This window comes from Achroia grisella, unplaced genomic scaffold, assembly GCF_030625045.1.
Source record: "Achroia grisella isolate CSIRO2021 unplaced genomic scaffold, CSIRO_AGI_Agris_v1 utg660, whole genome shotgun sequence".
Classification (NCBI taxonomy): Eukaryota; Metazoa; Arthropoda; class Insecta; order Lepidoptera; family Pyralidae; genus Achroia; species Achroia grisella.
Genome location: NW_026712984.1, coordinates 8,196,459 through 8,257,406, shown reverse-complemented (window position 1 = coordinate 8,257,406; position 60,948 = coordinate 8,196,459). Strand labels below are relative to the sequence as shown.

The 60,948-nt window shown below is 34.7% G+C and overlaps 4 protein-coding genes across 4 annotated transcripts; 2 read left to right on the top strand and 2 right to left on the bottom strand.

Annotated features, from left to right (window-relative positions):
- Window positions 1-11,821: 11,821 nt before the first annotated feature.
- Window positions 11,822-17,150, bottom strand: LOC131849608 (interleukin-1 receptor-associated kinase 4-like). Its single transcript, XM_059199716.1, has 4 exons — window positions 16,867-17,150; window positions 15,215-15,381; window positions 13,268-14,244; window positions 11,822-12,470 (listed from the first exon to the last, which is right to left on the bottom strand). The coding sequence occupies exons 1-4, from the start codon at window positions 17,025-17,027 to the stop codon at window positions 12,078-12,080; spliced, it is 1,698 nt and encodes a 565-aa protein (XP_059055699.1). The 5' UTR covers window positions 17,028-17,150; the 3' UTR covers window positions 11,822-12,077.
- Window positions 17,151-18,145: 995 nt separating this feature from the next.
- Window positions 18,146-19,173, top strand: LOC131849811 (ubiquitin-conjugating enzyme E2 T-like). The gene is made up of 2 exons (XM_059199932.1): window positions 18,146-18,519; window positions 18,784-19,173. The coding sequence occupies exons 1-2, from the start codon at window positions 18,264-18,266 to the stop codon at window positions 18,996-18,998; spliced, it is 471 nt and encodes a 156-aa protein (XP_059055915.1). The 5' UTR covers window positions 18,146-18,263; the 3' UTR covers window positions 18,999-19,173.
- Window positions 19,174-20,908: 1,735 nt separating this feature from the next.
- Window positions 20,909-24,012, bottom strand: LOC131849775 (kxDL motif-containing protein CG10681). The gene is made up of 3 exons (XM_059199893.1): window positions 23,727-24,012; window positions 22,225-22,398; window positions 20,909-21,397 (listed from the first exon to the last, which is right to left on the bottom strand). Exons 1-3 carry the CDS (start codon window positions 23,864-23,866, stop codon window positions 21,070-21,072), a joined length of 642 nt encoding a protein of 213 aa, XP_059055876.1. The 5' UTR covers window positions 23,867-24,012; the 3' UTR covers window positions 20,909-21,069.
- Window positions 24,013-31,691: 7,679 nt separating this feature from the next.
- LOC131849887 (uncharacterized) lies at window positions 31,692-32,207 on the top strand. Its single transcript, XM_059200028.1, has one exon. The coding sequence runs from the start codon at window positions 31,764-31,766 to the stop codon at window positions 32,205-32,207; it is 444 nt and encodes a 147-aa protein (XP_059056011.1). The 5' UTR covers window positions 31,692-31,763.
- The last annotated feature ends 28,741 nt before the right edge of the window (window positions 32,208-60,948 follow it).

Below are 60,948 nucleotides of genomic sequence, written 5' to 3'. Positions count from 1 at the left end.
TATATGCATATGAATATAAACACGGTACATACACCAAAATAATATTTTTATAATTTTTGTCTGCTGTCTGTTTGTTCCGGCTAATCTCTGAACTGGACCTATTTTGACGGGGCTGTTTTTGTAGCTGATGCAATATGAGTAACTTAGGCTACTTTTATTTTAGAAAAAATATTTTATATTAACAAAATAAAGTTAAATGCCAGGCGGACGAAGTCGCGGGTACAGCTAAATAGGAACGAGGATCATGTCTTATGGAAAGTGTATAATATGAATGTGGATGGATGTAAAGGGAGGGGACGCCCTAAGAAAAGATGGATGGATTGTGTGAAAGATGATATGAATAAAAGAAGAGTATGTTTAGATATGACGACCGATAGAGAGCAGTGGAAGAGAATGACATACTGCGACGACCACAAATAATGGGATAAAGGCAAGGCAATGATGATGTCTTATTATAAACTAGATACTCGCCCCGGCTTCGTACGGGTGTACATGTATTGTATCTATAAATCTTCCTCTTGAGTCACTCTATCTATTAAAAGAAACCGCGTCAAAATCCGTTGCGTGGTTTTTAAGATTTAAGCATATATAGGGACAGACAGCGACAGCGACTTTGTTTTATACTATGCAATGAAGATACCTATGCAGTTGGAAAATTATAAATAGATAATTTAATATGTGAATACCAAACACTATCAATGTATGTACATTCTTTATAGATTAGAACAGAGGTTCCCAAACTTTGTGTCGTAGACCGGTTTAGGGTAGACCCCCCATTCTTACCTGGTATTGATTTTTTTGTAAATTTCCAACTGTAGTTAAGTTTAGTGTTAAAAATAGAAAGTAAAAACATACCGCTGTCGTAGACCCCTTGCAGTTTGTCATAAGAATTTAATATTCTAATCCAGTGATTCCCAAAGTCGACCCCCAGACTTTGGAAATCACTGGATTAGAATATTAAATTTAATATCCAGTACCAGAATATTAGTATCCAATTACTTCGATAAAAGCTTATCAAAATCATTAGAATATATTGAATCATATCAAGTCAGTTGCTATAGTTATTTTATTTATTAATTCGCTAATATATAAAATAATTATTAATAATACCTACTCATTTATTTAAGGAAGATTATTTTTTTTAATTTTTAATTGTATTGTACTATGTAAGTGTAATGTTCATTCCCACAATAAATGTTCATAAAAGAATGACAAATTCCAAATTCAAATGTAATTGTTAATTTTTAATTGTAACATTATTTATGGCCAGACCATATAAGCGTAATGGTCCTTGCCACAATGAACATTCATAAATGAATAACAGATTCCAAATTCAAATGTAATTCTTTAAATTTAATTGCAACAGTATTTATGGCCCGACCATGTAAGTGTAATGTTTCTTGCCACAATGAACATTCATAAAAGAATGACAGATTCCAGATTCAAATGTAATTCTTTATTTTTAATTTTAACAGTATTTATGGCCAGACCATGTAACTGTTATATTCCTTGCCATAATAAACATTCATAAAAGAAGGACAGGTTCCAAATTCAAATTTTTATTTTTAATTGTAACAGTATTTATGGCCAGTCTATGTAAATGTGCATAGATAGATATAGATAGATAGACGTCGGTAGTATCGATTAGAGCACATTGTAGTGTACACATTCATTATGTTATAAATGTACTTACATTACCGTCACGCGTTTGATGTTACAATATTAAATATTTAAGTTCTCAACGCTATACAAATATAATGTTGTATAAATCACATTATATTCACATGAGAAACGATAATTTAAAAAACATGCTTATTTAGACTGCCTCGCTGGTCGCAAGGTTTAGCCTTACTTTATATCAGGGACTAGCTTTTGTCCGCGGCTGCACTTGCGTTAATTTATCCCCTTAAGGGTGGAATGTATGTGATTATAGGTGGAATCAAAATTCTTTCTATGGGGATGCCTACGTCATAACATGAGGAGTGGGAAAGTCTCCCTTCCAGATTCCGGTTCGTTCCAGATATTTTGCTCTTGCTTTATCTTTAAACTTTAACTTAAACTTTTACTTTAAAGTGCACTTCAGTTCATCCCACACGTGCTCAATGAGATTTAAATCCGGACTGAGCGCTGGCTAGTTCAATGTGGTGATCGACTTCTTAGAGGTACTCAGTTGTGACACGGGAAATGTGACAACGAGCGTTATCGCGCATAAGGAGGAAATATTCACCGATATATCCCGCAAGAGGAACGACATGTTCCAACAGGATATCGGAAATGCAGCGGTCTGAAGTTAGATCGCCCTCTCGTCCCCCGTCAGGCACGGAAACATGCTCTGTTTTACCTTCGAAGATGTTGGCTCACATCATACAAGAACCACCCCCATAAGCCACTGTCTCAGTGAAACGGAATCAAAATCGCTCTCCAGGCCACCGGTAGACCCGACCCCTTTGGTCGCTGGCGTGCAAACATTCTGCACTCATCGGAGAACAGGACTCGTCTCTATTGATCAACCTAATCAAGATAGGAGCGAGCAAATTCAAGGTGTGCTTGTTAGGGCACTAGTGGAAGATAAAGTGAATATGAGGTAAGGTCAGTTAGCCTTCGAAATAATGAAATGCGCTTCCGCAAAACAACACCAAATTCGATAAAATACATACCGAAAACACAGATAATGTTTTCGGATCGAAACACTAAAATATTTACGCAACCGGGAAGAGAGTTGTCGCAAATACATTTATGTTTACGTTAAGTATTACTGACTGATACACGACGGGGTTACAAGTTCAAATTTAATACTTTATGGAAATTTTAATTGGCACAGATAAGAATGAATGGCCGAGTAACGACTACAATTAAAACGAATGAAAACAAATTAAAGAACTTATTAATTGATGTAATAATAACGATAGATGTAATTAATCTAAATAGAAATATATTTATCGAATTAGGTGTTATTTCAGTCGCTGAACAGTCAACACTAGGCTTCCAAGCTAATTGACAAACGTGCAATGCAATAGTAATTCATGCACGTGATTTACACTTAATGTTAGACATAGACAGAGGGGCGGATCTACTTAAGGGCTTTTGAGCTGGAGCCCATCTGAAGCGATATTTAGAATATAAAAAAATATTTAGCATGTTTAAAAAGCTATCATAAGGTTGACAACCATGAGATCAATCAACTCGTGCAAGTGCGCGTCTATCGAAAGGAACGGGGAATATCTGGTCGCTTGTTTTTGGACGGTGTATTTTTTTAGTTGAGTAATATAATTAGGTAGGTCCCTAAGTAGATTTAGTCCAGGGCCCCACAAATTCACGATCCGCCTCTGCATAGACACCTACATAAGTACACCGAGAAGTCAGTACAGCTATTTTTTTATGGATGATAATGGAAGGTCAACCTAACAGGGTACATTGCTAGCAATAAGATCATCAGTCCACTTTATTAATAAACCCTTCTCCTCCAGTCAGTACAGTTTTTTTTTTTTGTTAATTTTATGGTGCACCAGCCTGCGCTAACGGTTTACGCTGGCGGGGCACCAGTGGAGGATGATAAGATGAGCATGAGGTCAGGTCAGTTAGCACATCGTGACAAATTCACCAGGAATTTAACACGATGGTTTCCAGGGGAAACCGCGTGGAGGTCGACCTGACATGGTACATTGCTAGCAATGGGGTCAACAATCCACATTACTAACAATCCATTTCCCCCCAGTCAGTACAGTATTTGCATTCATGTGAAGCTGGGACGCTGAGCAGCCTTGGATGGACAAGACTTGAAGGATATTATTAGCGTGGGGACGGGGTCAAACGATCTCGCGGCTCATCTGATGGTAAGTGATTACCGCCATCCATGAGCACCCGCAACACAGGGAAATTGCAAGTGCGTTGCAGACCTTTTCAGAAGGAATAAGCTCTTTTCTTGAAGGTTTCATCTACGCAACGGATTTTAAATTTTAGCAATAGAGTGATTCAAGAGAAAGGCTTATATATATAGTACATGTACACCAGTGCGCAGCCGGGGCGGGTAACTAGTTACATGATAAAATCAATGGTTATGAGTCAAGATAATTATAGTGTGAGTCGGTAATGTAGTCGCCATGTTTGTCACATTGTATCCATGGTGATGAAGGACTCGCCATATAGACATGTCCCGACTAGTCAGGGATGCCAAACGTTGTATCCATGGCGATGAAGGACTCGCCATATAGACATGTCACGACTAGTCAGGGATGCCAAACGTTGTATCCATGGCGATGAAGGACTCGCCATATAGACATGTCACGACTAGTCAGGGATGCCAAACGTTGTATCCATGGCGATGAAGGACTCGCCATAAAGACATGTCCCGACTAGTCAGGGATGCCAAACGTTGTATCCATGGTGATGAAGGACTCGCCATATAGACATGTCCCGACTAGTCAGGGATGCCAAACGTTGTATCCATGGCGATGAAGGACTCGCCATATAGACATGTCCCGACTAGTCAGGGATGCCAAACGTTGTATCCATGGCGATGAAGGACTCGCCATATAGACATGTCACGACTAGTCAGGGATGCCAAACGTTGTATCCATGGCGATGAAGGACTAGCCATATAGACATGTCCCGACTAGTCAGGGATGCCAAACGTTGTATCCATGGCGATGAAGGACTCGCCATATAGACATGTCCCGACTAGTCAGGGATGCCAAACGTTGTATCCATGGCGATGAAGGACTCGCCATATAAACATGTCCCGACTTGTCATGCCATAAACGATGAAGGACTCGCCATATAGACATGTCACGACTAGTCAGGGATGCCAAACGTTGTATCCATGGCGATGAAGGACTAGCCATATAGACATGTCCCGACTAGTCAGGGATGCCAAACGTTGTATCCATGGCGATGAAGGACTCGCCATATAGACATGTCCCGACTAGTCAGGGATGCCAAACGTTGTATCCATGGCGATGAAGGACTCGCCATATAGACATGTCACGACTAGTCAGGAATGCCAACAGTACCACGATCCTCGTACGAATACGAGATTTTTGGCATTCAGTACAAGGACATTTTCATATACGTACAAATTTGTACGAGATTTTGATCTACGATTTGGTAAAAATAATAACAATATCCTTGGACAATTTAAACAGCGCCATGTAGTCCTTTGTTTTTGCTTAGAGAAAATCCGTCATGGAGACCCGCCCGCCCCGGGGGAGGCAAGCGGATATTGTGAGACTCCTTCTCACTAAAACCTCCAAGATGCCCCTCGTCCAACGCCATGTGCCGGAGTCGCAGATCGAAACAGTTGACCGCAACTCCGACGGCGGTGACCCACTTTAGCTGTGGGCCCCATCTGTGCAGGTAATTAATTCCCCCTCACCTTCATTATATTTCGCCCAATTACATAATATCTTTTTAATTTATAAGTATATAGTATAGGTTATGTGTTATTTTTCTTATTGTAATTGTATGTTAAAAACTACAGTACCTTATTGTTAAAATAAATAAAATTTCTAAAATTAAAGTAACCTAAGTTACTCCTTATAACTTTAGCTAACTACGAGTGGATGTCCCGTCAAAATAGCTCCAGTTATTCAGAGATTCGCAAGAACAAACAGACAGATAATATTTTTTAATCTATTAATTTGAAATTACAAACACACACTGGCGCTATATTACTGTAAAGTTTAATCAAACATCCATTCTCACAAACTTTCGCGTTTATAATTTAATAAAAATAAATATTATAATAATAGTTTATGTAAGTGTATCTAGTTTAATATATGAATATTATTGTGTACATAAATTTTAATCCATATAATATTTATTATTATTTTTCTTTATTATCATTATATATTTGTTACCTTTTAGTTTTCTCCACTGTTCATATATATTTTACCTATGTTGATTGTTTTAATCCGACATTCCTAAGCGATGCCTTGAAAAGATGGAAGGGAAAATTAAATGTTTTGAACGATACATGTGTCCTTTGTTATATTGTTTGTGCTTCTTCTTTACTGTACGTTGCAAATAAAGTATATTCTATCTATCTATCTATCTATTAATAAAAAAAATAAATTAGTAAGATGTACAAGGTTAAAGAGACAAATATGAACAAAAAGCTCAGCTCAGCATATCAGATATTTTTATTTTTTCGTATGATGCCGTTTCAAGAGTGTCAACCCTGAATCTTGTCCACTATCCATATATATGAATATGATTGATTGTTTTAATTCGACATTGACGAATCTACTGCGATGTCCTCATTGTAAAAGATGGAAGGAAAAATTAAATGTTTTGAGGAGAAGGGTATTGTTAGTAATAACCACATTTTTTTTTATGGATGATAATGGAATGGTGCATCCGCCTGCGCTAACGGTTTACGCTGGCGGGGCACCAGTGGAGGATGATAAGATGAGCATGAGGTCAGTAATGTGGACTAATAATGACATTTTTTATGGATGATAATGTATCGGTGCACCCGCCTGCGCTAACAGTTTACGCTGGCGGGGCACCAGTGGAGGATGATAAGATGAGCATGAGATCAGTAATGTGGACTAATAATCACATTTTTTTATGGATGATAATCTAATGGTGCACCCGCCTGCGCTAACGGTTTACGCTGGCGGGGCACCAGTGGAGGATAAGATGAACATGGGGTCAGGTCATATAGCCATCGTGACAAATTCGACTCGAAAGGTTATATGGAAGTATCATTCATTTTTAAAGCTAGAGGCTACAAACTTTTTTTCTTTGGTTTTTGCGTTAGATGCGTAAATATTGTTTTTATTTGGTCATGGTCACTATTCCACGCGAAGTCGCGGGCACAGCTATTACTGAATATATAGTTAATTATACATATGACCTTGTATATATATCAATAGGTATTGTATTGATCAGTATTCAGTATGTAAAAACTTCTTCATTACATTGCATTGTAAGGCAATGCTATTGTATCAGTAGCTTTGACGTTCATGCACGGGATTTTCATTTAATGTTAGACATAGACTACATAAGTAAACATCTATACATATAAATAAAATTGGAGTGTCTGTTTGTAATATTGAAATAACCGTTTTTTACTACATGTATATGAATATAAATACGGAACATACACAAAAATATATATTTTTTTAAATTTTGTCTGTCTGTTTGTTTGTTCCAGCTAATCTCTGAAATGGCTGAACCGATTTTGACGGGACTCTTCTTGGCAGATAGCTGATGTAATACGGAGTAACTTAGGCTACTTTTATTTTAGAAGAATAAAGTTAAATTCCATGTGGATGAATTCGCGGGAACAGCTAGTGTTAGTTTGTAGTTATTTAGAAGCTAAGTTCTTACTGTCTCGATAGATTGTTGTCTGTATTATAAAATGTTCAATCTGTTTAAAGTGAGTTCCGATAAAGAAATAGAAACAAGTACATGTATTTTAATTCTTTGCAAAATAAATAGTACAGAATCAAGCACCCGAAAACTAACCCTATTGTAAAGAACAGCTAGTCTATACATATAAATAAAATTGGAGCGTCAGTTTTTAATATTGAAATAAACGTTTTTTACTACATACATATGAATATAAATACGGTACATACACCAAAATAACATTTTTTACAATTTTTGTCTGTCTCTCTGTCGGTCTGTTTGTTCCGGCTAATCTCTGAAACGGTTGGACCGATTTTGACCGGACTTTTATTGGCAGATAACTGATGTAATAAGGAGTAACTTAAGCTACATTTATTTTAGAAAAATTATTTTTATTTGAATAAATGATTTTCTATTCTATTCTATAAAAAAAGCCAAATAATTTTATTCTTATAGGAAGTAATTTTATATATTAACACACTTGAATAACACAAAACCTATATTTATTTAATTAAGAAAATAATAACGATCTAATCAGTTTTAATCGATAGATTATTAATCTCTGAATTGGAGTAATTAATTACGGACGAAGGCCGAAAATACGATTGCAAATTATACGAGCGTGTTTTCGCCCTTGGCCATATTTTCGATTACATTACTGACTAAAACCTAAACTCGACTAAACCTAAAGTTCAGTCGATCTAATATACAGGCTATAAAATATTTTGAAATAAGAACGATTCGTTCCTCAACGTTGTAAACAGACAATCAATGTTTGTCTTAACAATCAAAACAATGTTGAATAAAGCTTACAAATTCAAACATACTCGCTATCCAATTACATAACAATGTTGCAAGACCGTCCCATACTTAAACTAGTCCATATATGCATCCAGAAATCAATAAAATCTGCTCAATCACTGAATAAATAAGACGTTATGAATGATGGACGTATTTAGAAGTTGCTCTATAACTTTGCTTCCATCATGAATTTCACAATGTTTATACATTAGAAATAAAGCAAGGCCAACGTAAAGTAATATACAACACTAAATACACAATTGCTGATACAGAAAATGTTAGAACTCACCCATTTATCAAACTGCAGTTTAGCCAATCTAAGAATTTCGGTACATAAATAGTTTTTCACGCCGCGGCACTTGGTAAATAACAAAACACTGGGTTATAACAATAAACTAATATATTTGAATGTCTTCGTAAGGCAAATCTGGGTGTTAATTACACGAAATTAATTAATTTAATAATTTTATTTGGGAAAACGTGTAGCGATCGAGGAAAAGTTAGCAGTTCAACTAACTGACACTAGGAGCGCTGGTGTAGTTTTATTTTGACATTTCAAAATACAGCTGTGTTCATTATGGGTGCGATCTAGAGTTAGTAAATTCAAATAAGCAAAAAACGCAATTTTTATATATTTATATATATATTTTATATATATATATTTTTTTTAATTAACCAGTCTGTTTATAATTAATTTTAGTTTTCAATATTTTGTATATACATTCTTTTCTTACTTACTAATATTGAATTTTACTTTAATTTGCGTAATGCCACTTATCATTTAAAACTTTATTCAAATAAACTTAATATAAGCACTTTTGAATAGTCCATTTTTTTTATTCTACCGCTCATAGACTCATCACAAGAAGAATGAGCAAGAAACTGGTGTGTTGCTCTTAAATAAATATTGTTTTAATTAGATTTACATTAATAATGATTAGGCATGCGACAATCAACATAGAAACCGCTACTTACGCACTTAATCTCTGTTCAATCAGATAACATTGTCTAGCACACCGCTTTACGTCCGATGGTCGCGGGTTTGATTCCTCGCACGGCACAAACATTTGAATTTGATCGTTAGATAATATTTGTATTTACAAAAAAAAATGTATTTGTATCTATCTCAATAACACAAGCTTTAGGTAGCTAACGTGGGTCTAGATGGCGCTGTGTGAATTGTCCTGAGATAAAATAAAAAAAAGCATAATAAATACGAACGATTTAATGTTGTGTATGTTTGTTTTAATATAATATAGAACAATAACATACAGCTTGATTTAGAAAGAGGGAGATTGCTAGCAATGTTCAGAGTCACTTATAGTGGTATCCCTCTGGAAATCATAAGTAACTAACCTGATTTCATGCTCATATAATAATAATTATTATTATGTAATCTTATGTTATTTGTGACAACAATTATAATCACAGGACAATTCACACAGCGCCATCTTGACCCAAGTTAAGCTAGCTAAAGCTTGTGTTATGGGTACTAGATAACTGATACTTATACAGATTTTTTTTGTAAATACATACATATTATACATAGAAAACACCCAGACCGATACAAATAATCATACTCATGAATACAAATGTTTGTGCCATGCGAGAAATCGAACCCGCAACCATCGGTCGTAAAGCGGTGTGCTCATACTCCACTGGTGCCCCGCCAGCGCATACCGTTGCAATGCAGTCGGGAGGTACGGGTGGTAATACGGATGGTCGCGGGTTCAATTCCGTCTCATGAATTGTTTATATTCTGCACTGTCTGTGTATATTGTATATGTATTTCACATTTATTTATTTTATTTAACTATTGTCATCAGTATTAGGCGGTAGCACCATTCCATAATGTTTATTAAAGTAATATATACTTGAAGCCATGGGCAGGTCCTGGGCTATCTCTACTTAGGGGTCCACCTAATTATATTACTCAACTAAAAAAATACACCGACCAAAAACAAGCGACCAGAGATTCTCCGTTCCTTTCTATAGACGCGCACTTGCATGGGTTGATTGATCTCAGGGTTGCCAACCTTATGATAGGTTTTTTAACATTCTAGATATTTTTTTTATTCTAAATAACGTTTCATTGGATACTGGGGGCCCTTTGTATCCTCGAGGCCGTGGGCTGCAGCCCCTGCTTGAAGCATATAATAATAAATACACATTAAGAACATTAATATAAAACTTTATTTAATTATTAAAAATATTATTTCTCATAAAATAAGGCATACATGATGTACTATAAAGTTAATTTAATTGCACTTATTGGTGGTTGTGGCCAGCGACCATTTGTCACTAAGCCACGGCATAATTCAACATGCTGCCCACCTTCATGAAGGGGGACTACTGGCCGAAGGTGTATCAGCGCTACTGTGGCAGATGGAGTAAGTAACCTGACATTGAGGGTGTTGCAGCTGGAGTCGAGTCACAACGCGAGTTTCAAGGCGTTTGTTCCTTCATGAAGGAGGATTACTTCGTCGTCAGTGCCGTGACCACAGAATTTTATAATATTATATATGTATGTTAGTCTATAAGGTATTTATAATATGAGCCTAGTAGCCTTAAATAAATAAGATATTTACAGCAATTTTCCGACATCCTCGGCAGTCTAGCAGTTGTGTTCTAAAGTCATAACATAATAAAAAAAAAATGTGTAAAAATATGTTTATGACTTGCTGAATCGGATTTTATTTTTATATACACATTGATGTGAAACAAACACAAAAATTACTGGCACGGTACAAACATTTTTATTTATGATTTTTTTTCGGACTACTCCAATGCTGTTGGCCGCAGCTGGCCTTTATAGCTTCACCGGACGATAGGGGGCGAGTGCAGATGGCACTCCAAACCAAAGGAAGGACTTATGGAGCGGTTAAAGGCCAACTCCCGCCTGACGGATACGACTTTACTCTGAGGGCACCGCTAGGGGTTCGAACCTCAGCTTAGGCTCGTAATTTCGATCCCCGTTTGAATTACACAGGGGATCGATCGGAGGGGTTTATTTATGAGTATCTTTGTGTCGGACTGGGTGTTTTCTATGTATATTATGTATGTGTTTACAAAAAAAAAATATCTAAGTATTTATATCAGTTGTCTAGTACACATAACACAAGCTCTACTTAACTTGGGACTGAGTTATTTGTCCAGGGTTATTTATTTAAACTGTAAATTTGAACATTATTAAGGATTTATTATCAAAGATTACTTCTCTGTGTGTGTGTGTCAAATGGTATAGTGTGTAACGTTTTTTCTATTAATTTATTGTGTTTTAGGCACATTATTAAAATAATAATCTCAGGACATTCACACAGCGCCATCTAGACCCAAGTTAAGCTAGCTAAAGCTTGTGTTGTGGGTACTAGATAACTGATACAAATACATAGATATATATTTTTCATAAGTACTTTCATATTATACATATAGAACACCAGACCGATACAAATAATCATACTCATGAATACAAATGTTTGTGCCGTGCGAGGAATCGAAGCCGCGACCATCTGAAGGCGGTGTGCTAAACCGCTAGATCATCGAGCCCGCCAAATCGTCAAATATTACCATTCTGCATTGCTTCTCTATATAAACTAAGTGTGTGAAATTACATGCTCCTCTATCGGAGCAATTGTCGTAAAAAGGGGTACAAAGTTCAAGGTCAAGCTTCGTAAATTCTTTACTAGTGGCCCGTCCCGGCTTCGCACGAATGTATTACATATTTTTTAATTTCTCGACTTGTTCTATACTGTAAAACGCATGTATTGTACATATAAACCATCCTCTTGAATCACTCTATCTATTAAACAAATTCGCTTCAAAATCCGTTGAGTAGTTTTAAAGATTTAAGTATACATAGGGACAGACAGCGACAGCAACTTTGTTTTATACTATGTAGTGATGAGTAACCCTGTATATAAATTTCAATACTCAAGATTTATCTTATACAACGTATCACAGACTTGTTCTATAGAAGGTCTGGCATTTCTCTGTGGACTCAAACATTTCTTAGCAAGCTCGTATATCTGCTCAGCTTGTTGCCAGTTACACATCGCTGGGTCTAGAAGTTTAGTGATGTTGCCATCTACAGCGTTTTCTTCTACGTAATCTTTTATATTGATCGTCTCATTATCATCGACTACAATTGGTCGGAGACCAGTTAGCAACTCGAGGAGTACAATACCATAGCTGTAAATATCTGTTTTCTGGGTTACTGTACCGCTAAAGCCTTCTGGTGCCATGTAAGCTGATGTGCCCATCAATGATGACGTGATGAAGGTGGAATCTACATTCTTTGCAAGCCCAAAGTCGCACAGCTGGAATGAGAAAACATAGTGTTAGCAAGCTTCAGTTCCAACCCAGATTTTTGTGCTGTAAATCAGCGCTGTAACGCCACAAACGCAATATGCTCAGAATATTACGCCTTTGTTTTTTTTTTAATTTATTATTATATTATAGCATATATATGGTCTAAGTTCCGGTGCAAACATTTGCAGATGAATAGAAATAGAAATAGAAATAATCTTTATATAAATAAACTTAGTCGCGATGCAGATTTATCACAAGAAGAATGAGCAAGAAACTTGTGTGTTGCTCTTTTAAATAAATATTGATTTAATTATATTTATCGAAATAATCTTTATTCAAATAAACTTAATACAAGCATTTTTGAATAGTCAAGTTTTTTTATTCTACCGCTCATTCGGAATGCAGACTCATCACAAGAAGAATGAGCAAGAAAATTGTGTGTTGCTCTTTTAAATAAATATTGATTTATTTATATTATATACTTTATTATGAACTTTACAGTAAACTTAAATCTATGCTATCTGAAGAGATACTAATAGAAGGGTCTTGAGTGTAACAGAAATATTACAAGTGTAGGCACAAGAACATATTATATTGTATTTATTATACTGTATTTATCATAAACATGTTCCACTATTATTTGAAAAAAACTCATTACGAGCACTTTTGAATAGTCATTCTTCTCATCTCGATATCATTCCGAACTGACAGATTTGACATATCATAAGAGTCTGTAATAGACCTACATGAATAAAGATATTTTGAATTTTGAATATATACATAAATAGGTTATATAAAACGTTACCTTGGGCACATACTCCGAAGTTAACAAAATATTTGCACTCTTCACGTCGCCGTGCAGAAAGTTCTTCTTTGAGCCTGAGGCTGACTCCTCATATATATCATCTTCGGCTGGCGGCTTCACGCACCTGTGTATATACTTCAACCCATCCGCTGTCCCTGACATCACTAAGAACCTATGTTTCTCATTCAGTTTCCTTTCCGCCAGATTGGTCTCCAACGAGCCTCCATCTACATATTCGCAGACAACGCAGAGCAGCGGCCCGTCTGCGGAGTATCCTATAATTGGTACGATATTGTGATGCCTTAACTGCGCTAAAGCTTTCACTTCCGAGTTGAATATTTTAACAGCTACGTGAGGTCTGTTTTCATAAATTAAGTTCATGCGAAATCTTTTAACTGCCAGATTCTTATCCAGCTTCTTATGATAGCCAACATAGACATCTCCGAAGCCACCACTCCCAATCTTTCCTACAGGACCTTTAGCTGTTTTAGTTAGGTTCTCAGCAAACTTATTAGTTATAACTGCTAGTACATTATATTCGAAGTGAGTTAGGCTTCTGTTATTAAGTATAGTGGTGTCGATTTTGGTAATATCCACAGCTGGGAATGGAGGCAGATAATCAAGTACAGGAACAGTACTGTTCGCTGCAGATGGTTGTGAATTGTTGTAGCAAACTTGATCGGACTGAGAGGGAGGTAACAGAGCATCGAAATCCGGTATGTTTGACGATTGCTGCGAAAATTTGATTAGATCTGATGCAGATTTGACCTGTGCTGTTGTTTTGTTGCCTAAACTTTCGATAACTATTGGAATGTTGGAACTGGATAACATTTGAGCTGTGCTATCGTTGTTCAGGACTCCGTTGGGTCTCTGTTGGTTGGAGTTGGGGTACTCCATACTGATGTCGTTGATAAGTAGCGTTATGTCGGTATCTACTACTGCCGCTGGTCCATCGGTAGGTCTTACTGGTAGTGATTCTGTAAAAAGATAATTAATAATAATCTTTATTTGTCTCAAACAGAAACTTTTTACACAATACAACTATTGCCCATAGAATAATATAATTTAAAAACTATTAATTTAGACCGCTCGACCACCGAGGTCGTCTATATATAATGTTACTATTTGTTACAGAGTTTTAAAAGCCTCAATGGTCTAGTGGTTTAGTTCACTGGATTACTTCCGATGTTCGCAGGTTCGTTTCCTCGGACAAACATTCGTATTCATGATTATGATTATTTGCATTGATCTGGGTGTACTTATATCACATGAATTATTTAAAAAAATTTGATTGTCTGTTTGTTCTGGGTAAACTCTAAACTCTGAAACGACGATTTTGACGGGACTTTCATTTGCATATAAATAATGTTATAAAGAGTTTTTTTTATACTATGATGGTGGCAATCAGGCATACGGCCCATCTGATGGTAAATGGTAGCCTATGAACGCCTGAAAACCAGAGATATCAAATTCACGTTGCCGACCCTTAAGAAACCTTAATATACCCTTCTTAAGAAACCACATGCTGTAGTCTCGTTGGAAAACCTCAGCAGGAAGTTCATTCCACAATCTAAACTTAATCACAACTTAATCTTTCTTATAGAAATATTATTTATATTAATAAATTATAATTCTAGTTGGATGAAGTCAGGGGTAATAGATATAAAATTAACGATAAAAAAAATTAAATATAAATTTTTTTTTTTTTTTTTTCTCTTTTCTTATCAGTCCCGGAACTATGAGCAGATTTTTTGGGTGTGGGATCTAAGAATGGAGTGTCCACCCCAGCGGGCGAATCTACTCCTTAAGCATACTGCAAACATTACACAATGTCGCTTCTTTTTAGTCGCTTGGGGTAAAGTATTTGTAGTAATTGAGCAACCAGTTGATTCGGGGGGTCACATAGTCGCTTTCCTTTAATATAAAATTATAAACATATGAAGATACCTTTCATGATAATAGCTATTTCATCAGCGGCCCTAAATATTTCAGCTTTCAATATCATATTATAAAGTGTGTTGAGGGTGGGCCTCACACGACCCGAGGTGCCCCACTCATCAAACAGTATTTCTGCACATTTCCTGTTAGTTTGCTTCGCATGCTCCTCAATTAATCTGCAACAGAATTATTGATTCTTACACTTCTTCAAATTCAACAATCATTTATTAGTGTAGGACATTTTAGCCGCTTATGAAAGTCAAGTTTTACATTATAATTTTTCTCACCTAGGTACACATATTTACATTCAATTTAAATTCAAAGCCTTTATTAATTGACACAAAATTATATAATCTAACATAATATTCGATTAAAAGTTTAAAATTTAAATGAAATATTAGTGATATATATGTTTTATGTTACTTCAAATTCTGCACATCAGTCTCTGAGTCAATGTGTCCTTTAGACACAAAGGTCTCCTCCAGCATTTTCCAGTGTTCCTATCTTTTGATAACACATGGTACACACACATATACTTTTGAGAACACATGGTAAATGAGATATGTAAATAACACATATTGACATATCTTTGGTTAAAGCAATGGAAAATTAAATTTAGCGCCTCAAAATTAGTTCACATAACTTTTACCCTCAGAAAAGGCAACTGTCCAACCGTGATGATGGCCCGAGCACACATCCCACTAGTGAAACTGTAAAATACCTACCTGGGTATGCATCTTGATCGTCCACTCACTTGGTGTAAGCACATCCAAGCTTTGACATATCATAAGAGTATATAATAGACCTACATGAATGAAGATATTTTCAATTTAAATTTGAATTTGTATATTCTATGAAGCTTCATATAGCTGTGTCTCGGTCTTCCCTTTCCTCTCTTTCCATCTATTTTTCCTTCAATACCATTATTCATAAGTTTGTCCTGTCCTATCAAGTGGCCCAACATTGTCTCCGCCTATTCTCAATAATATTTATACTAACTATGGCTGTGACTTCAGCTGCATGGAATTTAAATTTATTTTTCTAAAATAAAAGTAGCCTAAGTTACTCACTATTACATCAGCTACCTGCCAAAAAAGTCCCATCAAAATTGGTCTAGCCATATATCTTGGTTTATGTACCATATTTATATTCATATACATGTAGTAATAAACGGTTATTTCAATATTACAAACAGACAATACAATTTTATTTATATTTATAGATGAATACATTATTCTTTTCTCCCACCCTTTGCTATATGACACAAGAAAGAAAAAAGTTTTCATGAACATCATGGTTTGAGAGACAGTGGAATTTTGTAGCTGTGACTTTTTCAAGTTTCTCCATAAGTTTTGACAATTGCATTCTCATCGATTTGGTATATGGCTATGGGGTTACTTTATGTGGTAAAAGTGGGGGAGAGAGATATACCAGCGAAATCTCTCTACAACCTACTAAAAGATCTTTGCCTGTCTATAACTGCAAGATATATACTAGAATGTGTATCTAACGCAACAGGCTCAAACCAAATTTGCCTGGGCAGGGAGAGATCATCAAATCAGATTTATTGGCATTCCACTATATTCCTAAGAGTTGTAAACAGGCATTATGACTTTGTGGTCCAAACCATATAATAAAATAAAAAAAAAAAGATTACTTACCTCATATGTTCATTGTTGTATTTAGGCTCAGATGTTTTAGATAACAGGTCCTTAGGTATTTGGGACATAACTTTTCTCCAATCATTATTAGTTTCTAATATATCAGCGATACGACACAGATGGCCCGCAGGTAACTTCCTTAATTCAACGTCTTTATACATTCTTATTGGCACAGTCACAACACAAATAAAAAATAATATTTATTCTTTTTACTACATTAATACTTTATAATACATCTATGTAAATTTTGGATGGAAAGTTGTTTATTTATGTATATTTTCGAAACAAAAGTAGTAGTTTTAATAAGAAATACAAAACGTTATGTTATGTTGATATGTTATATTTTCCTGTTGTGAAAATATTGCAAATATAATTTGCATCTCTATACTCTTTGGAATTGACTATGATTGGCAATGACGTGAGATGTCAACATTATGGTTATATTTTAAAACATTTGACTCACTATACTAATTAAAAACAAGTTTTCTGAATATATAAAAAAGTAATTTAAGAACGAAAAAAAACAAAAAACTAATTGTTAAACCGGTAAAGTGCAAGTCGTCGTACTCACGGATGGTTCAGTACAGTGCACACTAATTATTGTTTTTGTAATTTAAACAGGTTTCTAATCACATTTTTTTTTAATTACTAATACTGGAATGTTTAGGTACATTTTGTTTACAACAATTTCAAATTGTCTTCGATAAGTTTACAAAATATAGCTATGTGACAGACATAGTCATTCAAGTCATATTGTATGGTCCGTTTTTAAAAATTACTTCGAATCCCTAAAAATGAAAAAGATCTAATGACATGACATATCACGTGGTCCAACCAATATGTATGAATTTTCAAGTATGTCAAAATAAGATTCTTGATTTTTTTTTTACTTTTAAGCAGTGTTGCCATTTGAATTCGCTAAATTAGAATAATTGAATGCTTTTTTTCCATTGTCTTACAATTCCTATAGTATTACATCCTCTTGAGTCTTATTAACTCTTGTAATATTTAAAGTCTATGAAATTATACAAATTCGTTAATTAACGGTTTTACTTCAGTGAAATTAAAAAAAAAACTATGAGGTACTAAATAAAAACTATGAGGTACTAAATAAAAACTAAGAGGACTAGACGTTGAGTTAACAACTACTAGTCCTCTTCGTCAAATAAAAGGATAACTAGGCATATTATTATTGTGCATTATTTATCCAAAACGGTATTTTCTTAATTTCAACACATCTCCCGCGTCTTTTAGCAGTTTCCGTAATTTAATACGGCAACATTATTTTCCGTTGTTTGTTTATCAAAACATTTTTCAATTTAAGTTTACATTTTTAGCTAGAACTTTATTTTACTGTTATAATTATTGTTTCTTTTTAAGTAACTAGTTTTTCTGTTATGACGTCAGTAGCGCGGGCCGCTCGCCTCGCCCGGGAAGTGAAGAACTTCGAAACCAGACCTCCATGGGGCATTACTTGTTCACCAGAGAAGGAAGACAGCTTCGATGTGCTTAAAGTCAAATTGCTGGGCCCCAAGGGCTCACCGTACGAGAAAGGAACATTCAAACTCGTTATAACAATCCCTGAGAGATATCCGTTCGAACCGCCGCTTGTCAAGTTTACAACGCCAGTTTACCATCCAAATATTGATGATGGTGAGTTTTTAACACATTTTTAACACCTCGGTGGTATAGCGGTCTAGCACACCGCTTTACAGCATATTCATGAGTATGATTGTTTGTATCGGTCTGGGTGTTTTCTACATATATTATGTGTGTATTTACGAAAAAAAAATTATCTATGTACTTGTATCAGTTATCTAGTACCAGTAACACAAGCTTTAGCTATCTTAACTTGGGTCTAGATGGCGCTGTGTGAATTGTCCTGAGATTATTATTATTATTATTACTTGTTTCCAGGTGGCAGGATATGTATGGACATGTTAAAGATGCCTCCAAAAGGTGCCTGGCTACCAACAATCACACTTGAATCGCTGCTCGTCTCACTACAGACTCTACTCGCTAATCCGAACCCTGATGACCCTCTCATGATGGATGTAGCTAACGAATATAAGTATGATATTGAGAAATACTTGGAAAATGCAAGGAAACACACTGAAAAACATGCTGTATGAGTATGGTTATATGATTTACTAACTGTGCCTGTGTTAAGTTTCAATAAAAAATATATCCTATATGTTATTCTGATGAATAAACTATATTACTGTAAAGTTTCATAATAATCCGTTCAGCAGTTTTTACTTGAAAGTGTAACAAATATTGTTTATAATATTATTAAGATTATTGTTAAGTATAAGTTAAGTTTTATATTACATTCTAATTTTGTAGTAAAAGTATATTGTTTTTTTTTTTATTATTAATTGTTATTATTACTAACAAAATAAGGTAGATAGGACCCATACAAATATATAAATGCACTAAAACAATTATCTATACATATAAATGGAGTGTCTGTAATATTGAAATAACAGTTTTTTACTACATGCACATGAATGTAAATACTGTACATACAGCAAAATAACATTTTACAGTTTTTGTCTGTCTGTCTCTTTGTAGTCATGTTGCATAATCTATTTGTCAGGAAGGCTTTAAGCTACATAACATTACGCTACAACCAATAGGAGCGGAGCTGCAAAAAAATATTGCAAAAGGTGGGGAAATAAAACGCAGATGAAGTTACGCGAGTCAGTTAGTTTATTATACAAGTAGAGTTTAAACTTATTCTAGGTACAGCCAAAAGGGAAAATATTTTTTTTTAATATGCAATCTAAATTTTTCTAGCTGATCCGACAGAAGTTGTTCTATTGAATTTGCCAGAGAACAAAGTGGGAGTCTACATTGTTTTAAGCAAATAAATATAATGTTATTAATTACGACCTCAATGGCCTAGCGGTTAAGCTCACCGCCTTATCGAATGCTGGTTCGATTCCTCACACGGTACAAACATTTGTATTCATGAGTATAATTGGTTGTATAGGTCTGACTGTTTCTTATGTATATTATGTATGTATTTACAAAAATATATATGTATTTGTATCAGTTGTCTAGTACCCATAACACAAGTTCTGCATAGTTCGGACTAGATGGCGCTGTGTTAATTGTTCTAAGATATTATTATTATACAAAATTAATTGTAATACCTCTATTCATAATCACATGCTGTATAATAATATAACCTTGCAGATTTTTAAAAATAAATTAAAAAAAATAATCCTCCTCACTCAGTAATCTGTGCCGTGATGTGTCTGCACTCCAAAAGCGGGGTAATGCAGAGTAATACTAGTGTCACCAGAATTTATGTTTATTTTATGTTTTAGTGTGTAGTTTATGTTTGATGTTTATTTATATATGGTAGTATGTCGTAAATGTTTGCTTTGTGTTGTCCGCCTGGATTTATGTATGTATGTGTATTATTATTATTATTTTATTATGTTCATTGTATATGAAGGTGTCCGCTGAAAACCAGCGTCGTGGCACCCCGTCACGACATATGCTGAGCGGAGACCTAGTTGGTAGTCTAATTATTAATATAAAATGTAAATTAAATTTTAAAAATTATTTTCAATGTACTAAATAAACAATTTTCTTTTCTTCTTTTCTTTACATGAAATTAAAGCTATTAAAATGATATAGGGGTCATCCATTAATCACGTGAGGCTTGAAATAATAATTGTCACATTTATTTGCCTTCTTTTTTCATACTGCGTTCTTGATATATGATAGCGTAGCGACTTTTGTATTGATTGCCGCATGCATCCTCATGTAAAGTGCGAATACTGTAACTACCATATAGTAATTTTTGTAGCTGTGACGTGGTCGAGTGGTCTGCTCTTATAACTACGACTGATTTAATCTTATTGTATATTTATCTTTGACCCAAAAAATTAGTGCTGGTTGGTAGTTTGTATTCACACATTCATAAGATTGAACATAATATTCTATAAAGTTTAAGATTCTTTGTAGGTATTAAAAATTACACATGATGTTGAGTGATTGGGGGAGGGGGGGGGGGGGGGGGGGGGGGGTTAGTTTTAAACCTCATCACGTATCACCAAGGGGGGTTAAAAAATGCTTAAACACCACGTATCACCAAGGGGGATATGGTTAAAAAAAGATCGCGTGATTAATGGACAGCCCCAAAGACAATTCCAGATAATTCATATTTCGTGTTTAATTCATTAGTTCTCAGCCCGTGTCCGTACTGCTGTCATCACTAGAGCTCGCGCTCTCCGTCTCTGAAGAACTGCTGTTCCTCTTCACCTTCTTCCCTGCTTCAATATTCTCCACACTGACACCTGTATTGTTATTAGTTTTATCACTTTCAAACTTAGTGTCCCTGTTTTTCTTTCTATCATCACTCGTGGTAGGTTTTAAAGTTTCAGTAGATACTGTGGCCACCATTTTGGATTCCGGTTTGGTGTTGAGAGCTTTGAAGTCTTCATCGTCATCTACCGGTTTTTTATTTGTAGTTGCCGCGGCTACTGCTATTTTATACGCTTCTGGGTATTGGGTGCTGGAAATTAAGAATAAGATTAAATTAAAAATCAATAGAATAGAATAGAAAATCATTTATTCAAATAAACATAATTTAAGCACTTTTGAATAGTCATAACTATTTGTTTTTTATCTACCACTCTGAAAGCTGTCTCATCACAAGAAGAATGAGCATGAAACTTGTGTGTTGCTCTTTTAAATAATACTTGTGAGTTCAAATTTAACACTCAAACATGTGAATACAAACTACCAACCAGCACTAATTTGTTGGTAAAAAATATAAATATACAATAAGATTTGTATTGAAGACAAATTAATGTCAATGTCAGGTTTGGACTTTGGTGTAGTGCGGTGTTTCCCAATTAGTGGTACAAGTACCCCCAGGGGTACGTGAAGTTGTATCAAGGGGTACGTGCGGCTATCAGCAAAACAAACATACACAGTCACACATTAACATTTATTATATTAGTGTAATTGCTACAATAAGGGGTACGCAAGGTTTGAGGTCTTTTTTGAAGTGGTACGCAGCTAACTATTTGGGAACCACTGGTCTAGTGGTTTATTTATTTACTAGCTACTCGCCCCGGCTTCGCACGTGTGTACTTTATTATACATATAAACGTTACTCTTGAATCAGTTTATTTATTAAAAAAAACCGTTTCAAAATCCGATGCGTAGTTTTAAAGATTTAAGCATACATAGGACAGACAGCGACTGCGACTTTGTTTTATACTATTGCCTATCCGGCCTAATAGTAGTTATCCGGTATTCGGCCGGATAGTATTAAGGCCGCCGGATATACCGGATAGTTACCGGATATCCGTTTCATCTCTAATTCCTACATACCTGAGTTTAGTTTTTATAGCTCTAATTTTCTTAAATATGAAATTTAGATCTTTCCTCATCTCTAAAAGCAGTTGTGTGTGTTTCTTGAACTCTACAGAGGCTGCTCTCAGACGACTGGCAGACAACTGGTTACAGTTTGTTAACATCTCCGTAGTTTTTTCAAATCTCTGTAACCTGAAATAATCAAAGCAAAACATAAATTTCATAAGACTTGGGGATTTGATCCCGGGTTCCCGGTTAAAATTTCGGTCCGGAAATCTTGGGATTTTTTGTAACATATCCCAGTATTTTCGGGATTAACAAAAATTTTCATATTAATTTAGTGTTTTCGCATGAAACGAAACAAACTTAATGTCTATTTAACATTTATCGGCCATCTTGAATAATCAGCTGATTGATTGAATTAGTTTTATTGTAGTGATGGCATTGTGTGTGAATAAACAAAAGTTGGTCTTAACTTCTGGGTCTGGGTGTTTTCTATGTATAATATGTATTTACAAAAAAATCTATGTATATGTATCAGTTATCTTATATTACCCACAACACAACCTTTAGCTAGCTTAACTTGGGTCTAGATGGCACTGTGTGAATTGTCCTGAGATTATTATTATTTGTTGAAGTCGATAGTTTCACATACCTATTTGTCTTACATCCCTATAGTTGTAGGGTATTTTAGTAGGTTTCTCTAAGTGAGTCTAACAAAGTTGATATTCTCAAAGTTTAATTTTTGGGAAATAAGTATATATTACAATTTGTACAATACAAATATTAGTCTTCACTAAAATTAGAACCATAGTTATGTTTGATATAGTTTTAAAATGAAAAAATTACGTATTACAATAATTTACTGACACTGCAATCCTACATTGATCCCGGGATCTGTTATTATCTTCCAGTAATCCCGAAATTCCAGGATTATAATCCTAAACTAGTCGGGATCATATTCTCTAGATAGGACAACACAACAGAAAACAAATCTATATACATGTATATATATATATTGTTGTTTTAGAGGAGCTTGCTAGCACAAGCTGAAAATATAAGGCTCGGCTGAGTGTCCACCCTAATGAGCTAGCCCAGAGAATTGTCTAATATATAGATAGATAGAGCTAATATTCTGTTGGGTTCTTACATGTCTAAAAAAAATTTTAAAAAGGTTTTCTTGCAACTGAAATAGTTAACAAGCAAGCAGCCCATGTGAGGGTTAGTGACAGTCTACCCACGCCTTGTCTATCATGTAATATATCTAATATTCTATATTGTGTTCCTATGTGTTCTTAAGTGCCTAAATTAAATTAAAAGTTTTTTTTTCTACCGACACAGTTAACAAGCAAGCATCTGAGAGTTGGTACCAGTCATCAGCATCTGACGGTCTATCCACGCCCTATCTACCATATAACATACTCATCTGGCTTTAGACAATTTATTTTTTTAAACATATATTCTTTTTCATTGACAACATTTCGGCCAGTATGTTTTCTTAATCAATATATAACACTTACATGTTTTTCTGAGCTCTAATCACAGTCTCCACATCAGACTGGTCCACCATACCGGCTAGGCCTTGTACGAACACTTCTGGGGCCGAGTAATTTTGGAAACATTCGATTGAGAAATCACTTTCGGGTGTGTCGTTTGCCATAACTACCGTTTTAGTAAAAAAAATATATAGTTGTTTTTATAAATAAATAGAATTTTATAATTTATTTCAATAAAGTTATATTATTAAACAGTAAGTAATTTATGAATAAAATTTTGATTTCTTATTTTTATGTGTAATAAAATAAAACAGACTTATGACAATTTGGCAGTTTGACATTGTCAAATCTAAATCCGTCAACTGTCATGATCTGTCTAATTGGCATTTCCTCATACTCTTTCATTTAGCTGTATGGGCTGAGTCCTTGGGCCTTTCTCTGTTATGCTTAAAAACTTATCTAAAAATACAACCTTAATAATCCAGAGAGCTCTATTAATAATCCAATTTTCACGTTAATTTGGGTTCATGCCTATTTTTTTACTTGTGGTCTTTACTTGAAGTTTAGATATGAACAATGTAAGAACAAGGAGCAACATATTAACTTATGCAGGAAGTTACGTCTAAACTTGTTTCTGTAGTTAAGAATGATATTTGTATTGATCCAAATGAACAATATAAATATTGTAAAAATACAGATACTTAACAAGAAGACAGTAAAAGACAATATATACTCTTCTTTCTTTTTCTCCCGCTCGCCCGTTGTCTCTTTTATTTCTAATTTTTATACTAGATGTCGCTACTAGTATATTTATTGGCTTTAGTTTAATCATTATACATAATTATTGTCGATTGAATAGAAAAATGTTATTTTTCAAAATTAGAAATTAGAATTGCCTCCTTTTATACAAGTCAATTAATTTAACCGCGTCGTCTTATTCATTATCTAAATACTTTTAAAATGATAAATTTGTGAATTTAAAACTTTAAAGGGAAAAATAATTTCAATAAATTAAAACTCTTTAAATCCTTGTCTACAAGACAAGACAGAAATATACATTTTGAATACTGCTATTTTTTATTCCACTGACGATATTGTTAACCTGGAGATGAATAATTTTTGTTATATTATATAGTATATAATAAAGGTACTTAGTCGGAACGTGGAGAGAGGTAAATACCTTTATTTAGCATAAATCTATTAGAGATAAAACCCACTTAACAATATAAATAATATATTATCACGTATATAAAAAAAAATGTTCACGAATTTTATTACATAATTTAAAAACAAATATTAGAACGGATATTATGGATATGGTTTCGGATATAGGAAAGATTATTATTCCGGATACAGATACGGATATGAAATTATTTCGGATTATCCGTTAGTTTCGGATAATTTCGGTTACGGATATGAATTTTTTGAAGAATTTCAAATGTAAAATACAAATAGCTAATAAAATGGTTACATGACATATCTCAATTAGGCTCCGCCCCTATACGATATTATCCGAAACTTTTATTTCGGATTCGGTTACGGTTACGAATATTTTTTCATATCGGATATCCGATAGTTTCGATTATAGTTACGGAGCTCTCTAACATCCCTGATTAGAAGTAGGTACATCGTTGTATTAATTGACGCAAAAAAAATATGAACTAAAACGGGCCACTTATCTTTGAGAAGGTCTTTTAGTAAGGTTATAATCTGTATATTTGACTTATTATAAGTGTCTCTACTAAACCTACATGAATAAAGATATTTTGAATTTCATCTTGTGATTTGTTGCCAAGTCATACTTTACTTTCCTCCTAAAAAAAGTGCAACACAAAATTTCCTTGCTCGTTCTTCTTGTTGAGACAGTTTACCGAATGAGCGGTAGACAAAAAAAAGTGATGACTATTGAAAAGTGCTACAATGTAAGTTTATTTGAATAAACAATATATAGAGCTGGGCCCTCGAACCCTTACCAGAAAATCTCGATCAAACTGAACTTTTCAAAATTTCTCCCATTTCCAAAATAAATATGACAGATTGCAACCAGACTTTTATCATGGCAACTCAGTTGAGAGAAATTCGAAAGTTATACCTTCGGAATTCCTTTAAATTCTTTCTGTGGGTTCGCAGTGTTGTCAATTTGACAGATAGCGACATGTGCATTTTAATAAAACTATAACGTATCGGGCCCCATTTTTTTATTTGCCCTAGGGCCCTTGGTTACCTAACTACGCCACTGCTCTTTGTACCTGTTTTTTTTTCATCCATTAGTTTTATCGCTTAAACAATTTCTTTCCAGACTTTACAAATTGCGTATTATCAGTAATCTCACTAAAATATAAGATATAATCAATACAGTTGTTTAGTTTTATTAAAAGCATACAGTTAATTGCTCAATTTATCTTTCCTTTTGCTTCTGATTTCATTAACAATCTTTGTTATAATATTTATGAATTCATTACCATTCATAGGTTTTCGATCAACGATGGTAGACTCTATTTCATTTTCAGCATCATCAGAAACATCATATAGAACATTCTCTTTCGTTTGCAATATTTCACAGTGATTGTTCGAACAATGTTTATTAAATTTTGACACAATATCATTGTAATCTTGAGTATCAAGGACTATAACATCAATTTCATCATTAAATTTATATTTCTTGCCTCTGTTTTCCAGTTTTGATACGAAATATTGTGCTGCATCTAAATATTCTAGATCCCCTTTAATATATTCTCCAGCGGAACTGTTGGTTTTATTATGGCTGTAAATTTCTTTACTCTCATAGTTTTTATTGTCTCTCAACTCATGTTTACTCTCACTTGCACATCGTAAGTCATACGCAGATCTTAAGTCATGCCCGCCTCCACATCCGCACCTTAAGTTATGTTCACCCCCACATCCACACCTCAAGTCTTGTTTACCGTCATAAGCAGACGTTAAGTCATGTCCGCCTTCACCATCACATCTCAGATCATGTCCGCTTCCATCACCGCATCTTAAGTTATGTGTTCCCACACATCCACATCTTATGTCATGTTTATCGTCACAAGTAGATCTTAAGTAATGTCCGCCTCCACATCCGCACCTTAAGTTATCTCCTCCCACACATCCGCCTCTTAGGTCATGTTTACCCCCACATCCACACCTCAAGTCTTGTTTGCCGTCACAAGCAGATCTTAAGTAATGTCTTCCCCCACATCCACATCTTAAATCATGCCCAAAACTATTTCCATCATCATCCTGCAACGATTCACTATTATCAATCTCTTTACCTATATCTCCAAATTCTTCCTGCAATTCATTAATAACTTGCTTACTTTCAGGTTCATCTTCTTCAATCTCATTTCTTCGACATTCTTCATTACAGCCACATATCTTCTTGCATATTCTATCGTTTTCATGAAGTGTTACATCGTTATTGATGCGTTGAATAGTCGTTGATAGTGGAAGGGTATTGTCTTGAAGGAGTAAATTTAGTAATTCAAAATTCCATAAATTTGTGAAGCGCTGATCACGAGCACTATGATTGTGATGATCATTATTATCATGATTACGATGTTTTTTATAGCTGTGATCGTCGTTAATTCTAGGATTATTATCAATTCTAATATTCTCTTCTGGCAGTAATTTCGAAAGTTCTGGAATGTTCTCCAATATTAACGAATCGCTTCCCACTATGTTTCTTTGACTTGTAACTGTTATTAATGCAATCAGAAATATCATTTCTAACAATTTGGATGTCATTTTTGAATTGTTTTTTAATACTGTCTGTATATTATCATTCTTTATTTGGAATTGAAACTTTTTTACAATCTTCTAAAGTTGATGGTTGGTTAATTGTTTCATGTAAAACAAATGAACTTATAATTCTATAATAAAGCGTGGAATTACAACCTGCGAGTAGTTTTTTTAATAGTAACAAACCAGGTAGACGACCTCGGTGGTCTAGCGGTCTAGCACACCGCTTTACGTCCAATGGTCGCGAGTTCGATTCCTCGCACGGCACAAACATCTGTATTCATGAGTATGATTATTTGTATCTGTCTGAGTTTTTTCTATGTAGGTATAATATGTATGTGTTTACGAAAAAAAAAATTATCTATGTAGGTACTTGTATAAGTTATCTAGTACCCGTTACACAAGCTTTAGCTAGCTTAACTTGGGACTAGATGGCGCTGTGTGAATTGTCCTGAGATTATTATTATTATGTAAATTAATAACCGGGGTTTTACACAATAAGAAATAACTACAAGTAGACAACGAAATTGTTGTTTAAAAAGTATGAATTCACCTTCACGACTATCTTTATGAAACCTTACAGCGCCATCTAGCCCCAAGAAGTATACATAAATAATATAGAAATAATCTTTACTAAAATATCTTCTAAATATATATAACTCAAAGGTGACTGACGTAGTGATCTATCAACGCACAGCCCAAACTACTGGACGGATCGGGATGAAATTTGGCATGCAGGTAGATGTTATGACGTAGGAATCCGCTATGAAAGGATTTTAATTAATTCTACCCCCAAGGGGATAAAATAGGGGATGAAAGTTTGTATGAAACTTTGTCAATTTTAAACCAATCGGGCTGATATTTTGCATGCATGAAGCTACTATGACGTAGGCATTCTCTAAGAAAGGATTTTGATAAATTCCACTTCTAAGGGGATAAATTAACGCGAACGAAGCCGCGGGCAAAACCTAGTATTTAATACAAGCACTTTCAAATATTCATATTTTTTATTATACCACTGATTCGGAATGTATACTTATTACAAGAAGAATGAGCAAGAAACTTGCGTGTTGCTCTTTTAAATAAATGTTGTTTTGAATAAATACATACAACAAAGAGATGCATGCGACAATCAACATTGAAAAGCTTGTGTTTTTAAGTGCATGATAATGGAATGACGCACCCGCCTGCGCTAGCGGTTTACGCTGGCGGGGCACCAGTGGAGGATGATAAGATGAACACCAGGAATTTATCAGGATGATTTACAGGGGGAACCGCGTGGAGGTCAACCTGACAGTTATATTAGCAATGGGGTCATCAATCCACAATACTAACAATCACCTTTCCCCCCGCAGAATTTCTGTAATGGTTACTAAAAAACTGATATAAATACATAGATATATTTTCTTTGTAAACATATACACAACATACATAGAAAACACCCAGACCAATACAAATAATCATACTAAAAAATACAAATGTTTATACCATGTGAAATTCGAACCTACGACCATCGGAAGTACAACGGTGTGCTAAACCACTAATCCATCGAGGTCGCCATATTAAATTACATATAGAACTCAGTGAAAATCTCGTGAGCGTAATAAAACATTCGCGGGCGCAATTAAAACAGCATCAGTGTAGCACACGCGCGGCCATCTGGCGCGCGGACGTGACGTCACGCAGCCGCCATTTGCATTTTTTTCCCGCCAACTGCGAATTTGCGGCGCGTTTTGGTTGTGGTTCTATATCTGGACCTAGATTAGATTTATGAGTGGAGACAATATAAAATCAAGTATATAAAATATTAATTTAAATAAAAAAACTAATGTGTTTCACATTTAATTTGACCGTTCCCGCCATTTTACAATACAGACTCTATTAACTGCACAGAGTATGTTACAAACATCATAGACTATATTTATACTATATTGGCGGATAACGCGAACTTCGATTTTTAAAAAATTCAAAATACCTTTTTTCATGTATATCTATTACAGACTTATGATATGTCAAATCTGCCGTCAATTCGGAATGATTTCGATATGAGAAGAACTAACAAGAAACTCAGCTCATATTCTCTTCAAATAAATGTTATACATGTTTACAATAATACAGATTCATTTTAAATTTCAAGTTTCATCTCAAATTTAATATGTCAAAGGTTTTTTGAAGTTTAGTTATGCAATTAATTTCTGAACGCACCTTTTTTGACAGGTATCAGCAATTTGTATGGGAAAATATAATTGTTGTTTTTACTACTTTACATGCAATTTCTTCATATTTTATCACCATTTAAACCTACCCTGGACTTCCACGAATATTTCAAGACTAAAATTAACCAAATCGGTTTGACCGTTCTCGAGTTTTAGCGAGACTAACGAACAGCAATTCATTTTTATATATATATAGGTAGATTGTTATATAATCATATAAAATTCTCTTGTCACAATGCTAGTTACCATACTCCCCGAAGAAGCTTGACCGATTTTTATGAAATATTATATATATATTCAATAGGTCTGAGAATCGGCTACTATCTATTTTTCATATATCATAAATATATATATTATTACATACATAATATACATAGGAAAAACCCAGACCGATTTAAACAATCACACTCATGAGTACAAATTTATGTACCGTGCGAGGAATCGAACTCGCGACTATCGGAAGTACGAGGACTATACCGTGAACTAAACCGCTAGACCACCGAGGCCGTCAATTATAAAATCGCAAAATTAAAACGAAGAAAAAATTTTTTGTCAGAAATAATATGAATATGGAATGGTGCTCCCGCCTGCACTGACGGTTTACGCTGGCGGGGCACCAGTAGAGGATGATAAGATGAACATGAGGTCAGGTCAGTTAGCACATCGTGACAAATTCACCAGGAATTTATCACGTTAGTTTCCAGGGGAGCTGCTTGGAGATCAACCTGACATGATACATGGCTAACAATCGGGTTATTAGTCCACATTACTAACAATCCCCTCTCCCCTCACTGGAGACTCAGTCAGCAACATAAATTGACATGTTTAGTTTTTTTTATAACGCCCAGATTTGAACTCACGACTCAGATGTGAAACAGGACTGCAACCGCTAGATCATGACGGTATCTCAATTATTAATCAACTCAATTAATACACGCCTGCAGAAAAACTTAGATTGCAAACTTGTTTTTATAAATCAGTAATTAATAGAGAAATAACAGGCGTGTAATTGAAACTTTCTCGTTTTCGAATTGCGATTATGAAGTCAAATTTTATGATGGTAAGTGTATAAAACAGTGGTGGTCAACGTAACGGTCAGGACCATCGTATCCGTCAGGCGGGAGTTAGCCTTCAGCCCTTATATAAGTTCTTTCGTAGATTTGGAGTACCATTCGCACTCTCCGACCGATCCCCCGTCCAATTCAAACGGGAATTGAAATTACGATTAAGCCGAGGTTCGAACTCCTAGCGGTTACCTCAGACTAAAGTCGTATCTGTCAGGCAGGAGTTGGCCTTCAGCCGCTCCATAAGTCCTTCCTTTGGTTTGGAGTGCCATCTGCACTCGCTCCCTATCGTCCGGTGAAGCTGTAAAGGCCAGCTGCGGACAACAGCATTAGAGTAGTCCGAAAAAAAGAAATGATAACGTGATGTCCGTAGTGCTGTTCATGTATATAGGCGACAGTTACCACTTACCATAAAGTGGGCTGTCAGTTTCTTAGTCATTACAATTACATAAAAAAATGCAGCCAACAGCATTAGAATTACAATAGTTAGAAAAAAGAGTCATGTCCACAGTTCATTGAGTATACCTGAATTCAAAGTGGCAGTGGAGGTTTGCATATCTCTCAGATTATATAGTTTGTTATCGATGTTACCATCACTGGAGAGTAAGATTAGTAAATTGGCACCATTCGCCATCGATGGGGAATTCATCTCCACACGTTGAAACCTAAGTGGTCTCGGACCATGCGGTTTCAGAGGAGCTTCCTCCCGCGTACACTTTAATTATGGAATGAACTACCTGCCGAGGTTTTCTCGAGAGACTACATCATAGGGTTTTTCAACAAGGTTACAATAAGGTTTCTTAAGAGCCGGCAACGTGCACGTGACACCCCTGCTGTTTAAGGCGTCCATTGGCTACGGTAATCGTTTTTAAATTTATACGAAATACAAAGAGAAAAAAACTAAAAGAACGGAAAAAAATGACAAGCCTGTAAACAATGTTCACAACAATATGATAACTTGTATTTTTCAGGTTACAAAATATATAACATTAGGTATAATCATCACATCAGTCTCGTGTCAGTACGTAATAAATACAGCAATGAGACCGGACGTAACATTCGACGATCGCAACGAAAGATTCGATTTAACATCACTGATCGACGAACAAAATCGACAATTCGATAACAATCACAAGATCGACGACTCCGAATATAGAAGGAATGCAATGACAAAATCGAGAAGGAATGCAATCGATAATATACGACGATACGATTATTCCGATAACAACTTTGCCTTTCACGATGACATGAACAGTTCTGAAGACGGGGTTGGTGATTTTGAAACGAATTTGGTAGCTTATCGAATTAGGAATGGAGACAATCGAAGGTTTGAAGGTTTAGTCGATTATTTGCACGGAGGAGACATGGTTATACCAAAAAGGCGAAGTGACGGTCCTGATCCTGAGAAAGAAATACTGTTACATTATGCTGTTCCAATTGACATGAAAATTAAGGGTTATTTACAAGTGCCTGTAGTTGAATAAACTTGTACTCTATCATCAAATTATGTTTATTTCCTTTTACAAGCTCTCCTTTTTATATACCATATATTTATCGCACCGCTCGCCATCGACAGCGAATTCATCCCAACACGCTGGGACCTAAGTGGTCTTGGACAGTGCGGTTTCAGAATAGCTTTCTCCCGCGTACAGTTATGTGGAATGAACTACCTACCGAGGTTTTCTATAGAGAATATAGCATTTGGTTTTACAAGAACCCTTTGAGATAAAGTTAAAATTTCTTAAGGATTCTAAAGGTTTCTTAAATATTTCAAACGTAGCGATTCTTTTTATAGACGTAGACTTGGTATTAGGTTTTTCTGCTGCAATATTTTTTGCTGTGTATGTTCTAATTTTAAAAGACATGGCAGTTCTGGTGTGCAAGCATGAAATACCATGAATCTGCAATGTCATAGTATGAAAGGGATCTTAAGCGTTAAATGACGATTTGATGACGGTTTCCACTTTCCATCTGGTGGACAATGAGCTTGTTTGAGATTCTAATTAAATAAAAAAAATATCAATAAAAAAGTCCTCTATCCCTGTTTTCATCCATTTTTACCCCAATCATACAGATAGCAGTATAATTGCACTTCTTACAACAAAACCAGTTACAGTTGTATAGCTACGATATTTTTTAAAATGAATGATAATGGAATGGTGCACCCGCCTACGTTAACGCTATATGCCGGCGGGACACCAGTGGAGGATGCTAAGATAAGCATGAGTTCAAGTCAGTTAGGACATTGTGATAAATTACAAGGAATTTATCACGATGGTTACCAGAGGAACCATCGTAGAGGCCAACCTGATATGGGTTCCCCAATTCACATTAGGTACTAACAATGCCATTCCCCCAGTACGGGATATTGGACACATTATTACAAAGTTTCGTTTGGTGGGTAAGGATTAATTTCGATCCCAAACTCTGCTTAGCTTGACTTAGGACTAGATGGCGCTGTCATTACGAATAGTCCAGGGTTATTATAATTACTTTTATTAATCTTCTATTACTTCGTTCAAGCACAAGCACCATTCGGTCATAATCCATAAAAGTTTTTTACCTATTGTTATGCTACTTTTATGATTGAATCCAATAACACGGTGGTTAACTTTTAAAACAATTATTTTACCAGTAAGAATTGTAAAACATGATGTAAAAATTATAGTTTTATGTAGTCTGTGATCTCTAACTATAATAATGAATTTAAAATTATTAGAATTTCTAATACTAGTATTAATAACTTTATATACAGCAGTGGAGTTAGTTATAGCTGATAATGATTCAGAAATCTTTAAAAGGCTATTAGATAAAATGAAATTTAGTAAAGATTTTGGAACAGAACTGAAAAAATCTCATACAAGTAAATGGCAGAAATATAGACATAAACATGACCCCAAGATAGGACTTCCAAACTTACTTAACATACAAACACTGAATTTGAAAGGTAACACTTTAGCGAAAAGCTTAAAAGCTCGGAAAGAGAGAGACAACGAACCATTAATGCAAGTAGAAAATAACAGACAGTGTGAAAAGTGTAAGACAAGCTTTGAAGGTAAAGATGAACTTGAGAAACTATTGGATGCAATAGAGAAAGAGATTGAAAACGAAGAAATTGACAAAAATAAGAATAAAAAGATGAGATATATGCATCACAAGCAAAATAAAAATCATGACCGTAATAAATATAATAAATTTAATTTACAGCATAATCATAATACAGAATACAAAGATGTAAATAACAATGTGATAGCAGAATTGGAAAGATACGGCACAAAATACAAAATCAATGACGATATAAATGCTATAGTGCTAAGTATAAGTACAGATGATCTTTTAAAGAGATTGAATATTCTTTGCAAAGAAGGTAGATGTAATTTAAAAGGTACAGATAAAAGAAAGAAAGATAACATAGAAAGAATTGATATGGATTATATATTTGGCGTTGATAAAATCAACAGCGTTGAAGACTACGATATGGAAAAATTAAAGAATATTGACGTTAACTATAGGAATGAGGACAATCTTTTTAACGAAATAAGTAGAATAGCTGAAGCTCAAGTCGATCGCGGCAATTTGCGTTTAGGCGCTGTTGATTTCTACAGCTTTTATTACAAAACAAAAGACGATATGAGAGATTACGCTTTCAAATTTATAAATAACGTTAAAGGTTATAGCGATATAAATTTCTTAACTCCAGATCAAAGAATGCTATTGAGAAATTTGAAAAAGAAATTTTCAACTCATGGTGGACAATACAACATAATCGATTTGTTGAATGGAATAGATGACATATTATTCCAAAACAAGCAAATAGGAAATAAAGGTAATAATATAAATGATGATAATATAAATTTATCAAGATGGTTCACGCAATCGTTCAAAGGATATCGAAATTATTTGCAGAGGAAGCAATGGAAAAAGAGGCGGTTAAACGACAACAAACATCTGTTTCCATTGACAAAGTCACAGAGAGTGAAGATGTGGAAAAATATGGTAGAACCGAAGCTGTGGCGTAGAAACATGGAACCTAAAATTGAGAGCTATGGCGTGCCTTTTGAGCTCCAGATTCAAGCTCTTGGTCAGCTCAACTATTGATTAACTAGTCTTTACAGATATATTTTGTTTGTGAACCAATTTCAATACAATACAAACACAAAATCTTATTAATATAATAAACGCAAAAGTTTGTGAGTCAGATGCATAGATGGATGGATGTTTTGTTTATACCACGTAGGTGACAAAGAAGCATACGGCCCATCTGATGGTAAACGGTTACCGTAGCCTATGGACGCCTGACGCCTGAAACATATTGTGGAGGATGTTTATTTGTTACTCTGTCACGCTAAAACTACTGAACGGGCTTTTATGAAACTTTACAGTAAGCCGATGTAACTTAGAACACAGCTAGTATTAAATATATATAACAGTAATATAGTGAATGTCGCATCGAAATCGGTCAAACTACATGCTTTTTTGGTACATCTGCCATATATAGTGATGTTTTTATTAAATGTACTTATAGATGTACAGATGTTCCCGCGACTTCGTCCGCGTGGAATTTAACTTATTTTTCTAAAATAAAAGTAATTTAAAGAACTAAAAATTGTTTTGTTCGTCTTAATTTATTCGTTCCATTAGGTACTGATAGGTTCAAACTAATACATTTACATCCTGCATCATCCCTTATTTTATCCCCATGGGGGTTGAATTTATCAAAATCCTATTTAAGTGAACGTCTTCATCATAGTAGCTCCAATCTTTAATTTCAGTTCAATCAGTCGCATATATAAGATGATTTATATAAACTTTCACCCCCTATTTTATCTCCTTATACATGAAATTTATCAAAATCCTTTTTTTCCTACGTCATAGTACTTTATGCATGCAAAGTCTCAGCCAGATCCTTTTTTCCGTCGCCTTCTCCTTTAGATCCACGTTCATGCAGGCCCTCTTCCCCACTGGCCTCACTGGGCTATGGGCCCCGCGATTTATTGGGGTCCCCTAGTCTAGTCTAGCCCCTACTCCATTACCAAACGATAACCGATAGCTACTCTACTCTCGCCTGAAAATCAGTCTTAACAAATGCTTATCGACTATGCTCAATTTGTTCATTTTTGTTATTTTTTTTTATAAATGTCCAGCAAGAAATGAACACTTCAGCACATAACGACTTTTTAAAATTATTTTTGCCCGGTTTGTTTTGAAGGTAGGGCAACCCTATACATCTCTAAAGGGTCATGTTCAAATATGACTCTGTCCATTCTAACAAAATAGTGCTTTATTACTATGCCCATAGGCCCCATTATCGTAATGTGTCCACGGTTACTAATAGGTAAAATACGGCCCTGCGATCTTGTCAAGTGAAAGCTTAGTGATTTTATTATTAAACTAGCTGTACCCGCGACTTCGTCCGCGTGGAATTTAACTTCATTTTTCTAAATTAAAACTAGCCTAAGTTACTACTTATTACATCAGCTATTTGCCAAAAAAAGTCCCATTAAAATCGGTCCAGCCATTTCAGAGATTAGCCGGAACAGACAAACAGACAGACAAAAATTGTAAAAAATGTTATTTTGGTATATGTACCGTATTTATATTCATATGCATGTAGTAAAAAACGGTTATTTCAATATTACAAACAGACACTCCAATTTTATTTATGTGTATAGATATTCATCATTTAATAATGAGGATATAGTCCCATTAATAATTCACGTACTAACAACTGTTTTCTTTAGTCTATGGTGTTTTAAACACCATCAGTCATTCCCATATAGTATTGTTGGTTAAATAATTTATGTGATACCACCATGCCACCGGTGGCAATTGATTATGGTGGTCATTAAGCTTTATTGGTAAGGGTGGTATGGGGTGGTGGAAGTTAACTGTTAGTTAGGCGACATAGTTTCACTTGTCACTTTTGAACCATTGATTTTTGGTTACCTATAGTCTGTTTTTTAATCCAATGCAATGATGGCTGGCTCATCCGTCATACTGTGAACGAGTGCTGCTTGTAGGGACTGGTCTGCTCTTATCACTACGACTGATTTAATAATATTGTGTATTTAATATTTTTACTGTAATAAATTAGTGCTAATTGGTAGTTTGTATTCACACATTCCTCGCACACACCCTCGCTAGTCTAGTGGTTTAGCATACCTCTTTACTATCTTTTGGTCGCGGGTTCGATTCCTCGCACGATACAAATACTTGTATTCATGAGTATGATTGTTTGTATTGTTCTAGATGTGTTCTATGTATAATATGTAATTATTTACAAAAAAATGTATTTATATCAGTTGTCTACTACCCATAACACAAGCTCTGCTTAACTTGGGACTAGATGGCATTGCGTTAATTGTCCTGAGATATATTATTATATTATTATTATCCTACTTAAAAATGTAAAGTAACAATAAAATTATTTAAAAGAGCAACACACGAGTTTCTTGCTCGGCTTTCTTGTGATGAGACAGCTTTCCGAATGAGCGGTAGATTAAAAAAATATAAGTATGACAATCAAAACATTCTGAATAAATACTTAAATGTCATATGAAACACTTTTTTTTTTTATAAAAAACCTTATTATGAAATTAAAGAGTTTGTAAATGATATTAATGTTTTTGTAGAAAAAACTTAAAATGCATAGCGCTGACAATATTATCTGATTGCACTAAGAATGAGTGCGTAGCGGTTTCTATGTTGATTATCGCATGCCTCTTACTTGTTATACTGTAATTATTTATTTAAAACAACATCTATTCAAAAGAGCAACACACAAGTTTCTTGTTCATTCTTGTGATGAGTCTGCGTTCCGAATGAGTGGTAGAATAAAAAATATGACTATTCAGAAGTGCTTGTAATGAGTTTATTTGAATAAAGATTATTTTTATTTCAAAAGTGGCATTATAAGTTTACTAGCTGTGCCTGCGATTACACCCGCGTTAAATTTCAATGTAAAATATAGTCTATATGTTATTCTGATGTATAAGCTATATTACTATAAAGTTTCATCAATATCCGTTCAATAGTTTTTGCGTGAAAGACACAAACATCCATTTCATAAACAAATAGTAAAAATTATTAATTAGTGAATAAAACTCACGCAAACTCATTTCTTATTCCACAGAAAATACAGTTACACATACAATTAGGTATAAAAGGAGAAAAACTTAACAAAATAAACTTTCGGTTTCTTAAGGGTTTTGGTGTTTCGGGTGTCCATAGGCTAATATTATTAACAATTTAAGTCTGCGTTCCAAATGAGTTGAAAAAAGATTATTTCATTAATTTTCCCTTATAAAAAAAAAAGATTGAAAAAAGAATTTATTATTGTCCTTTGTTTTAAATAATAATAATTATGAATAATATAGTCTGTAAGTCAATCGAGACGTTGTTATTGTGCGTTGTATATATTACATACATGTCCACACTTGTTCATACTGACAAGTGTCTGTTATTTGCTCAACTGTGCTCAGTTCACAATGTACGCGTGCCCGAGTGAAACAAAATATGGCATTTTATATATTATTCTTTGGCCTATAAAGTACATTGATAGTTTCATTGTTTAAGAAAGTAGATTTTACCATAGACAGACTATAAAGGCGTGTGCGTGGGTACCTCATTCTTAACTATTTCAGCCTCAATGCAGTTTGTTTTTATAATTTACTAGCTATACGCCCCAGCCTCGCACGGGTGTACATGTATCTAAATATATATATATAACTCAAAGGTGACTGACATAGTGATCTATCAACGCATAGCCCAAACCACTGGACGAATCGGGCTGAAATTTGGCATGCAGGTAGATGTTATGACGTAGGCATCCGCTAAGGGATTTTGATTAATTCTACTCCCAAGGGGATAAAATAGGGGATGAAAGTTTGTATGAAACTTTGTCAATTTTAAACCGATCGGGCTGAGACTTTGCATGCATAAAGCTACTATGACGTAGACATCCCCTAAGAAAGGATTTTGATAAATTGATGAAGCCGCGGGCAAAAACTAGTCAAATCCATTTAAAAAAAATCAAAATACTTAACAAAAATTAATTTTATCACATCGCTTTTATCAACAAATACAGCTTAATCTCAGAACTAGAGGCATGTAGTATACTCAAAATAATACTAAAATGAAAAAGAATAAATAAATATACATATTTAAAAAAAAAATTCTAGTGATGCAAAATTGAATAATCATTCTTTAAACTGGAATTTAAATTTAAACGGAAACATTGTTTGGCGACAAAAATAGTTGAGGCGAAGGTACCCACGCAGACTGCTATGTTTGCACAGTCTCTCTGCCATCATTACCATCTGTGGGCCAAAGAAAACACGTGAACGCCGCACCGCACTGTAGCCGCCCAGTTTTTCATGTGAAAAAAGCGATTTTCCAAACGCACAGAGTAGGCGCCGGGTGTTCCCGCCCTCTCAGTCACTAGTTGAACGCTCTACCTATTACACGTAGCCGGTTCCCGCGCGCCGCGCTGAGATCGCGTTCGAAATTTAAATTTTAAACCAACCATATATTCCATATCATATTTTTTTTCTTTAGACATTATTGCGATTCGGGCATATGTTTATAGTGATTTATTTTTATTAACTAGTGTAGTGGGAGAGACTAATATTAAAACCGACGGAAGGCTGTTTGCTGTCAGTTGTCAAAACGTTGAAGGTAAGCATCAGAGTCTAATTTATTAGGACAGTGTAAATTATACGTCAATTAAAATATCGGTATAAGCAATATGGTGTCACATAAAATAACACTCTACTAATAAAAAAAAATATGTAGGGACCTTCTAATTGTTTTTTTAATAGTTATTTTAAATTAATGATTGTTCAGTGGTCGACATTCTCTATTCTAAATGACTCTAAATTATGTATTTTAATAGATTTTTTTCTTAATTATAAACGTTATTAAAAAAAATCTTTAATCAAAACGTAATTATTGTTTTTTTTATGTTTAAAAAGTGCACATTGAATCTTTTATATGACATTTTTTTTTATTTTATACATTGGTACTACCAGATACATTTTTCTAATTCTAAGAAATAATTTCTACTCTGTGCGACTGTCAACATTTAACCACAGATTAATGCATTGAATATTGATAAATTATATTAATAATATATTATTTAATAGATAAATATTGCGTTATTTATTAGTAACTATTAACTTTTTAAGTATTTAATAAATTACCGAGTGATTTAAATAAAAGCAACTTCAAAACAATGCTTAAAAATATTTATGTAGATAAAAAAATTCTTGTATTCCATTTTGATGAATGTTTCTTTCTTGTAATATTATTGTGTGTTTTATTTTAACAGCCTTTGCTGGTTTTTTTACGCATTTTGGCGTATTTTGTCGCTATATCTATACATATAAATAAAATTGGAGTGTCTGTTTGTAATATTGAAATAACCATTTTTTACTACATGCATATGTATATAAATACGATACATACACCAAAATAACATTTTTTACCATTTTTGCCTGTCTGTCTGTTCCGGCTAATCTCTGAAATGGCTGGACCGATTTTGACGAAACCTTTATTGGCAGGTAGCTGATGTAATAAGGAGTAACTTAGACTACTTTTTTACTTAATTAAAAAATGCATTTTAATTTGTAACAGAACTTATGGCTGGACTAGATGTATAGGACTAGCTGACCCCGCAACGTTGTTTTGCCATATAAATTAAAATTGCTATTAACAAATAGGGGTTGATAGTAGAAGGGTGACAATTTGGGGTTGTATGTATTTTTAATGCCACATTATAAAAAAGTAATTGACGTAATGAGGAGTAACTTAGGCTAGTTTTATTTCAGAAAAATAAAGTTAAATTCCACGCGGACGAAGTCGTGGGAACAGCTAGTCATAAATATTAACATGAAAGCATCTGAAAAATTCAATATAAGTGTACATATTGACAGGGCGGGAGACGCAATATATCTGGACGCGCGTGCTCCAGCCGCCATCGAAGGGTTTAATGGGGTTATATCAGCAGCAACAGCTGATGCCGTGCAGGTGGCGCCACCGCGGCTCAACTAATATCTTTTGTAATATATACCCATCCTGGATTACGATTCCTTTAACCGATTTCAGACAAAAAATACATTTTTGTAATATACTTGGTAACTGCTGGTTCCAGGGCCGTAAAACTACTTATTAAAAAAATATGGATCATTTGTAATATGTGAGTATAAGATTTCTTTAACCGATTTTAGAAAAAATAAGTTAAAATCTTTTTTTTTTCTAAAATCGGTTAAATTCTTATTTTAGGTTTTTTTCATGTACTTAGAAAATTTACAAGAGGATCCTTTATATTGGCAGAAAGTGTTATTACCAGGACCATTAAACAACTTAAAAAAAATGGAATGTAAATAATAGGATTTTACTTTTAATTGATTTTAGAAAAAGTTTTAGGATTTTAATATCTTTATTTAATATTATTTAATAGTTATTTTCAGGGCCGTAAAACTATTTATTAAAAAAAGAATATATTCCTATCCTGGATTATAATAACTTTAACCGATTTCAGAAAATTAATCGTAATTTTGTAATGTACTTGGCAACTCTTCAAGAGAATATTTTTTATAGGCTAAAAGGGTTATTTCTAGGGCCGTAAAACTATTTATTAAAAAAATATGGATCTTTTGTAATATATCTGTAAATTATATACTATTATATTAAAAAACTGATAAAAAATAAGTAGATACTTGGGTTTTTGTAAATTTACAAGAGGATCTTTTGTATTGGGTTATAAAGAGTTGTTTCCAGGGCTGTAAAACTACTTATTAAAAATATATATAGATGTTTTGTAATATACCTATCTTGGATTACGATACTTTTAACCGGTTTCAGAAAAAAATATGGCAATTTTGTAATGTACTTGGAATCTCTATAAGAAGATCTTTTGTATTGGCTGAAAAGGTATTTACAAAATTTTGTGAGGGTTTTGGGCTATTGACAGGAGCGGATCTACCTAAGGACTTATTGGGCTGCAGCCCAGGGCTCCCAGTCCCCACTGAAACAATATTTAGAATATAAAAAATATTTAGAATGTTGAAAAACCAATCATAAGGTTGGCAACCCTGAGATCAATCAACCCATGCAAATGCACGTCTATCGAAAGGAACGGGGAACCTCTGGTCACTTGTTTTTGGTCGGTGTATTCTTTTAGTTGAGTAATATAATTAGGTAGGCGCCTAAGTAGCTTAGGGCCTCACAAACCGCCCTGGCCATTGTCAGGTGTCAAGACCTGTAGCACTGCAATCTCCATAGATCTATTGTGCTCGCTTGTTTCAGCAGGAACTGGAGGTCAAATTGACATGGTACATTGCTAGCAGTGGCGTCATCAATCCACATTACTAACAATCCACATGAATCCATATTTCTAATAATCTACATGAATCCACATTTCTAATAATCTACATGAATCCACATTACTAATAATCTAAATGACCTTCATGAATAAAGATATTTTGAATTGAAAAAAAATCACCTTTCCCTTCAAAATCTCATACTTGCACTAAGATCCTAGTACGGTTAGCATCCCTGCTACCACAGATAAGATAGTCTATATATACATATAAATAAAATTGGAGTGTCTGTTTGTAATATTGAAATAACCGTTTCTTACTACATGCATATGAATATAAATACGATACATACACCAAAATAACATATTTTACAATTTATATCTGTCTTTCTGTTTGTTCCGGTTAATCTCTGATATGGCTGGACCGATTTTGACGGGACTTTTACTGGCAGGTAGCTGATGTAATAAGGAGTAACTTAGGCTACATTTATTTTAGTAAAATTATCTAATTAACTTCATTGTTAACTTCCACGCGGACGAGGTCGAGAGTACAGCTAGTTAGCAATAAAACGACAGCCTGCATAGTAAAATTTATAGGCGGCTGGTGACTAGCGTTACCTATAATCAGACTGAGCGTATAACATCGGCATCTGTCTGTTTGTTCCGGCTAATCTTGGAAATTCTTTTACTTTAGAAAAAGTAAGTTAAATTGGACGAAGTCGCGTGTGCAGCTAGTGTCACATACTGCTACTAATACAGGGCACAGCCCGCATGTAAACAACTGCCCGTATTTAACTTAGCTCCTACATTGACCCCTATACAACATTCTCTTATACATTGTTAGAGATTATAATAAATAATTTATTTTATTTAAATCTATATAATAATATCGGCCACAGTGGTCTAGCGGTTTAGAACGCTTTACCGGGATCGGTTCCTCGCTCGGCGCAAACGTTTGTATTCATGAGTATGATTGTTTGTATCGGTCTGGGTGTTTTCTATGTATAATATGTATGTATTTACGAGAAAAATATGTATCTACGTATTTATATCAGTAGTACTCATAACACATTGGTTATATATTCAATAAATTTTCTATTTGAGTATTTAATTGAATTAGTGCTAATTGGTGGTTTGTATTCACACACTTAAACTTAAAAATGTAAAGTAATAATAAAATTATTTAAAAGAGTAACACGCAAGTTTCTTGCTCGTTCTTCTTGTGATGAGACAGCTTTCCGAACGAGCGGTAGATTAAAAAAATGTAATGACTATTCAAAAGTGTTTGTATTGAGTTTATTTGAATAAAGATTATTTCTATTTCTATTTCTATAGTCTTATCTTTACTAATATTATAATTATATATGTGCGGGTCAGCTAGTCCTTACTATAATATTATAAATGCGAAAGAAACTCTGTCTGTCTGTCTCGCTTTCACGCCAAATCTGCTGCACCGATTTAATTGAAATTTGGTATACAGATAGTCTAGACTCTGAGAAAGGCTATAGGCTACTTTTTAATGCGAAGAAAGGGTTGTAAGGGGTTGAAAGGGGAGATGAAACGTTCTATACGTATGGAAGTATCGTCATTTTTAAAGCTAGAAGCTTGAAACTTATTTTTTGACTATCAATATGACATTAAATTTTGTACGATTTTTATCCTCAAGGGGTTAAATAAAATAGGGGATGAAATGGACATTCCTCATTCGTCCTTTATTCATTGCGAACGAAGACGCGGGCAGAGCTAGTTGACTATATTTATAGTCGAATTTTGACGGCTGAGCGAGTGGTTATTATTATATAGAAAAAAGATATGGCGTCTCGAGGGTAGGTACGGCCGTCAAACAAAGCGCCAGATGTATGGATGTCGCACGCGCTGTTTGTTAGTACAGGTGTGCTAATGCTTTGTATATATGAATTTTAATTTTTGTTATATGCTTATTATGAATATTCTAGAACAACAGAACTGCTTTTTTTATACCACGTAGGTGGCAAACAGGCATACGGCCCATCTGATGGTAAATGGTTACCGTAGCCTATGGACGCCTGAAACACCAGGTCACGTGCGTTGCCGACCCTTAAGAAACCTTAATATACCCTTCTTGAAAAACCCCATGCTGTAGTCTCTCGAGAAAACCTCGCCAGGTAGTTCATACCACAATGTAAGTGTACGCGGGAGGAAGCTCCTCTGAAACCGCACTGTCCGAGACCACTTAGGTTCCAGCGTGTGAGGATGAATTCCCTGTCGATGGCGAGCGGTGCGATGGTAAAAGGTAGCTGTAGGCATCATGGTTTGTAGATGGGAAGGTATAATTTATAATGGTGACTGTAACTTCACTGCTGGCTATGTCAGGTTGACGACGCAAATCACCAGAAACCATGATGAGTTGATGGTTTGCTGTTACCCACAGCAATATCGAATTACCAAAAGGTAATTTTAATAATAATAATAATAATCTTAGGACAATTCACACAGCGCCATCTAGACCCAAGTTAAGCTAGCTAAAGCTTGTGTTATGGGTACTAGATAACTGATACAAATACATAGATATTTTTTTTTTGTAAATACATACATATTATATATAGAAAACACCCAGACCGATACAAACAATCATACTCATGAATACAAATGTTTGTGCCGTGCGAGGAATCGAACCCGCGACCATTTAGTTCCGGTAAAGCAGTGTGCTAAACCGCTAAACCACCGAGGCCATCGATATCTACACATCTATACATATAAATAAAATTGGAGTGTCTGTTTGTAATATTGAAATAACCGTTTTTTACTGCATGCATATGAATATAAATACGGTACATACACGAAAATAACATTTTTTACAATTTTTGTCTGTCTGTTTGTTCCGGCTAATCTCTGAAATGGCTGTACCGATTTTGACGCGACTTTTATTAGCAGGTATGTGATGTAATACGATATATCGTAGGCTACTTTAATTTTAGAAAAATAAAGTTAAATTCCACACGGACGAAGTCGCGGGTACAGCTAAAATGATTATCTGATATTAAATATTTGTTAATGAAACAATCAGTTAATATCAAATAGTTATTAATTTAATTGATGGTCATGTTAGAAAACGTAGTTTCTATTTATATTTGTTGATTTATGGCCGACATATTACACTAATGGTGACCATTGGGCGCGAAGTCCATCATTATCATAACAATTAGTGATAACATTTGTTAATTCTCACGATACACGACGTATACGGTTTTGTTATAGTTTTTATTCTGTAACCAAAATGCTACTCTGCGATGTTATTATTTACATATGTATAGAAATTCTTATAGTCTTTAAATATAAAAGTATCAAGCTGGAATACAAGAAGAAAAATAAAACTATCTGTACAGATACCGTAGAGTTTGATTTATTTACCATCAGATGGGCCGTATGCATGATTGCCACCATCGTAGTATAAAAAAAAGAGTTAAATAAGTTTAACAAATAATCCAACAAGAACCAAAAAAAAAAAAGACTGAATTACTTATATTAAGTTAATTTAAATAAAGATTATTTTTTTCTATAATTTCGGTGATTAAAAACCGATTAATAAATACATATCGTAAATGATAATATAATTTACAATATGTATTTATTAACCGGAACCGTTAACTATCAGATGGGCTGAATGCTTGATTGCCAACAACGTAGTATAAAAAAAATGTTTTTGCAACTTCCATCAATGTCGGATACGAATACAGATACCATATTAAAAAATAACTATTTTAAAAATACATAATCATATATGTTATGTATGTTAAATAATAAAAATATTATGTACTATTATTTGATGTAGCCATCTTGAAATTTCAAATTATGTTTTTGGCGCCAACTTAAAATATTTCGGATCCCGAGTGTACAATATGGCGTCAATAAAGGCGCCAGCTGTGCCCGCCGCCCAGCCCACATCGGCTCCGCTCTAGTCTTGAGAATAATAGTTCGCGACTAGGATCGCTCAATTCAGTTCGCTCTTGCGAACTGGTTCGTTCTTATAGTTCGTTCCAGTCTTGAGTGGAAGAAAGGCAGTAGGCTGCTCATCCTATTTATTTTATTTATTCATTTTTTTCAGGCTAGTGGCCCATATTATAAATACCTTATAGACTAATATACATAAGAAATAATTATAAAATGTAAATAACATTATCTCTATGGTCACGGTACTGACGACAGCAATCTGCCACGGTAGCGCCGACAGACCTTCGGCCAGTAGTCCTCCTTCATGAAGGTGAGCAGCATATTGATGCCGGGCTACGAACGCCTTGAAGCTCGCGTTGTGACTCGACTCCAGCTGCGTCACCCTCAAAGTCAGGTTACTTTTGGTCCTGATATAGTCGACAATGTGCTGTTCCTTGGTGGCGTAGTGTAGGCAGGACAGGTACATTGCCGTGGTCGGTGTTGCGGCACGCAACAAGAAGTTGAGCCCTGTTGGTGCTGTTATGTACATATATAGTATTTATACTGTTTGATAATATAAACTCCCGTCTTGAGTGGGAGAATGGCAGTAGGGCGTTCATTCTATTTATGTACATATATGTTTATATGTACATAAATGGTATTAATGTTGTTTGTAATGTTTTAGATACGAATAAAATTTTTGTCTATCTATTATCAAGAGGACGATATACATAGACAAAATTTGTATATGATTTTTTCAAAATGTGTCTTTCATTTTTTTTAGCAAGTCTTTTTGCGTCAAACGAACTAAAGAATGAAAGATCGCCACCGATTGATCATGGAACATTTCGTATTTGGAATCGCTCTTCCTAACTAGTTCGTCCGAACTACACAAGCCTAGTGCTCCGCTCAAAGGAAACCATAGAGATTGGACAGTTTCGTATTTCTAATATTGAAGGAATTGAGTTTGCGTAATATTAACTTTTATTTAAGATATCAAATAGGTATTTTATTTGTAAATATATGTTCTTATATATAAAATTCTCGTGTCAGTGTTAGTTGCTATACTTCTCCGGTACGGTTTAACCAATTTTGATGAACATTTTGTATATTTGGTAGGTCTGAGAATAGGTTGTTATCTATTTTTTATACACCAAAGTCATTACGGTGTCCCATTCCTAAAAAATTTTTTGCCCATATTTTTATGTTTTTTTATAATTCGGTATTAAAAAACGTACACTCCTAAAATTTTACCCAACCTATATTTTTGAATACTGATAATAATTCATATTGCAAAACAACTAATAGGCAGTAAATATATACATGCTCTTTGCAAAGACATTAAAATTTTTTTTTACTTTTTATCTATAGGAAAGGCTTAGATAAAGAGTCTAAGCCCATACAGCTGTTGTCTTTGGTATAATTTCTGTATTTTTTTTTCTTTAGATATCAAACTCTTTAGAAACTCATTTTACATAATCTTTATGAAGACATTTAATTTTTTTTTCATTTATATTTATTCCTATAGGTAAAGAGTCTAAGCCTATACAGCCGTTGTCTATGGTATCATTTCCGTTTGTTTTTCTTTAGATATATTCTATTGTAGAAACTCATTTGACATACTCTGTACAAAGACATTATGTTTTTTATTTATTTATATTTATCCCTATAGGTAAAGAGTCTAACCCCATACAGCCGTTGTCTTTGGTATCATTTCCGTTTTTTTTTCTTTAGATATCTTCTATTGTAGAGACTGGTTTCAATATAATTTGACATATTTTTTGGCGCCAACCTTATATATTTCAGGTCTCCAGTGTACAATATGGCGGAAATAAGACCGCCAGCTGCGCCCAGCCGCACGGTCGGCCAAATAAATATATACTTACGTATGTACGTTATATGTCGTAAAATACAATAGCATGGGAATACAATCTAGTATCTAAAGGCGACTCCATTAAAATATCAATGGGGTTAGCTGCCATTAGAACACATAATAGATATTTCTATTGTTTTATTTGTAATTGTCTGTAAAAACTGTTCTGCGTTGGTAGCATGGTTACTACGAGAGTTGGCGCTATGTGAATTGTCCTGAGATTTTATAATAAAAATAAAATTACAACTGTGTCAGTCTATATCCTTCTCTATTCCAAATATAAAAATAAAATACTAAATAAAACATACAATAGCAAGTGAAAGTACTTGCTATTTTATGTTTTATGTATAACTAGCTTTTGCCCGCGGCTTCGCTCGCGTTAATTTATCCCCTTAGGGGTGGAATTTATCAAAATCCTTTCTTAGGGGATGCCTACGTCATAGTAGATTTATGCATGCAAAGTCTCAGCCCGATCGGTTTAAAATTGACAAAGTTTCATACAAACTTTCATCCCCTATTTTATCCCTTTAGGGGTAGAATTAATCAAAATCCTTTCTTAGCGGATGCCTACGTCATAACATCTACCTGCATGCCAAATTTCAGCCCGATCCGTCCAGTGGTTTGGGCTGTGCGTTGATAGATCACTATGTCAGTCACCTTTGAGTTATATATATAGATGCTCTCATTCTGTGCATACAATGCATCTTTCAATGATGGATAACTGTGAAATCAATAAGAGAATGTAATGAACGTGAATGACGAAGTTATGACAATTAAAACAAAAACAAATTTTGACGAAAGTTTTGTAAATAAAAAATCTTAAATCTTGAATATAATATCCTTGTATTGTTGTTTGATTGGACAAATTGTTCTGTTACATGAAAATTGAACTTGAAATATCATCTATACTCTATATATATAAATATAATTGGAGTGTCTGTTTGTAATATAGAAATAACTTTTACTACATGCATATGAATATAAATACGGTACATACACCAAAATAACATTTTTTACAATTTATATCTGTCTTTCTGTTTGTTCCGGCTAATCTCTGAAATGGCTGGATCGATTTTGATGGGACTTTTATTGGTAGGTAGCTGATGTAATAAGGAGTAACTTAGGCTACTTTTATTTTAGAAAAAAAAGTTAAATTCCACGCGGACGAAGTCATGGGTACTTATATTTTGACGGCCTCGGTGGTCTAGCGGTTTGGCACACCGCCTTACGTCCGATGGTCGCGGGTTCGATTCCTCGCACGGCACAAACATTTGTATTCATGAGTATGATTGTTTGTATCGGTCTGAGTGTTTTCTATGTATAATATGTATGCATTTACAAAAAAATATATCTATGTATTTGTATCAGTTATCTAGTACACATAACACAAGCTTTAGCTTGGGACTAGATGGCGCTGAGTTAATTGTTCTGAGATTATTATTATTACAACTACAATCAATTCATAAAACGGATACAAGTTATTATATAATGTTTAGAGATAATTTTGCACAAGATGACGCCAGCAGCCGGGAAGCTGCGCCGTACCGCAGCCACGCGGTCTCGTCCAGATGAAATTGGTCTGTGTTTTCTACATAGAAAACACACAGACCAATACAAATAAGTTATGAATACAAAAGTTTTCATCGTACGAGGAATCGAGCGATTTTTTTTATAACATAGGAACAGATATATAAGAGTTTGTGGCTCACCTGATGGTAAGTGATTACCGCCGCCCATGAGCACCTAACACCAGGGGAATTGCAAGTGCGTTACCGGCTTTTTAAAAGGGAATAAGCTCTTTTCTTGAAGGTTTCAATATCGTATCGGTTCGGAAACACCATTGCTGGAAGGTGATTCCATAGTGTGGTTGTGTTGCAAAAAGTTTCTGGAAAAATCGACGGTGTAGGATCGTCGTTCATCCAAATGATCAGGATAGTATTTCATTTATTGGCGGGTAGGATGGTGGTTGAATTTCAGCAATTTAGCAATTTGGTATTAAACCGAAACTTTCCAAAAACCAAATTTAAATTCACAATAATTTTATTCATGTAGGTCTATTACAGACTCTTATGATATGTCAAATCTACCGTCAGTTCGGAATAATATATGCGGTATAAAATGCTCAGAAATTCAAAATTCAAAAATCATTTATTCATGTAGGACATTTTAGTCGCTTATGAACGTCAAGTTTTTACATTATATTTTTTTTCCCTACCGTCTGAGATGGAATATCTCGCCGCAGAGCCAATGGGTCAAGTCTGTCACATTTGACAGCCTCGGTGGTCTAGTGGTTTAGCACACCGCTTTACTATCCGATGGTCGTGGGTTCGATTCCTCGCACGGTACAAACATTTGTATTCATGAGTATGATTGTTTGTATCGGTCTGGGTGTTTTCTATGTATAATATGTATTTATTTACAAAAAAATGTAACCATGTATTTATATCAGTTGTCTACTACCCATAACACAAGCTCTGCTTAGCTTGGGACTAGATGGCGCTGTGTTAATTGTCCTGAGACATTATTATTATAGACGTTGATTATCTGACTGCTGAAATACACGGGTCAGCTAGTCCTTACTAATGTTATAAATGCGAAAGTAACTCAGTCTGTCTGTCTCGCTTTCATGCCAAAACTACTGAACCGATTTAAATAAAATTTGGTATACAGATAGTCTAGACCCTAAGAAAGAACATAGGCTACTTTTTAAAGCGAAGAAAGGGTTGTAAGGGGTTGAAAGGGGAGATGAAACGTTCTATGGAAGTATCATTATTTTTTAAAGCTGGAATCTTTATTATTTTTTAAGTTATTTTTAAAATTTCGTATTTAATATACATTATTTATATTATTAACTGGGTCTTAACACTTTGATTGAAATTAAAAAACATTCCAATTTCAACGGAGAAGATGGCAGAAAATTATCATCTGCGTGGAATCCAGTCATAAATAAATTCAAGCAAAGTTCAGTAGCATCAATAGTCAATAAGTGTACGGATACCGTGAGTGCTGTGTGTCGCGAACTTTCGTTGAACAATCTAGTGACGGTAGATGAAAAAACTTTTGTGACCTATCTACATTGACATCGCTGTTACACCAGTCAGCTCGTGACCACGGCCAGTGCAACCTAGTCGAAACGTGGAGAGAGGTAAATACCTCTATTTGCGATACAATTTGTTCGTGTTAAGACCCGGTTAATTTTATTATTAAAGCTTTATTGTCCATATATTACAATTATAACTAATATTTTAAGTTAGGATTAATTTAATTTATTTTCTTCTTTATATATATGGTCCCATGTGGGTAAAAGCCTCCTCCAACTTGTTCCATTTCCCTCTATTCGCAGCCACGCTCATCCAGTGTTCCCCGGCCACTTCTTTAATGTCATCAGACCATCTCTTTCTCTGTCGACCTACTCGCCTTTTTCCTGTCGGTCCCGCCACTTTGTTAGTTGAAGTCCACCTTTTGTCTTTGACCTAGATGAAGACCTGCCCATTTCCATTTCTGTCTTAGGCCATGTTGAAGTGCATCTTTTATTTTTGTCTTCTCGCGAATGACTGTGTTCCTTATTTTATGTATTCTGCGTAGCTTTAGTACACTTCTCTCCATTGCATGCTGACAGGACAGGACTTTGTTTTTTAATTTTTCCCGGTTAATAATATAAATAATTATTTTTTAAGCTTCTGACTATTAATGACATTCAAAGTTTGTACGAATTTAACCTTAATTCAAAATAAAATAGGGGATGAAATGGAAATTCCTCATTCGTCCTCTATTCCTTGCGAACGAAGTCGCAGGCGTAGCTAGTTTGTTATATTTTTAATTTGGCGTCAAACAGGGCGGTTTACACCCGCATTGGGCATTAGAAGGGAATCTTGTGTTGCCATAAATCGTACCCCATCTGCAGGCTGCCCGCATTATGTCGTTATTGACAATATTGTGTAATAGATAGGAAAAAATCAAGGTGAACATACAGTGTGGGTTAACTGATAGTAATGAAAATCATTACATACTATAAAACTTATATATAAATCTTTATATCTTAAAGAGATTGTAACATTCATTAAGTTCTTAGAAAATTTCTGTATAAAAAAAAAAAACAAAGTAGCTGTCGCTGTCTGTCCCTATGTATGCTTAAATCTTTAAAACTACGCAACGGATTTTGAAGCGATTTTTTTAATAGATAGAGTGATTTAAGAGGAAGGTTTATTTGTATAACTAGGTTTTGCCCGCGTTAATTTATCCCTTTAGGGATGGAATTTATCGAAATCCTTTCTTAGGGGATGCCTACGTCTTAGTAGATTTATGCAAGCAAAGTCTCGGCCCGATCTGTTTAAAATTGACAATGTTTCATACAAACTTTCATCCCCTATTTTATCCCTTTGAGGGTAGAATTAATGAAAATCTTTTCTTAGCGGAATCCTACGTCATATCATCTATGTGCATGCCAAATTTCAGCCCGATCCGTCGAGTGGTATGGGCTGTACGTTGATAGATCACTATGTCAGTCACCTTTGAGTTATATATATTTAGATATAGATACATGTACACCCGTGCGAAGCCTGGGTGGGTAAATGTAAATATATATAAATCTAAAGATTTCACTTGTTTTTTTTTCAGTACCAAGTCCGTTCCGACTCAGAATTAAATAATATGTACCTATATCAAATGTTTTTTGAAGTTTCCTTACGCAAAAAATAAACTGATTTCCTCTTATTTAGTTGCTCAACCAGTTGGTTGCATAATAATTTCTCTATCTGAGTATTTAATTGAATTAGTGCTAATCGGTAGTTTGTATTCACACACTTAAACTTAAAAATGTAAAGTAACAATAAAATTATTTACAAGAGCAACAGCAGAGTAGTAGTTTTAAAGATTTAAGCAAACGGACGGACAGACAGTGAGAGCGATTTTGTTTTATACTATGTAATGATGTTAATTCTGTTTCTATTGTACTGAGTTACCTACTAATACTATTGTACTGTAATATTGTTGACTGTTTGTTTTGTTGGCTGTACCAGCCCCGCATGTGTTGCGAGATTGCTTGCTCCACCCGCATCTATGCAGTTATCATACGAATTGCGGTGTTCTGCACCAACTTCAGCAACAGACCAACAAATTAACAAGTTCATATATATATATACTTAATACTAGCTGACCCGGTAAACGTTGAATTGCCATATAAATTAAAATTGCTATTAAAAAATAGGGGTTTGTGATAGAAGGGTGAAAATGTAGAGTTATAGGTATTTTTAAATGCCACATAAAAAAATCCAAAAAATAAAAAATAAACTTGGGGTAAAAAAAACCTGTAATACTTCATCACTACATAGCATAAAACAAAGTCTCTGTCGCTGTCTTTATGTCCCTATGTATGCTTAAATCTTTGAAACTACGCCACGGATTTTGAAGCGGTTTTTTCAATATATATAGTGATTCTGGAGGAAGGTTTATATATATAATACATGTACACCCGGGCGAAGCCGGGGCGAGTAGCTAATAGGGGTATAAAAATTAGTTACGAACCTATAATCAGACCTACTGAATATACATATAAAATTTCATCAAAATCGGTTAAGCCGTTTCGGAGGAGTTTAAACACGAAACCTGTGACACGAGAATTTTATAGAATAGAATAGAATAGAAATTCATTTATTCAAATAAACTTACATTGAAGCACTTTTGAATAGTCATTACATTTTTTTTTAATCTACCGCTCGTTCGGAAAGCTGTCTCATCACAAGAAGAACGAGCAAGAAACTTGCGTGTTGCTCTATATATATATATATGTATATATTAGACTAGCTACTTGTCTCGGTTTCACTTGGGTGTACATGTATTATATATATAAACCTTCCTCTTGAATCACTCTATCTATTAAAAAAACCGCTTCAAAATCAGTTGCGTAATTTTAAAGATTTAAGCATACATAGGGACAGACAGCGACAGCGACTTTGCTTTATACTATGTAATATATCCGTTGTCTAGTACCCATAACACAAGCTCTGCTTAACTTGGAACTAGATGGCGCTGTGTGAATTGTCCTGAGATTTTTATTATAAATCGTTAGAAATCGTGAATAATTGTACAGGTGCTGTTTCGGACTACTCTAATGCTGTTAACCGCAGCTGGCCTTTACAGCTTCACCGGACGATAGGGGGCGAGTGCAGATGACACTCCAAACCAAAGGAAGGACTTATGGAGCGGCTGAAGGACAACTCCCGCCTGACGGATACGACTTTAGTCTGAGGGCACCACTAGGGGTTCGAACCTTGGCCCAGGCCGTCGTAATATCGATCCCCGTTTCAATTGGACTGGGGATCGATCGGAGAGGTTTATTTATGAGTGTGATTGTATCGGACTGGCTGTTTTCAATGTATATTATGTATGTATTTTAAAAAAATGTGTATAAGTATTTGTGTCAGTTATCTAGTACCCATAACACGAGCTCTGCTTAACTTTGTTTAGTTGACGCTGTGTCTTTTGCCTTGGGTTCGAACTAGAGGTTCTGGTAGGGGTTCGAACCTCATCTGAAGATCCTAGGAGGCGAGTGATCCGTGAAGTTTGGTCGCGGAGTGGTCCCCGCGCCCAACTTCGGCGGCTCCTTCACTGGAGACCCGCGGCCGGAGTGCGGTCGAATGCAATTGCCAACCCGCATGAAAGCGACTTTAGTGGTTTTTGGAGGAACACCGAGGAGTTTTGGTCGGTCGAGTCCCACAGTATTCGTCCGCACCCCTTCATAAAGGCGGACGTTTCGGTACTGGAACCTTTCCTCTCGTAAAAAACCCCCCCCTCAGCCCGCTACTGCTGACTCTACTCTTGTAGAGACATGTGCGGAGCGAGCGCGGCTCTGTGTGGGCGGCAGTCTCAGGGTTTAAGTCTGTCGTCCACACAACAGGAGCCGAGATGAGGGGAGGCGCATCCCGTATTCTGGTACGTCTTCCCCATGGTGGGGGGAGGCGCATCCCGTATTCCGGTGCGTTTTCCCCACGGTGGGGGGAGGCGTATCCCGTATTCCGGTGCATCTTCCCCACGGTGGGCGGAGGCGGGGGAACTGGGAAGAATTCCCCCCAAGAGTTAGGGAGGACCTGCTTGCGGGCAACCGTTGTTGGGGTCGCGATTGATTGCCAGCTCGATGCCACTATGGCGGCGAGGAAGAATATCGTTGGGTTTTTGGTGAGTAGGAGTCTCACAGTACCCGTCCGTCCAACCCCGGAGACGGGCGGGTCTCCATGAGGGATTTTCCCCACATTAAAAAAAAAAGAGGTTCGACTCGGCTCAGGCGGTCGTAATTTCGATCCCCGTTTGAATTGGACGGGGAATCGATCGGAGGGATACAGATGCTGTGCTTGAATGTCAATGGAACATTTTGGGTGGGCGTATGCAAATTTTTTTTAACAAATTCCAATTATTGCTGAGGATTGTTTCAATAATGACCGAGACGGGGACAAGAGGTCACAAAAACGGCGACTGAAAATTATTAAGTTCTAATCTTACTAAAATTATTCATGCAAAAGTTTGTGAGTATGGATAGATTTCTATATGGACTCTTTCACGTAAAAACTATTGATCGGATTTTGATGTAACTGTACAGTAATGTCATTTATACATCAGAATAACTTTTTTTTTTGGGGAGTTTGGACTATTCAATGCGGTCAATGCGGGTGAATTCGCGGGCACAGCCAATGTATAAAATTCAAAAAATTCAAATTCAAAAATAATTTATTCATGTAGGACATTTTAGCCGCTTATGAACGTCAAATTTTTACATTATAATTTTATTTTTTCCCTACCGTCCAGTTCGGTATATAGATCCAATTGAGAAGAACTGGCAAGAAACTCAATTGAATTACTTTTTTTTTTAAAGCCAGTTTATTTACAATGTATATTTATATAGGTGTCTATGTCTAACATTAAATGAAAATTCAGTGCATGAACAACTATTGCCATGCACACTCGTCATTCAAGTAATCGTTTAGTGAGTAATAGGCTTTGCTCAGTAAATATGATTTAACAGATGTTTTGAATTTATTTAAGGGCAATTCCAACATATCCTTTGGTATCTTATTGTAAATTTTTATATAACATTCCATGTTGCACTCGCCACTATAGCCTATGTGTTATTCTGATTATGTGGGTGAATTCGCGGGCGCGGATGGAATGTTACATCCGCCTGCGCTAACGGTATACCCTGGCGGGACACCAGAGCATGACAAGATGAGCATGAGGTCAGGTCAGTTAGAATATCGTGACAAATTCACCTGGGATTCATCATGATGGTACATTTTTCTAGAAACCTTTAATCACGCACAACCACATTGTAGAATCACCTTCCAATGCAATCGCATTTTCGAACCGTTTCTTCGGAGCTATTGTTCGGAAACCAGTTGCTGAATTTCACAACTGTACCACCCGCCAGAAACTAAAACACCATCCCGATCATCTGTATGAATGGCACACTTCCAGTATGTGTTTTTCTAGAAACTTTTTGCCACGCACAACCACATTATAGAATCACCTTCCAGCAATGGTATTTCCGAAACGATACGATATTGAAACCTTTAAGAAAAGAGCTTATTCCTTCTTAAAAAGCCGGCAATGCACTTGCAATCCCCCTGGTGTTGTGGGTATTCATTGGCGGCGATAATTACTTACCATCAGGTGAACCGCAAGCTCGTTGCTCTCGTATGCTATAAAAAAATGAACTCTCTATAAAGTTCAGACTTGTGGCGGCGTGGTGGCCCGGGTCAATTTGCTCCCTGTAATATGGTTGAGTGGTCTGAGCATATTCTGGTGGTCACTCTATTCATCTAAATTTGAATTTAAAAATGAATCTGTATTATTGTAAACATGTACAACATTTATTTGAAAAGAATACGAGCTGAGTTTCTTGTCAGTTCCTCTCATCTCGAAATCATTCCGAACTGACGGTAGATTTGACATATCATAAGAGTCTGGAATAGACCTACATGAATAAAGATATTTTGAATTTCAAATTCAAAAATCCTTTATCCATGTATTCTTTAGACATTTTAGTCGCTTATGAACACCAAATTTTTTATATTATAATTTTTTTCCTTACCGTCCAGTTTAGAATATAGATCCAATTGAGCACAACTGGCAATAAACTCAATTAAATTTATATACTTATTTTTAAAATGCCAGTTTATTCATAATGTATATTTATATAGGTGTCTATGTCTAACATTAAATGAAAATCCCGTGCATGAACAACTATTGCCATGCACGCTCGTCATTCAAGTAATCGTTTAGCGAGTAATAGGCTTTGCTCAGTAAATATGATTTAACAGATGTTTTGAATTTACTTAAGGGTAATTCCAGTATATCCTTTAGTATCTTATTGTAAATTTTTATACCTATTCCTAAATGCTATATTTGAATTTTAATTAAAAAAACCGTAGCCGAATGTAAAGAACAAACAAACTCTGCAATCACCACTGCAATCTTCTCGTAATCTCGGTGCCCGCATTGCGTAATCTGTGCCCGGTTTTTCCCCGTCAGGTGTTGCGAGTGATTAATAGTGTTTGCCCACGATTAAACACCCTTCACCCCCTTATACAAATGTGGGGTCAATAATGGTGTACACTGTTAATTGTTCGATTGTAATCGATCGATTTAAATTCACGATTAAGTGCATAGATTAGTCGAATCAAAATTGATTCGTTTTCGATTTTTTTTTTATTTCATTCTTCTTTATTTAAGTATACGGTAGAATGAATGTAATATGAATTAGAATGTAAAAATTTGACGTTCATAAGCGGCTAAAATGTCCTACATGAATAAATGATTTTTGAATTTGAATTATAACAAAATCAATACAAATAGATATACCATTAGGTGTTAAGTCCGCCATATGTACTTTTTACCTGTGTATGACGTGCATTAAAGTTATTTAAATAAATATACACCTAAGAGTATACAAACATAAGTTTTTAGCGTTACACAGACAATAAGTCTTTTTATACTGTAATTATTATATAAAAAAAACATCTATTCAAAAGAGCAACACACAAGTCTCTTGCTCATTCCTCTTGTGATGAATTTGCATTCCGAATGAATGGTAGAATCAAAATATGACTATTCAAAAGTGCTTGTAATGAGTTTATTTGAATAAAGATTATTTCTATTTCTATTTCTATTTAAACATATAACAGTATGAAATTAATATATACAATAAATATGACTATCAATAGTTAACTCTTTAGAAATATTTATTATGATTCGTTCTCTATTAAAAAATTTAAATGTTACGTATGTAATGTACGAGACGGACTAGAATATTATTCTTACAAGTTATGGTATTTTTTTTTATGTATGACTAGCTGTACCCGCGACTTCGTCCGCGTGAAATTTAGCTTTATTTTTCTAAAATAAAAGTAGCCTAAGTTACTCCTTATTTCATTAGAAACCTGCCAAAAAAGGCCCGTCAAAATTTCAGAGATTTCAGAGATTAGCCGGAATAAACAGACAGACAGACAGAAATTGTAAAAAATGTTATTTTACATATGCACGTACATAGTAACAAACGGTTATTATGAATATTACAAACAGACACTCCAATTTTGTTTATGTGTATAGAATCTATACATATAAATAAAAGTGTCTGTTTTATTTGAATAAAGATTATTTCTATTCATATCGTAAATTGTTTAAATTCATAAAACTGAATAAATTATGACACAACATACAATAATCGGGCGCGTAAAAAAGAAAATAGAATAAAAGACTCCCCAGGCTCGATCGTGTCTGCAACTGACAAGTGCGACACAGTTTTTACTTATAATCGAGTATGTTAAGTATAATCGAGTTGAAATATAATCGAGCTGTCACAGCCATGCCTCGGCGGCGGCAACCAAAAGTTTGATTAAACCAAACCAATCAGCTGGTAGACTGCGCAGTCTTTACGTGGTATTTTATTATTTAGTTATTTACTACCTCTCCCCGCAGTTCAATAAAACATATAGCCTATATATTATTTATTTATTTATAAAAAACATCATGCACAAATATAAAACAAAATAAAGGTGCATATGGCAGACTTAACACCATAAGGCATTTTCTCCCAGTCGACCATAGGGCAAACAGAGATTAGTGGGCGATGCATTTAAGTGAATAATATCAAATAAATAAGAAAAGGAGGAAGGTACAATTATAATAAAATTCATAAATCGAGATATATATATCAACTACAATCGAATATATAGATATATATATCAGACAATCCCATCTACATGGAACCAACAACAGACTTAAATAAAAAGCCAAAATATGTAATATATAAATATATATATACATATACAAAAGGTTCACATCACAGAAGACCGAAGAGCTGGCATAATAATATATGTACATTTATAAATTTATTTTAGTTCTTAGTTGTACAATTAGGTTATTTCAACTTAAAAATGTAAAGTAACATAAAATAACCAAATATATAAATATATATATACATATACAATGAGATATATATCAATTTATACATATAACCAAATGAAATCAAAATCAGATATGTGACAAATCAAATGTGAAATAAATTTTAACACTATATTAATGTATTAATTTAATTACAAAACTCGTTGGAGAGATGTTTTCTTAACTTGGATTTGAAGGTAAATTTGGTAGTACTCGATTTAATGTCAAAGGGCAAAGCATTGCAGTGTTTAATAGCCTGAAGCATGAAAGATTTAGAGACGAAGCTCGTACGATGAGCAGGAACGTGCAAAAGTAGATTCCTAGACGGACAGACGAAGATTACGGTATTGTTATATAAGCTATATTACTTCAAATTCAAATTCAAAATATCTTTATTCATGTAGGTCTATTACAGACTCTTATGATATGTCAAATCTACCGTCAGTTCGGAATGATTTCGAGATGAGAAGAACTGACAAGAAACTCAGCTCGTATTCTTTTCAAATAAATGTTGTACATGTTTACAATAATACAGATTCATTTTTAAGTTCAAATTTGTGAGAATAGAGTGACCACCAGCATATGCTATTGCAAAAGCAAATAGTCTAATCAGTGTTCGCAACCCGAACAGACCAGTCCCCACAAGCAGCACCTGTTCACGAGTATGACGGGTGAGTCAGCCATCATTGCACTCAACCGTATTTGAACCACACACACAAAATTGTTTGATCTTAGGTTTTTTTTTTTTTAATATATTTATTCTCATTAAGAATTACAAAAAATTCACTTAACATGAGAACTAAAAGCATAAACTTATACAAAATTAAATATTAGTTACAAAAGAAGGTGTACATATATAATGCGGACGGTGCAGTAACAAAGTCTACGCAGTAACTTAATTAAGTTCTAAATTGTGTTGTGAATTGTTGTTTTTTAATGTTTTTGTTTATGTAATTTAATTATTTGATGTGATTGTATATTTGAATTTTATATTGTACGTCCGAAATGGATAAACTGGTCATTTCCATGATATATTATCTATACATCTATCTGTACATATAAATAAAATTGTAGTGTATGTTTGTAATATTGAAATAACCGTCTTTCACTACATGCATATGAATATAAATTTTTTTTTTACAATTTTTGTCTGTCTGTCTGTCGGTCTGTTTGTTCCGGCTAATCTCTGAAATGGCTGGACCGATTTTGATGGCACTATTTTTGGCAAGTAGTTGATGTAATAAGGAGTAACTTAGGCTACTTTTATTTTAGAAAATAAAGTTAAATTTTCGCGAACGAAGTCCCGGGAACAGCTTGTAGACAAATGTTTATCTTATCTTGTCTTATTACAATAGAAACCATGACTTTTTATAATATATTAAAGAAACATAGAAATTTTTAAATAGAAAATAAATCGAAGTATTTAAATCAACACTAAGAATAAGTTCTTGTCATTACATAGTATAAAACAAAGTCGCTGTCGCTGTCTGTCCGTGTATACATATACACCCGTGTGAAGCCGGGGCGAGTAGCTAGTAAATATATACAACAACAAACTTACAAACATGACTTAAAAAAATTCTTATAAAAAAACACCTCTTAAATTATGATGTATAACTAAAAACAAATCCAATTTTGAACTTTAACACACACACAATAAAAACCATATACCGCATGAATGTAGATCAGGTAA

Bases quoted from the DNA above. Each gene is read 5' to 3' on its own strand.
- LOC131849608 (XM_059199716.1), bottom strand. From the start codon at position 17,027: ATGTATAAAGACGTTGAATTAAGGAAGTTACCTGCGGGCCATCTGTGT. The intron at 14,245-15,214 runs GTATCTTCATAT...ATCTTTTTACAG, and splicing joins AATAGCTATTATCATGAAAG to AATCACTACCAGTAAGACCT. The intron at 12,471-13,267 runs GTAACGTTTTAT...TTCTCATTCCAG, and splicing joins CTTCGGAGTATGTGCCCAAG to CTGTGCGACTTTGGGCTTGC.
- LOC131849887 (XM_059200028.1), top strand. From the start codon at position 31,764: ATGAGACCGGACGTAACATTCGACGATCGCAACGAAAGATTCGATTTA.
- LOC131849775 (XM_059199893.1), bottom strand. From the start codon at position 23,866: ATGGCAAACGACACACCCGAAAGTGATTTCTCAATCGAATGTTTCCAA. The intron at 22,399-23,726 runs GTAAGTGTTATA...TGATTATTTCAG, and splicing joins ATTAGAGCTCAGAAAAACAT to GTTACAGAGATTTGAAAAAA. The intron at 21,398-22,224 runs GTATGTAGGAAT...CTTAATTTCCAG, and splicing joins GCTATAAAAACTAAACTCAG to CACCCAATACCCAGAAGCGT.
- LOC131849811 (XM_059199932.1), top strand. From the start codon at position 18,264: ATGACGTCAGTAGCGCGGGCCGCTCGCCTCGCCCGGGAAGTGAAGAAC. The intron at 18,520-18,783 runs GTGAGTTTTTAA...ACTTGTTTCCAG, and splicing joins CCATCCAAATATTGATGATG to GTGGCAGGATATGTATGGAC.